This window comes from Narcine bancroftii, unplaced genomic scaffold (genome assembly GCF_036971445.1).
Source record: "Narcine bancroftii isolate sNarBan1 unplaced genomic scaffold, sNarBan1.hap1 Scaffold_165, whole genome shotgun sequence".
Taxonomy (NCBI): domain Eukaryota; kingdom Metazoa; phylum Chordata; class Chondrichthyes; order Torpediniformes; family Narcinidae; genus Narcine; species Narcine bancroftii.
Genome location: NW_027211900.1, coordinates 649,863 through 721,951, shown reverse-complemented (window position 1 = coordinate 721,951; position 72,089 = coordinate 649,863). Strand labels below are relative to the sequence as shown.

Sequence of the window (72,089 nt, the reverse complement as noted above, 5' to 3'; positions counted from 1 at the left end):
ACCAGAGCCCCTGAGGAAAACCCACGCAGATACAGGGAAGACTTTCAAACTCTTTATAGACAGTGCAGGACCCGAACCCAGGTCCGGTCCCAACCATTGGTGCTGTAAAGGTGTTGTGCTAATTTCCACACCAACCATGTCATCCTTTAGATGCCATCTTATTCAGAATAAAGAGTGTTTACTCTTTCTCTCCTTTAACCATCTTGAACACAATGGCAAACTGTTTCATTAACCTCAAAAACAATTGATCAGAAATAATCTATAGAACACCGTCAAACCCATTAACTGAAATAAATTAAATAGAAGGAAAAAAGAAAAAAAATTAACTGCAAAAACGAAAAAAACCTAAAAATTAGGTCTAATCCAACCTCTCCCTCTAATCAAAGTTATCTTATGTAATGAAGAAAAGAAGAATAGTGTAGAACCACTGGTAGCCCCCAGAGAACAGGCGATGAATGGCCAAACCACACATTTAGTTCCTCCAATTGTAGAAAAATTCTAGGAATGTGCCCCATTATTTCATCAATTGGAACTTTCTATCTTTAATATAAGATATGATTTTCTCTAAACTTAAAAGGACATTACATCATGTAATCACTGTGTATGAGTCGGGGAAGAATCATCTTTCCATTTCAATAACATTGCTCATCTGGCTATTAACGTAGCAAAAGCTCAAAATTTTTTCTGAGCTGCCGACGATGGTTTATCTGGATCATGAGAAAAACCAAACAGAGCAATTTAACGGACAAGTTCAAAATTGATCTTAAGAACCATTGATAAAGTTTGAAAAATGCCTTTCCTGAATTTCTCTAAGTTTGGGCATTCCCAAAACAGAGGAATTAAAGAGACTTGGAATTTTTTAAATTTCTCACATAGTGAATCAACATCTGCATACAAGCGAGATAGTTTCAGTTTGGACATATGTATTCCTGTACCACCTTAAATTGTAAAAATCAATGCCTAGCATAAAGTGAAGAGTCATTAATACAATTGAGAATAGAATACCAAGCTACTTCTGGAAATTTTATATTTAAATCTCATTCACAACTGCTCTTAATCTTGGATTTTAAAACCAATACATTATTATAAATTCATGCTATTAATCCACCATGAACATAAAGCCGTAAATTTAAAAAAATAGATGAAGAATATTAGTCTTAGAAATTCACGGAAAATCCAAAATCTTAGATTGAAGAAAATGTCTAATTTTTCAATGTCAAAAAAGAGTGATAACTAAGTTCAAAATTTAGTTGATAATTGTTTGAACGTGGCAAAATTAACTGAAATAAAGGGGTCATTGAAACTTTGAATACCTATTCTATACCATCCTTGAAATCTACATCCAACAAGGATGGTGGAAAAAGATGGTTATCTATCATAGGGTTGCCCAATGAAAAACCATTTAGCCCAAAACAGTTCCTAAATTGGCCAAAATTCTCAATCAGTTTTTCAATCATGGATTATGTGTCAAATTTGGAAAATGGTAATATCGTAGAACTTTTTTGGAAAACTGTAATTCTGTCATGGCCCATGAAGGGCGATTCACTGATTTTTCCAAAATTATCTAAAGCAAGCCTGATCCAAATGCTATACTCTTTCCATTTATTACATTCCCAGCAGAAGTTGGGGAATTACAACTAGTAACAAGGAACTGGCTCTGTTATCCCCTCTTCACACAGGCCGTAAAGTTCATAGTTGGAGCAAAGGTCTATCTTGGATCAAATGAACCGATAAAAACAGGATCCAAAGCAAGATTTAATTTGTTATTTTGGCCCAGTATTTAATGGCAGAAACTTGCTGAGCAGAGAGGGCTTTTATAATAGATAGATAATATTGAAATATTACAGACCTGAAGGGCTTTTATGTATTTATTAAATAAACAGAAAAGGGTTTAAAATAATCAGACAATAGTCCAATTTTATAAATTAGATCAAGGTATTATATTATAAGCCCAAAGTTAGGGTTGTACCTAATGGACAAATGTCCTCAGCATTCCCATTAACCAGGTCTAGTGGGCAGGGATGCCCATTATCTCCAGCTCTCTTCATTTTGATTCGAGAACCGTTGGTGGAAGATATTCACTGAGATCCAGACATTAAAGGATCGTGGGTAAATAAACCAGGAAGAAGATGAGATTAATCTATTTGCAGATGATGTCCTGATATGTTTGACAGACCCAGCAATTTCATTGGTAACACTACACTCTAAACTGGAAGATCATGGGAAGATCTTGGGATATAAAAGGACCAAAATAATCAACTTCCACGTATGTAAAAGGGAATTCATCAGGTGAAACTCTGGCCTGTGGTAAATCTGACATTTGTTGTTGTCCAGGTTTTCATTCTCTCTGTAAGTCACAAAGATATGAAACCTCATGATTTCATTATTAATATATTTAAGCACTGATGTACTATCAGGCCAAAACTCAGAATCTGCTAACTCCATCTGTAATTCTCTGCTTAACATAGTGTCCATTTTGCTCACCGTAGTAGCAGCAGTCAATTCCATTCAAGGTCTGGTGACTGACTTTAATGGAGCCACTCTGGCTTTTCCCATTACAAATCCACCATGTACTCACACTTGGTTTTCACAGGACTCAGTAACTGACAGGATCAAAATCACCTTCACTACATCAGCAAAATGGTGTAACAGCAAACGTGGCCAATCCAAAGTCTGTTGACTTCAAACGTCCAAGTATTTGAAGACACTCAATCCAATTTCTCCAATCTTGTGCGATGGATTCTGGGATAGTTTCATCCCATCCAAATTTTCTTCTGCACAATTCTTGAAGAATTTTCTTTCATTTAATATTTTATTTAAATCAACATATATATGAAAGTTATAACAATTAAAATCAAATCACAATGTTACAGAGCTTACAAATATATGTTGATAATATATAAAAAAGAAAAGAAAGGAAAAGAAACTAAGATACTACTGTAGCGGCAGCTACAACCAGACAGGTTGAGTTCAGTGAGCAAAAATTCCTTTATTCAGGTTTGCATGGCTGGTCTTATGTTCCCAGCCCAGACTTGACTGAGAAGCGTACCGGGGGGTCACGTGGGCCGCAGTTCACGGGCTTCTGAGCCTGGTGCCGAGGTAGGGGAGAAACCCGCGACGGTGCCATTTTGGACGGCTGCCCCACCGCATGCATGACATGAGGGGCTGGATCACATGCCTAATGGCATGCCGCCACACAGCCCCCGCAGAACTGGTGCCAATGGCCTTTTTTGTCGGGCAGCCTCGCTTCTTGGGTTGAGCCGCGACCACTGGCTCATTGGGGTTGAGGTGTGCTGGCTTTAATCTGTCCACAGTAAACAGTTCCCTCTTACATTAATGTCTAGTGTGAAGGTGGATCCTGAATGCTGGATGACTCTGTACAGCCCTTCATACAGTCTTTGAAGGGGTGCTGTGAAGGGTCTCATCTGATAAAAACATACTCTGAGGAATACAGCTCACTGGGCTGGTAAGAGGCGCGTGTGCCATGTCTGGGCGGTGGTGGGGGTGTGAAGGACTCCAACTGGGCCCGGAGATGGTAAGTAAACCATGCGGTGCCTGTTGCAAGTTGTGAGGTGCATTGATAAACTCACCAGGCAGGGCTAGTGGTGCACCATAGACCAGCTCAGCCAATAACGCCTGCAGACCTTTTTGGGTGTCAAGTCGATGCCCAAGGCAGGTCATCCACCCAGTTGGGGCCGGTGAGGCGGGCCATAAGTGCCGAATTCAGGTGGCAATGCAATCGTTCGACCAGTCCCAGTCTGTTGGTGAGCTGTGCCCAGAGTGCAGAGGTGAACTGCGTGCCACGTTTGCTGGTGAGGTGGGTCAGCATGCCGAACCAGGCAATACAACCGGTCAAAAGTGCTCGGGAGCAGGAGTCTGTGGAGGCTTCTGGATAACCTCAGGCCAATGAGTGGTGCAGTCTACCACCGTGAAAAGTTAACGGTTACTTCGGGAAACGGGTAAAGGGCTGACAATGTCCACATGTATGTGGCTGAACCATTCTCGGACGTGTTCAAAATCCTGCACAGGCACTCTGGTGTTCCTGTGTACCTTGGAAAGCTGGCAATGGGTGCAGGTTCTGGCCCAGTCTGCAATCTGCTTTCGAAGCCCGTGCCAAATGAAGCATTCTGCCACCATATGAACCTTGGACCTGATGGAACGGTGGGAAAGGTCGTGGATATGGTGGAAGACATGCCTGCACCACTGCTGGGGAACAACTGGTCATGGGGTGCTCATGAAGACATCGCACAGGATGGTATAATCACCGAGAAGAATCGGGAGGACCTGGAACTGCTGGCCCGTGATGGCCGTCCTGAAGGCTTGCATCTCATCATCGGACTTCTGATCCAGGGCAAGCTGGTCATAGTCAGGCAGCGTGTCAGCGACCACATTGTCTTTCCCCGCCTTGTGCCAAATGTTGACGGTGAACTCCAACACAAAGGACAGGTGACGCTGTTGGCAGGCCGACCAGGGATCTCTAGCCATAGCGAGAGCCTGAGTGAGGGGTTTGGGGTGGGTATAAATGGTGAAAGGCCTCCTCTCCAAGAAATAGTGAAAATGAGGCACAGCAAGGTACATGCCCAGCAACTCATGGTTGAAAGCACTATACGTGTTCTGGCGGACGATGAAGTTGGCTAAAGAATTCCAGTGGTTTTCACTGTCCATTAACCTGCTGCTGCAGGATGGCACCAACGGAGGTGGCAGAGGCATCGACGGAGAGCAACATAGGAAGGTCGGTGTGTGGGGGGACGAGTAGGGTAGTCTTCACGAGGGCAACTTTCGTCGCCTCTGGAGTCCAGGCGTATCTTGTTCTTGGCCGCGATAAGGGCGAAGAGTGGCTGCATGATGTGTGCAACGGCTGGAATGAATCGGTTATAGAAGTTGACCATACCTGCAAACTCTTGTAGCTCCTTGAGGTTGTCTGGGCGTGGAAACTCTCTGATTACAGTGACCTTCATAGCAGCTGGTGTAGCTCCTTCGGTCGTGATGGCCCGGGAACTGCATGTACTCTTTTCCAAACTGGCATTTGGCTGGGTTGATCATTAGGCCGAATTTGGCAGTTGGGAGAAGAGGGTGTGCAGGTGAGACTTGTGTTGTGCCCAGTCTCTGCTGGCGACAAGAATGTCATCCAGATAAATGAACACAAAATTAAAATCCCTGTGCACCTTATCCATGAGGTGCTGGAAGCTCTGGGCGGTTTTCTTGAGCCCAAAAGGCATGCGTAGAAATTTGAACAAGCCGAAGGGGGTGATGATGGTCATTTTGGGGATGTCCTCGGGTGCAATGGGATTTGATGATGCACGCACACCAGGTCGACCTTGGTGAATACCCTCGCGCCATGCAGATTGGCTGTAAAGTCCTGAATGTGAGGGATGGGGTAACGGTCAGGTATTGTCATGTCATTAAGCCATCGATAATCTCTGCAGAGATGCCAGCCACAGGAGGCTTTCGTGACCAGGTGGAGCAGTGAAGCCCAAGGACTGTCGGAGCGTCGAATGATCCCCAGTTCCTGCAGATGCGAGAACTACTCTTTTGCTATCTGGAACTTATCCGGCGGGTTTAACAGTAATGTTCAATAAACTGTATCAGATTCTGTGACACCAGGTTCACAATGGGGAGAATATTTAACGGTGATATACCGTAGACTTTGGTAGATAGTGTGACACCGTGTTTACAGTACTGAGAAGGTTTAACAGAGATGTACAGTAGAATAAGGTGACTCCGGGTTTACAGTAGTGAGAAGGTTTAAAAATGATCTACAATAAACTGTGGCAGATACTGTGAAACCTGGTTGACAATGGGGAAGAGGTTAATGGTGATGTAAGGGAGACTACGTAGATACGTTGATACTGGGCTCAGACTGGGAAGAAGGTTTATTGGTGATGTATGGGTAACTGAGGCAGTTACTGTGACACCGGGTTAATAGTGGGGAATATGTTTAACAGAGCTGTACGATAACCTTTGGCGAATATAGTGACACCAGGTTCACAAAAGGGAGAATGTTTAATGGTGATTTACAAGAAATTGTGGTAGATACAGTAACACCAAGCTCACATTGGGGAGAAGGTTTACTGGTGATGTACGGTAGACTTTGGCAGACACTGTAACACCGATTTCACAGTAATGAGAAGGTATAATAGTGATGTACGATAAACTGTGGCAGATACAGTAAAACTGGTCTCACAATGGGGAGAAGATTTACTGGTAATCTACGGGAAACTGAGGCAGATACTGTAACACCAGCTTCACAGGGGGAGAAGGTTTAAAGTAGATGTACATTAAACTGAGGTAGAAACTGTGAGAAAGTTTTCACAGTGGTGAGAAGGTTTAACAGTGATGTCAGATACTGTGACACCAGGTTCACAGTGGGTAGAAGGTTTAATGGTGATGTGTGGTAAACTTAAAAAAGTAACTTTCACACCAAGTTAACAGGGGGAGAAGGTTTAACGTTGATGAACGGTAGACTGAGGCAGAAACTGTGAGACAGCATTCAGAGTAATGTGAAGCTTTAACAGTGATTTACTCCAAACTGTGTCAGCTACTGTGACAAAAAGCCACCTTCCCCAGTTAGACTATAAAATGGTCAATTTTTAAAGTTGTAAAAGTGATTAAAATACTGTTCATAGACATTGGAATAGTGAACTATCAAAACGGCTGCAAATGTGAAAAAAATCGAAAACTCAGTTACAGAAGAAATTACCTTACAAAAGTGTTAAAGAATTGAGGCCTACCTATCAAGTTGAAGGAACAGAATTGTCGACTGGAGTCTCCAAGCCTCAGAGAACTCCTTCCCAGCTAAGTATTACGCCAGTTTAGCATTGAGTTTGCCCAATTTCGAATCGTGTATTCGTGAACCCGGGCGCATGACAGGCCCGCGAGCCCACAGCATTGCCTGGTGGTCCGGGGATGACGCACCTGCGTATGGGTAGACCTACCGGGCAAGCGCAATGCGTCAAGGGTCCACGGACCTTTGGAGAAGGTGTGGCCTGTGGGGGAGCCCAAGCGACGGTGAGCTGATGAGGTTGGCACACTGTCGTTGGGTGTCCAGACCTGCAGCCGCACTGGAAGAGGACCTACTGCTTTGGAGGAAGAAGAAAGCTCAACTTCATTAGAGTTTGAAGAACTCAGGACTGAGGGAAAAGAAGGTCGGCCTCAAGGGAGGTGATCGATCCTGGACTGGATTCTGTGTTTCCAATTCTGGAAGGGATTGCTCAGCTCATGGACGATATGTCAAATATGTCAATGCAGATGTCTCATCAGATGACTCAAGGATTTTCGGAAATGAAAACTAAAATGAACTCTGTTTGTGAAGAAGTAACTCTTCTGGAAGATATTAATGCAGTTAAGAGTGATGTTACGAGATGGACACGATCAGTGGATACTGTGCAAGATCATTTTAAAAAGATTGAGGAGGGTTTCTTGAATGCAAGAGTCAAGTGGAGCGTCATAGATAAAAAATGGAAAAAGTGGAAGATCCTTTTGTAGATTGGGGGATTCAGAAGAAGGAATTATTGAAGAAATTTGACTCATTGGAAAACCAAAGTCGAATAAATAATGTTAAGATAGTTGGTCTTCTGGAAGATATGGAAGGTTCGGATCCGGTGAAGTTTTTTAAGAAATGGATCCCGGAAGTGTTGGGCTGGGAATTCTTTCCGGATGGACTGGAATTAGATCGAGCAAATAGAGTGTTAAGGAAGAAACCATTTCCAGGCCAATTACCACCAGCAGTTTTTATTTGCTGTTTTAAATATCAAGACAGGAAGATGATATTCCAATTGGCGGTGCAGAAAGCACGGCAAAATCAGGCTCCAACGATGGTTCAAAATAATAGGGTTTTTTTTTAATGCAGATCTGAGTCAAGAAATTATCAGAAGATGCTGAGAATTTAATTCGGCTTAAAAAGTATTGTGGAGAAAGGGATATAAATTTGCTTTTCATTACTCGGCAGTATTGAAAGCTTTTTATGGGAATTTTCAATCTCAGTTTTTTGAAAATGACCATGATGCTTTATTATTTGCTGATTCATTGCCAGATGTACAAGGAAATGGGCGATCGTCACCAATGTCACCGAAGAGAAGGGTCAATGGTAATGGAAATGGGAAGATTGGAAAATATGGAAAGAATATGAAAAAGTTGAATTGACGCAAAGTCTTCTCGATATTAAAGATCCGGAACAATCATTGGGACTGGAATCACTGGGTTGAATGTTTTTGTTTCAATACTTTGTGAAAGTCTGACTGGGGGAGTGGGTGACACTGAGTCCTTTAGTCACCTGCCATTTGTGGACTTTACCACACCCAGATTTTTAGGGAGCTACTACTTTTGAGTAGCTCGTTTGGGGATTGATTTTTCTCTTTTTTTTTGGAATTTTTTAAATAGGTGGGGATTAGAATACTGCGAGATTTAGAAGGGGAGCATTATTTTATAATAGGATTTACATTCGTGGGAAGGTTTAACAGTCATATACTATGAAATGTGTCAGATACTGTAACACCAGGTTCACATGGGAATAAGGTTTAACGGTGATGTATGGTATGTTGAGGAAGATAATGTGACACCAGGAGTACAGTGGGGAGAAGGTTTAATGGTGATGTATGGTATGTTGAGGTAGATAATGTGACACCAGGAGTACAGTGGGGAGAAGGTTTAATGGTGATGTATGGTATGTTGAGGTAGATAATGTGACACCAGGTGTACAGAAGGTAGAAGGTTTAACAGTGACGTATGGTAGGACTGAGGCAGATACAGTGACACCAGGTTCACAGTTGGGAGAAAATTTAATGGTCATGTACAGAAGACTGAGGCAGATACAGTGACACCATGTTCACAGTTGGAGAAGGTTCAACGATGATGTACGGGAGAGTGAGACACTTATTGTGACACTGGGTTCACAGCAGTGAGAACGTTGAACAGTAATGTCCGATAAACTGTATCAGATACTGTGACACCAGGTTCACAGTGGGGAGAAAATTTAACGGTCATGTACAGTAGACTTTGGCAGATACTGTGACACCGAGTTTACAGTAGTGAGAATGTTTAACAGTGATATACTATAAACTATATAACATAACATAACATATATAACATTACAATTACAGCACTGAAAGAGGCCATTAGGCCCTTCTAGTCCACACTGAACCAAACACCCCTTTCTAGTCCCACCTCCCTGCACAATGCCCATAATCCTCCATCTTCTTCTCATCCATATACCTGTCCAACCTCTTCTGTGTCAGATACTGTGACACCAGGTGCACAGTGGGTATAAGGTTTAACGTTGATGTACGGTAGACTGAGTCAAATACTATTACTCCGCATTTTCAGTAATGAGAAGGTTTAAAAATGATATACAATAAACTGCGGCAGACACTGTGAAACCAGGTTTACTGTGGGAATATGGTTTAATGGTGATTAAAAAAATAAACTGTGGCAGATAAAGTGACACCAGATTCACAGTGGGTAGAGGTTTAATGGTGATGTACGGAAGACTGAGGGAGATACTGTGACACCGGATTCACAATGGGGAGAAGGTTTAACAGTGATGTATGATAAATTCTGGTATATACTTTGACATCGGTTCATATTGGGGAGAACTTTTAACGGTAATGTATGGTAGAGTGAGGAAGATACTGTGACACCATGCTCATTGTATTGTTCATTTATCTTAATTACAATATCTAATTTATATGCTCATTTCTTTTTGTGGCAACTTCTGAACATTCCATAAACTTCAATTCTAATCAGATTTTGTTCATTTAAATAGGTCACCACTAAAAGCTGAAATTGTTTGGTCTCTAAAGTACGCTGCACAAAATTAAATTCTTTACTTGGGTTTGGTTGCAACAGCTCTTCAGTCTGCTTCATTATTTTTTCTGTCCCTTGTTTTGTGTTTTCTTTTTTGCCTGTTCAGCTTCACCAAATGGGCATCCAACTCTCTCTTCTCAGCTTGACCCAACGTCCCCTCTGTAAACTTAAGCAAACCAAGGAGACCAAAGTTAAAATTTTCATATTTGCATTTTCAAAAACAAAAATGGCGCTGTGACTTGCAGTTTCACATCATAATCCCTCTTGCTAAACTTGCAAGCAACTGCACTGCATCCAACAGCTGGAAAATTGCAAGAGAACTGCTGGGTTAAAGCAAAGATTCCACCCAGTCACCCCATTAAAGGCCTCCAAGTTAACAACAGATAGCAACCTGAAAGTTAAACACAAAGATCTGTATCAGGAAAATTAACAGGCTTTAAAAAAAAAATCATTTCCACTATTGAAAGAAAACTGATCAGGGAACACCAGGCTCTTGTTGAACCATTCCTGTTGTATTCCTCAAAATGGTTTGAATCTTGATTTCAAGCAGAGTCATTTGGTGAGATTGTTGGTCCAGAACAAACCCTCCCTACACACTCCCTTAAATACCTGAAAAGTCCCGGCTCAGCTCTGCTCCATTCTTAAGCTATCAGAGCTTTTCTGAAGAGATAACGGACGTCAGAATCTGGTACTTTGTCAAAAAAAAAACACTAATGCTTCCCTGAACAACACACCTTTCTCTGAAAACCAACAAGAACCTTCCGAGTGGTAATCATTCACCTTTAGAGCACCAAAGCCTGATGAATTTTATATATGTTAAATTCTGAACACAGTATAAGAATGGCCTGCAACCAGTGAACTTGGAGGAATGAGAAGTGAGATTGAACTGTGAACCAAAGAACTTTTCTGAACTTACAGACATATTACACACACGTGCACTTAGAATTAGAAGGGGGCTAAGTTAGATAAAGTAAATTCAAGTAGTAAAATAGTGATCAGTTAAAGTGTAATTCTGTTTTCATGTTTAAAGATAATTAAAATCAACTCTTGTTTAAGTGACCATTTGTCTTGGTGAATATCTATTGCTGCTGGGTTTGGGGATCCTCTGTTCTCGTAACACAGCACCAAGCTTCAGGTTATGATAATTGTCCATAAATGGGCTCCGGCATGTTTTGAAAGTTATTATTTGACTCTTTAATAATTTTTTGTAAATTTCAACAGACATAATATCATTTAATTGTTGTTTATTTGTCGTTGGAGAATTACCTTTCCATTCAATCAGATTTAGAGTTTTGGGTGCCGTATTTGAGAAAAGATGTGCTGGTGTTGGGGAAGGTTCAGAGATGATTTACTGGAATGATATCAGGAATGAAAGGGTTAGTGTATGAGGAACATTTGTTGACTCTTTGACTGTACTAGTTGGAGTACAGAAGGATAAGGGGGACCTCAGAGGCATTTCAAATGCTGGATGGCCTGAGCAGAGGACATATGGCAAAGATGTTTCCCATGGTAGGGGATTCTAGAACAAGAGAGCATAATTTCAGGATAAAAGGGTGTCGATTTAAAACAAATTTTGTCAGTGGGTCGTGAATCTGTGGAACTGAGGTCATTGGGTTTATTTAAGGAAGAAATTGACAGGTATTTGATTAGTCAAGTAATTATGGGTTAAGGGGAGAAAGTTGGGCAGTGGGGCTGAGTGGAAGAATGGTGAAATAGACTCGATGGACCTACTTCTGCTCCTATATCTTGTGATTTATATCATGCGGAAGACCAAGACAACCTCTTCTGCATCATGGTTTTATGTTATGTGAACCCATTTCCGAGTGAATCCCATGTTACGTGGCCCACACTCCTCCGGAATATTTGCTCTCATGTTATGCCATTTTAACCAATTCAATAAGATCGCTAAAGACCGCTGCGTTTCTCTCAATGCAAATTCTACATTGACAGAATTACAGCTTCCTCATTTAAAAAATTAGTATCGAGCAGCTCAAATGAGATTTCTTGGTTCTTTTTTGAAAGGGTTAAAATAGAATCAAATAAAATAGGAGAGTGAAAAGCAGAAGAATTTATATAAAAGTGGGAATTGAAATTAATGGTTGGTGATAAAGATACACCATTGTTGAAACATTTGATTAATATATGGAATAAAATAAATGATGAAATTGGTGTAAGTGGATGTACATCACCCAGAATAGCTTTGATTCAAAATCCTCATTTCTTTTTCAAAGGATCATCAATTTCTGGATAGTTGGTTTCGTAAGGAGATTATAAACGTGGAAGATTGTTATGAAAGGGGTCAATTAATGTCCTTTGAGCAATTGAGAAATAAATATCGTATAACTCATAGCAATCTTTTTTTCTATTTCCAATGAAGAGCATATTTGAAGGATAAGTTTGGACCAACTATGTTGTACTGAAATAGAAATTCCTTATAAAGACGAATTGTTAAAAAATTTACTTCTCTGATGTCCTGTTTATTATAAGTAGGAACTTTTAAATGAGGAGTTCATGAGTCAAGATAAAGGTGGGTAATGGATCTGAATATTGTATATGATTGGCTAATATGGGCAGATCCATATAAGGATCTCAATGTAAGAAATAAATTGGTTCAGTATAATTCTTTATACATCAATCATTTATCAGATGTCAGCAAGGATTTTATCTGAAAGCAGCACCTGGAGTCAGGTGACTCAGGCAGTTGGATTTGAAAAGATCTACAGGAAGCTGATTTGGCAATAGAGATCACGTGATCCAGGGGAGTTTATTCATTCACTTCAACTCAACAGTCTGGAACGATTGACCAGCGTTCCACATTGCAGCAGAGAAGAAGGAATTCACAACTAGTTTTTCTTCTACAGTTTCTGTGGAACTCACTACATAGCAAGTTTATACTGTGGAACTCACTCACATAACAAGTTTACACTGTGGGAATCTCGCACATAACAAGGTCATACTGTCGAACTCACTCACATACCAATGTTACACTCTGACACTCATTAACTAAACAAGGACGACACTGAGGAATTCACTTCCATAACAATGTAACACTTTAAACTGATTCACAGAGCAAGGTTAGTGTAATAACCAGGTTACACTCTGGAACTCACTAACATTACATTTTCAATATCGAACTCACTGACACAACAATGTCAAACTGTGGGACACAGTCACATCACCAGGTCACACTGCGAAAATAACTCACATAACAAGTTTACACTGTGGGACTCACTAACATAACGTTAACAATGTGGGATTCACTAAGAAAACAAGATTATACTGTGGAACTCACTCTCATAACATTTTCAGTGTCGATCTCACTGATATAACAAGTTCAGAATGTGGGACTCACTCACATAACAAGGTTAGAGAGTGGTTATAAATCACATCACAAATTCATTCTATGGAATTGTAATGGAGGATTTCGACCAGCTTATGCAAGAATGTATACATGTGAATCAGAAGACATGATCTAAATTCCACCATGAGGCCCAGAGATGCAGTTGTCTTTTGTTGGTCACAGACTGTCAGGAGACCTTGAAGATAATTAAATCAGTTATTCAAAGAGATAAGCTATAAGTAAACAAACTTTTGGGTAATATAAGCCATGGTCCCACTGCTGAGATTTGAGACTCTCTGAGGGGTGGAAATATCTCTCAGCAAGAAGAAGAACTTCTAGACTCCAACCAATGTCTCAGTCGGGGGAGGTGGAGAACCTGCTACCGGCGCCCCGACAACCTATTACAAGTGTGCAGTCGTTGCCTCGCTTCGGATGTTGGGACCGGTCCAGGTGTTGAGGGGTTGGGGAGGGGAACGGGCAGGGGAATGAGGAGGGCTACGGAGTAGAGGAAATGGGAGGTGAATAGAGGAAGGCATCCCTATCCCCTCCCTCACCACCTGTTCCCCTGCATTTCCCCTGCCTCTCCTCTCCTCCTTGCAGAAGAAGCCAGGCCTCATTGCAGCCAGAACCTCCCTGTGGTTCCAGAGCCTCCATTTCAGGAAGTGCCTTCGATGCTCGCTGCTGGACAGACGTCTTGTCTCTTGATTCATTCTGTACCATTGTTATTAAATTAAAAAATGGGTTGGCTTTTTAAAGCTTGAACACAAAAGGCTGGTCCAGATAGACAACACACAAACAGGCCCTTCGGCCCCTCTCTCCTGCTGGCTAGGCTGTTGTAATCAGTCCATATTCCTCTCCCCTTTTTCATTCTTTGCTCCCATCCAGCTCATGTTGCCTTGTCAATCTCACGGCCTGTGAGAAGTAGCTATTTCCCTGCCTGGCTGCTCTGCTTTTATACCTCCACATCTCCTTCCTGATGGCAGGGTGACAAAGATGCTCTGTGCTGGATATCTATGAGTCTTTTCACAAATCCCATTCCTGCAAACAATCAGGGGACCCTTGTCTTGAGGTTCCACCCATGTTGCCTCTCCCTTAGCACCCTCTCGTCGGAATACAACTGCACCCTCCTTCCCCTCCTCCACCAGGTCTCAGTACCCCGCTGACAATTCCAGTCAGCTGCCATGTCTATACCCTTCCCCCCCTAAACCGATGGATCAACCAGCGCCTTCCCTCCTCAAGAGTCCGAGGAATCCACTCTCTCGCAATGTCCTGCTATCGAATGACCTGCATCCTCCTTCCCCCTTGGTTTCCTCCCGTTACCAGGCACCTGGATTGACCCCAACCTGTTGAAACTACCCGTGTTCGCTCTGATCTCTCTGTGCCTCTGCCCTCCATCCAGGGGTCTTGGTTGTCATGTGGGGCTGGTGGAGAAAAATGCACCAACTCAAGGAGATGGTGAGCACTTTGGAGACCCCCAGCTCCAGGAGACCAGGAGCAGTACAGAGACCCCCAGATCCAGGAGACAGCGAGAACCACAGAGATGCCCAACTCTATCAATCGGCGAAAATCTGATAACCAGGTGCCAGGTGCAAGGTGCAAGGTGCAAGGAACTCTCGGTACTGCTGCACGTGGGGCAGGTGTGGCCCATCCCCACACCTTCACCCTGGCAATTCCCAAAACAGTCTTCCTCTTCATGTGGGGGTCCAAAATGGGTAGAGTCTGGAGAAGGACCATGTTCGTCATCAATCAATGGGGGAAAGAGTGTAACCGGCATGGCCATGATTGTGTGTGGCTGTGCGTGGAACCAAAGAGCAAGGGCACCAAAAGCTGCTATGTGCTGAGGTTCTACCTGGTTCAGGTGTTGCGAAAGATTTGTCTGGCCCTGGTACCACACAATGTCCCAGTCAGCAGGACTTTGCCACATCACCTTCCTGGGAATGGTTTCATTGACAAACAATTTTGACCAAAAGGGCATCAGGCAATGGTCAGCAGAGAATTGCTGACATAGAGAGTCTAGGATTCGATGGGATACATAGGGGTGGTTCCCTGAGCAGAGCATCCAGAGCTGCTGGAAGACCAGAAACTCGGTGAAAGATGCCCTTTGGTCTGCCTGAAATCCAGATGGGGGTAGCAAACATGATGAAATTTGCCCAAAGCAAAGGAGGAAGGTTTAGGGTAGATATCAGGGGTATCTACCCAGAGTTGTGGGAGCCAGGAATGCCTTGCCAGGAGTGGTGATGAAGGCCAAACATTAGGTGCTTTTCAGGGGTTCTTAGTCACATTGAGGGACTGAGACCAAGGAGGATATTCTCCAACAGCAGAGGGTGGCAGTAACCACAAGGTGTCAAAGTGGTGGCAATGAAGCTAAACAGAGACCATCTAAGGTGACTGTGCGCCCGTCTGCAGGAATTTGGACTAACTATAAATCTTGCTTAGTGCCAGTTCAGGCTGGAAACTTTCAACTTCTTGGGGCGTCAAATCAATAGGCACATAACTAAACCCCTGCTTAAAAAGGTAGAGGCTGTTCTGTACTTCCACAAACCTCCCCCCACAGTGAAGGGGTTGCAGGAATTCACCGGTACGATTAATTTTTATCAACGATTCATATCGTTAGTGGCCCGCATCTTGTGGAGAAAGGTAAAGACATTACCTGGGACAATGAGGATTTGGAGGGGTTCCTGAAGGCCAAGGACGCACTGGCCAACACCACCCTTCAGGTACACGCCAGGCCAGAAACACCCAAATTCTCACAGTAGATGCTTCCAGCACACCAGTACGAGGCACACTGGAGCAATTCATCGAAGGGCAATGGCAGCCCCTGGCCTTCTTTAGCAGACACCTCTGGCCACCTGAACTCAACTACAGCACCTTTGGTTGAGAGCAATTGGTGCTGTACCTGGCTGTCAGGCACTCAGGTATTTTTTGGACGGTAGACAATTCAGAGTCTTCATGGACCAGAAGCCGTTAACTTTTGCCTTCAATAAAGTGTTGGACCCGTGGTCGGCCAGGCAGCAGCGACTCCTCTCATATGAGTCTGAGTTCACGACAGACATTCAACACATCGTGGGTGACGCACTACCTCACCTCGCAATCAAGTCTGACCAGGCCCTGTCCCAGGGAATAGACTATTTCGCCCTAGGCAGGTGATGGCAGGAAGACCCTGAGATCCTTGCATGCAGCACAGCAGTTTCAAGGCTCAGGCTGGAGGATGTTGCCATCGACCCTGATAAGTAGACATTCCTCTGCGACATTTCAATGGCAAACCCTGCCTCATCATGCCGGCAGCATGGAGATGACAGTTTTTGATGAGATGCACAACCTAACGCACCCAGCCATCAGTCCTGTCAAAATGGTGGTCAGTAGGTTTGTCTTGCAGAGACTCCGGAAACAGATTGTCACTGGGCCAAGACCTGAACACTCGGCCAAATGACCAAAATGCAGACATACGTGAAGGCATCACCCCCAGACATTCAAGTCAGCACCACATAGTTTCAGCCACGTCTACATTGACATTGTAGGGTCACTACCGGCCTCCCACGGGGCCTTCTCACCATGATTGCTTGCTCCATGAGGTTCCCCGAGGCGGTCCAGCTGGCTGACACAACACTTATGTCCTCTATTAAATTGGAAGCAGTAATAAAGATGAAGGAGCGATTGATAATAAATAGTCTCCCTTGTAGTTGGGGTACAATGTATTTCTTGAGATCAGAGGAATCCAGGAGCCAGCACAAAGTGATCCTGTGTTTCCCAATGATTTGATAGTTGGGGTAGTAGTAAGTGGAAGGGCCGAAGGGTCTCCTGCTCCTTCGACTGCCTCTCTTTTCTGTCTTGCGATGCTGATTGGGTGTGGCTGTGTTGTATCGCTCGCTGATTGGTTGCTTCAGTTGCACAAGCCAATGGGCTGATTCGGTGAGGCCGCTATTGAATTGGAAGCTGAAGTAGGGTTAGATTGATGGGCGGGTTCGCGGGCTGATTGGCTCTTGCTGTGAGGAGGCGGGAAGTTGGCGGTGGCGTCTTCTGCTCGGGGTCCGTCGCGTCACAGCGGGTCTAACGGGAAGAAGTTAGCGGCGGCGCCGGGACCTTCCTCAGCCGCGCGGTCCAGGGAAAGCGGGCGACCCGCAGCCCGATGGGACCCACCCGTGAGAGGCTGGTACCGACAGGGTGTTTGGGTGGAGCTGAGGCGTCGGTGCGAGGCCGGAGGCCGCGGGGTAACTGGCAGCGGGAGGGGGCGGGAGAGGGGTAAGAAGGAGATTGGAACGTCTTTGGTTGGCGCATGCGCGATGGGTTCGCCACTTGGCGTTCGGTTTGCGCATGTGCGGCTGATACACATGTGCCAAATGACGGCCACAAAGCGAAAGCTTAGCGTAAGCGCGAACTGATGACTCGCGCATGCGCACAGAAATTAAGATGTCTGCCCCCAGCCGATGGACCCCGAGACACTGAGTTACAAACTCAATCCGCACATGTCTCTGTTCTCATTTGGCAAATCATTTGATGTTAAAAATAGGCTCTGAGACTTCAGGGCTCCTCACACGGGGGGAAACTCCGACTTGCGACCGTTTTGGAATCTGACTGATCATTCGGGCTCCATGACGGTCGCAAGTCGGGTCGCTTCGGAAGGGATGGAAAACCAATCCATTTTTCTTTGCTTCCCAATTGCTCATAGAATGTGTCTGATTCCATCCGTTTTTCCTGATGTAGGATCACATTCTTCATCAAGATAGATGATATTTTTTTAAAGTTGTGTCACTTGAACAATAATGTTCCTCCCCTTCTGATCCTGACTTACCGTGTGGGAAGCAGAAGTATCTTCACAGAATTTGCTCGAGATAAAATTGAGAACAAAGATCTTTATTATACTATTACAACAATGCAAAGTTGGGTGCTTCCCCTTACCCTGGGAATACACACAGATACTGAGGCAGACCCAACTTTTATACATTTCATTTCAGTACAGAGATACCTTCCCCCTAACATTCTTCTGCCTCCTGCATTGGTTTAGCATTAGGTAGTTCCGCCCACGTGGATTCTAACTTCTTATCAGTTTATGTGCCTATCTGCAAACTTGTTAGCCAGGAAATATCATGTCTTTGTTCTTTACTCATTAACCAATCCCCAAGACTTGCTAAAGCTATTTACTTGCTATCCTGTTTTGAAGATACTTATTTTATTATACTTTTATAACCCTTCCTAACCCTTCCTCCCATTCCAGCATCCCTTCACCCTGATTTAACCCGTAAAACTTAATTTCAAATGAGCACTTGCTTGATTCCTCACATTCCAGTATCCCTTATCCTTAAGTTAACCCATTATACTTCATCCTTATTTAGCACTTGCTTGACTCCTCACATTCAAGTATCCCTTACACCATGTGTTTAAAATGTAATGTTTCTCAGTTACTTGTCCGAATGCCTTGAAAAATAGAGGGACTTTGGTGTTAACAATACAGCGTAAAGATTTCACCACCTTTTAAATTTATGATCTCTGAATTTCTGGTCAGGTTTTCTATTTTGGTTGGTGTATCTTGCAGACCTATTTGGTTGCAGCAAGTAAGTAGTTATCACCATGTAGCATCCGCTGCGGCAGCGCTACCAAATAAAGAGACGTCCACACAAGGTAGTGTAAAACAAAGACTGGATTTACTGGTTTAAATTCCCCACATGTGCTTGCTGGCCTGGCCACTTCTGTTGACGTACCCTTTGACTTCCAGCAGACTTGCATCATTACGTCACTCTCCGGCCGGCTGGCCGCTACACGAAGTGAAGGACTCCTCAGCCCGCACATGGTGCTAGACGCGGGCTCCTTCTTGGCAATGAAGGGGTGTCTGTGCCATCTTGGACTGTCTGAGTGTTGCAGAGATTTGGCCTTTTTTGCTTGCCCCGTTGCTTGGCACTACAATGTCTGTGTTTATAAGGGGGAAATTATTTCAATGTTTTATTTACTTTTGTTACAGAATTCTTCCTAGATTATCTGTGTAACATTGAAGGTTTTGGGTTTTCATGAACAGCGATCATGATTCTACTCATAATTTGGTGACAAAATGGATGGGACACTTTTTACTAATGCCCCATGTGAATCAAAATTAAAATGAAGTGACAAAATTAGGAAGGTTTGTTTCCCCTTCTTTTTAAGCAGGATGTCAGGATGATTTTCATCTTGCTTGCTGAATTAAAATGTGATTTGTCTGTTCTTAATGGGAGCTGCCATATTGGCATTGCAAGGAGAGATGGGAAATGGGTCAGGTCCTTGGTGGTCCCAGTAATGCAATGCAGAAAGATGTCACGGGGCTGAATGTTGTTTAGGGAGGGAGAGGGTATTAATTTTTAGGAAACATGTGGCCAGCCACCTATCAATATTTTTTCTCAAATAGAAACTCCTGCTAGTAGAAGCCATTTCCTACTTTGAACAGGCCAAATTGTCATTATCTAAGAAGATATTGTTACAAGTCCAAAGGACCCCAAAACCCAGCAGCAATAGACATTCACCAGGACATGTGGTTTTTAAAACAGAAGTTCTTTTTAATCAACTTTAAACATGAAAATAGAATGAAACTTTTAACTTAACTAACCCAAATTAACCCCCTCCTAATTCTAAGCACACATGTTTGTAATGTGTTTAAATTTTATGAAAAGGTCTTTGTTTCACAGTTCAATCTCTCTTCTCCTACTTCCAAGTTCTCTGGATCCAGGCAATTCTTCTGCTGTGCACAGAATTGATCATGTATAAATTTCACCAGGTTTTGGTGCTCGAAAGGTAAATGTTTACCGCTCAGGTAAAGGTTCTTGTAGGGTTTGCAGAGAGTGATTTGTTGTTCCAGGATTTCCACAACTGAGGTACCACCATGAGTCACCTCAATGTCTCGCTGATCAAACTTGCCCCGTCAGGGTTTTCCAGATGGTAACTTCTTTCTTTAAGCTACCACAGAGTTCCATTCCTCTTATTCCAAACAACAGGAGTTCTTTCTTCTGCTCAAGCTGTTGTTAGATAAACAAAACCCAGGAGTGACTTTCCTGTAAGCACCCTGCAGAAAGGTACTTGCAGCCATCCTGGCTCCATTTCCAAACAATGGTCATTCATTTTATGACATCAGTTCGGTTAACACCTACTTGTGTATGTGCATAAATCTTCAATGTTTCAAATAAGATCTGTTTTAAAAGGTATGTATGTATGTATGTAACCTACACTAAATCTTACCAAAATCGCAAATATTACCAAATTCTCCAAATTTATTTATTCATTACAATATCACGTAAGGAGCATTTAAGAGACTCTTAGACAGGCATACATGGGTGAAAGAAAAACAGGTTGTAGAGGGCGCCACCGTCAGTTCACAGACTTACCTGACACATTGTGGGCTAACAGTGCTGGACGCCAAAGTACAGCCAGTGGATCAGATGAAGGCCCAGGGCTATAAAGCTGATAGCTTTAACGTGATGGTCCTATGGACCAGCAGTTGTTCGCCAATGAGCTCATTAACGTGCAGGGAATAAAAGATCTGTATGTCTGCAATAAACCAGTCTTGAGTTGACTACCTTTGTTTGTGTTTGCCCTTATTTAGTAGCCGCTACACATTGGTGATCCCAAAGTTAAGATTTAATGAATTTGAATCATTATGGAAAAGGAGGACATTTCAACAGCAGGAACAACTGCTGCCGCCATGACAGTTAATGCAGTTGGGCTTCATTTGCCTCCTTTCTGGACACATCAGCCACAAATTTGGTTTCTTCAAGCTGAAACCCAGTTTCATTTTTGGGGTATAATGGCGGAAGACACAAAATTTTGGCAAGTCGTGATTACATTGGGCGTGGCCACTGCATTGCCAGTAAGCAAGTTTTCTGCTCATCCTCCAGCAGAAGACCAGGGCACCAGGTTCCGGTAGTTTCTTCTTGACACATTGGAACTTACTTGATGAGCGTGGATTTGAACGTGGGAGGCCAAACTGACAAGAATCCATCATACCTGATGAATGAGATGCTGGCGTTGTCAGATGGTCCTTCCCATTGTCTGCTTTTTTAAACCTTATTTCTGTCAAAAATTCCCGCTCACGTGGCCATACACATTGGTAACATTGATTTTCACCATCTCCATGACGTGGCTCAAGAGGCTGACAGGCTCTATCGTACTCCGACACAAGAATCTGCCCCAATACATCCTGTTTCTGTTGCAGAAGCATCTCCCGCATCCTACCAAACTCCAGTATCTGCAGTCCAAACCAAGAAAGAGGAACATGCTGATGTACATCGAGAGTGGTGATTTTACCATCGCCACTGGGGAAACTATGCCCATAAGTGCATCCAGCATGTACCTACTACAAAAAGAAGTCGGAAAACAAGAGCGCTGGAAGCTGGCATATATACAGGCCTATTGTATCTTCAGGACGATGCAGGTAAGCACAAATTTCTTGTAGACACAGGTGCTGAACTTAGTTTGCCGACCTATTTTGAAAGGACTCAAAAAACAGCACTTGACCCTGAGAGGGGCGAATGAAACTGCCATTCCAAGTTTTGGCACTAGATGAGTCGGAATAGGTGGAACCACGTTACATTGGAATTGTGTCCTCGCTTCTGTCGCTCAACCTATTTTGGGTGTGGATTTTTTATGTTCCCACAACTTATTGGTAGACATAAAGCAGAGTAAACTAGTTCACATCACCATCTTTCAGACATATCCACTGGCGTGCATCAAGGGGAGAGTTTCACAGCTCGGAGTACATACGTTACACATGGATGCATATACTGGTCTACTCCCTGAATTTCCCCATATTCTCACCCTGAACTCCAATGCCTCAAGAATAGTCCATGGTGGGTCTCATTACATAGACACATCAGGCCCACTGGCCCATGTCAGGGCTCAGCGTCTGGTGCTTGATAAATTGTGGCAGAATTTAAAGCAATGGAAGAATTGGGTATCATCCGATGCTCAAAGAGCCCTTGGACCTCACCTTTGCATATGGTAGTCAAGGAGACAGGCAGATGGAGACACTGCGGCAACTACTGTAGGCTTCATGATGACACAACACCTGACAGATACCCAATTCCACACATACAGCATTTCGCCGCCCATCTACATCATTGCCGCATACTTTCAAAGATTGATTTGGTTAAGGGATATTATCTGATACCAATTCATGAGAATGATATGACCAAGACAGCAATTATTACGCCGTTTGGTCTTTATGAATTCCTCAGAATGCCATTTGGTATGAATGCCATGCAAACTTTTCAGTTGCTTATGGACGCTCTTGGCAGAGATTTAGACTTTGCGCTTATTTATTTGGACGACTTCCTTGTAGCAGTCAAAATGAGCAAGGTCACCGCCTCCATTTGCGCTGCCTTTTCCAATGGCTCCAAGACTTTGGACTGACAATTAATCTTGAGAAGTGTCAATTTGGCAAGTGAACCATAGAATTCTTAAGGCATAAAATTACAGCAGACGGCATATCTCCATTATCAGGCAAGGTAGACGACATCCATAAAATCTCCAGACCTGTCACTGTCAAACGGCTGGAAAAGGTTTTGGGAATGATAATTTTTTAATCACAGATTTATTCCTGGGATTGCTGACATCCTGCAACCCCTGTTTGACATCATCTCTGCTCCAAACAAAAACATTACTAGACCTCAGAGGCAGAGGTTGCATTTATGTCCGCCAAATAATTATTAGCCAAAGCAGCAATGCTTGCGCATCCAAATCCTGAAACTGCATTGATGCCTCAGGAACAGCTGTGAGTGCAGATCTGGAACATACGTCAATGGCCATTATCAGCCCTTTGCCTTCTTGAGTCGTCATCTAAGACCAGCAGAAATTAAATACAGCACCTTTGATTGAGAGCTATTAGCACTTTATCTGTCTTTCGTTATATCTTGTAAGGTCGACATTTCACCATATTCACAGACCATAAACTTCTAATTTTCACCTTGAGAAAATTCACAGATCTTTGGTTGGCAAGACAACAACTACATTTGTCCTACATTTCGGAGTTTACTACGGACATACGTCATATTTCAGGAAGGGACAATCTGGTCGCAGATGTGCTCTCTAGATCAAGTGTGTGCCATATTCAAGGTGGAGTCAACATTGCTGAACTGGCTGCGGCACAATCTGCGGATCCGGATATACAGGCACACAGTATAGCTATCACTGGACTCGACATTCAACAGGTGGCACCACAACATGACATTCACAATCTATCACACCCATCCATCTGGACTTCAGTCAAAGTAATGTCAAATAAGTACATGTGACATGGGCTGAAAAAAGACGTCACTCAATGGACCCGATCGTGTATATCCTGCCAATCTGAAAATTCCGCACCACACCAAGGCACCCCTGCAGTCTTTCCTGACAATACGCAGAAGATTAGAGCATGTGGATGTGGTTGGACCATTACCAGTATCACAGGACACGAGGGATATTCTCACGGTAGTTGACCACTTCACACGCTGGCCAGAGGCCATTCCATTACCAGTCAGTAACACTGAGGCATATGCTAAAACATTCATCTTAAATTGGATGTGCCGACACACATAACCGTGGACCACAGTTCACTTTGGCATTATGGGCTTCCTTGTCTCATTTTTTTGGTACACAGTTGCACCACACTACTGCGTACCATCTGCAGTCCAATGGCCTGGTGGAACGTTTCCATCATCAACTTAAATCTTCACTGAAGGCCCGACGCACTGGTCTCAACTGAGTCGATGAACTACATTAGGTTCTATTAGGAGTATTAACAAAAGAAAATCTGTCTGCATCATCTGGAGAATTGATGTTTCGTCCGGCCCTTATGGTTCCAGGAGATATTCACTTTAGAAGCAATTCAGACATGGACATCCTTTAACAACTCCGCAAGGGTATTGCTAACAGCAAACCATCCTCCACCAACTGGCATGGCAAACCTAGCCAACAAGTGCCCCAATCACTATTAAACACTGAATTCGTATTCATACGAAGACAGGTTCCACAGGCACCCTTATTAAAACCACATGAAGGACCATTTTGTTTCATTAAGAGATATGGAGTGGTATATACATTGGACATCGGGGGGCATCCACAGCTATTCAGCGTGGACAGACTTAAACCCGCCATACGGACCCTACTTCACCAGTTCAGTGCCATCAACCCAGGCGACATGGACGTCTGCCTAAATCAAGCGTATCTGGCATCTTAAGTTATAGTGACGATTTTGGGGGGTGTGATATAGCGAGTGCACAGCGCGGTATTGTGAACCGCCACCGTCAGTTCATAGACTTAATTGACAGATCGCGGGCTAACAGAGCTGGGTGCCAAAGTACAGCAAGTGGATCAGTTGAAGCCCCTGCCTAAAGGTGCGGGGCACTAATGGCTCGTAACTTTAACCTGTTGGTCCTGTGGACCAGAAGGTATTCACTAACAAGCTCATTAACAGGCAGGAATAAAAGATCTGTGTATGTCTGCAATAAACCAGTCTTGAGTTGACTACCTTTGTGTGTGTTTGCCTTTATTTAGTAACATCTACCGCAGTAGCCGCTACAGGGTATTATTTTTTTTGTTAGAAATATCTAGATCAGCACAACATTTTAGGCCAAAGGGCTTGTACCGTCCTGTAATATTCTGTTATTTCGGTTATTGCTTGACTTTGAATATCTGTTGTAAGCAATGTGAGACTTCAATAATGTAGCAAATGTGCACAGCAACATTGCAGTCAGGAGTTTGTATCTCCTGGTTGACTTGAGCTTTGTGAAGGGTTGTATCTGGATTTGAGTCGTTTGACACCCTGTCCATGGAAATTGTGGCTCAAAAGCTACTGAAGTATTTGGAAACATCGTCATCGGTCCTCTTTCAAACTCGTCTGAATTTCTTGGATGAAGAAACATTGCTCTGAAACTTACTCTGTGAGAGTTTATTTTCCTCTCTTGCAGGAGGTTTCCGAATCTCTTCCACATGATGAATCTGTTCTCTTTTCAAAGAGAGAGTGGAGTGGCTATTTTCTTCCACAATGATTTCATAAACCCAGTCAAGGACTGAACTCAGTCACCATTTAAAAATGGTTATGTTGCAAATACAAGATCACTTTTACTTTATTCTTCAAAAGTGGCCATTTCCATGGACACAACGAGGCTGCCCTCTTGATCTCAAAGAGACAGAAGTGGTCTTTCTCCTTAAAATCCACTTGTTACTCCTGGTCAAAGGAGAAGACTATGTAACTGTACCATCTCTGATGACTGTATGTTCAATCCTCTCTTCCCTACAGGATGGACAACAACTTCTGCATCTCGTTTGTAATGTTTCTCCAAAATGTCTCATCACATGACAAGTGCCACCATTTCTTCCTTTGAAGTCCACTATGTCTCTTCAAAAGGATGAATCATGAGCCAATGGACTCCAGCCTGTCTGCGCAGGAACTTGAATCACGAACTTGCTTATTCAAACCGCTGCCATCTCTCAGCACTCTATTGACTTAGTTTCAATTTTAAAAAAATACACCTAATCAACAGATGGTCTCTCCGTTTGACCAGCAATCTTTCCTTCCTTCACAAATTCTTCAGGTTTTAATAAAGCAAACATTCCATTTTTCTCAGTATCTCAAGAACCATTAAAACTTGCATTTTAAGTATGAGCTGTTTTGTGAAGTGTTTGTGTTTGTGACCTACACAACTCCTACAATCCATCTATTTCAAAAACATGTCAATGTACAATTTTTAAATATATAATCTGTCACTGGTCAGATGGAGCATAGGAGTTGTGATAAAATCAATGGTGTCCTTGCAAAGGAAAAGGGGGATGAGATATAATCCAGGTAGCTCTGGCAAGTTGAGTTTGTAATAGTTTGAAACTTGAACCTCTCTCTCTATTTCAGGAGACAATTTACTGTCATGTAATTAAAAAGTGTCATATCACACAAAATTGCTTTTTTCCTGCTGTGAGGCAGACAGATTCGCCATTTGCAGAAATTGCCTGAAATGCCTCTTGCAGTCAGAGAAAGAAGCAAAAGAGAGTCGTGCTCTCCCCCTTCCCCTCTTCCACCCCCCCCCCCCCCACCCTGATCCCTGGGCCAAGTCACTGAGGGCTTGTGTATTCTCTTTCAATGCTCACAGACTAATCCAAGTCATTGGCAATGCGTGCTCCTGTTTTGAACCTCTGACACGATTAGGAACCAATTCTTCTTTGGCTTGGCTTCGCGGACGAAGATTTATGGAGGGGGTAAATGTCCATGTCAGCTGCAGGCTCGTTTGTGGCTGACAAGTCCGATGCGGGACAGGCAGACACGGTTGCAGGGGAAAATTGGTTGGTTGGGGTTGGGTGTTGGGTTTTTCCTCCTTTGCCCTTTGTCAGTGAGGTGGGCTCTGCGGTCTTCTTCAAAGGAGTTTGCTGTCCGCCGAACTGTGAGGCGCCAAGATGCATGGTTTGAGGCGATATCAGCCCACTGGCGGTGGTCAATGTGGCAGGCACCAAGAGATTTCTTTAGGCAGTCCTTGTACCTTTTCTTTGGTGCACCTCTGTCATGGTGGCCAGTGGAGAGCTCGCCATATAACACAATCTTGGGAAGGTGATGGTCCTCTATTCTGGAGGTGTGACCCACCCAGCGCAGCTGGATCTTCAGCAGTGTGGACTCGATGCTGTCGACCTCTGCCATCTCGAGTACTTCGACGTTAGGGATGAAAGCGCTCCAATGAATGTTGAGGATTAGCACCCACTCATATCACAAGTCTGATACCTGATACTCTTTTAGCCAGTTTCGAACCAGTCTCTAGCAATCCACGGCCTGGTGTGAGTTCCTTGACTGCTTTCTCCAGAAGCCCACAACCTGCTTGGGTTCCTCTCCTCTAATTTCCAATAGCCTATCACCTACGTGGGTCCTTCAGCAGCAGAACCCCTCATTGGTCTGGTTCCATGGTCACTGACCTGTGGATTGAATCCTCTGCTTCTCAGATGTTGATGGTGTGTGGTCTTCCTGTTTTCTGGTGCCCTGTGTTAGTTCTCCGCTTCCCCAGAGTTTGCGGTGGCGAGGAAATCCAACACATCTAAATAAACATTTTACAACTTAGAGGAGAATCTCGTATGTCTAGAAGGATGGAAAGGGCATTATTATAAATTGAAGTCTAATATTTGAATATTCAGGTGCCAAATTTGCAAAAACATAGAGTATATATTTCTCAAACTAATGTCATTTTTTTCAAAGGAATAAAACTTTGAAATTTTGCATGTCATCTTGGCATCCCTAAAAATATATCTGATTTCCGAGTAAGTGCAATACATTTCCTCATCACCGCTAACATTAATTTAACAAATTTCAATTGATACTTTAATAGTTTAAATTTGAGCCTTGTTCCTTCAATATTTCCTAATAAGGGTAAGGTTGGATTTTGCAGAAAAAACACTCCTAAAACTTGTTCCAAAAAATTTGTAATTCTCCCCAAAAAGATCTTGCATAAGGACAAAGCTAGGTTGAATGCAAGGAAGTTGCTACATCTTCACCACCCCTAAAACATTGATCTGATAATTCTGATTTTATTCTATTCAATTTCTCTGGTGTAAGAAGTAACTGTAGAAGAAAAAAATTAGTTGTGAATTCCTTCATCACTGCTGTGGTGTGGAACTCTGGTCAATAGATCCAAAATGCTGAGTTGAAGTGAATTAATACAACTCCCTTGGATCACGTGATCTCTGTGGCCAAATTATCTTCCTATAGAGCTTTTCATATCCAACTGCCTGAGTCACCTTACTCCAAGAGCAGCTTCAGATAAAATCCTTGGTGACATCTGCTACATTACTGATGTAAAAAGAATTAAACTGAACTAATTTATGTCTTACATTGAGATCCTTTCATGGATATGCCCATATTTGCCAATCAATTACAATATTCAGATCCATTTCCCACCTTTGTCTCGACTTAAGAACTCCTCATTTAAAAGTTCCTACTTGTAATGAAGAGGCCATTATCGAAGTAAATTTTTTAACAATTCCTCTAGGAAGAATTTCTATTTCAGTATAACATGGTTGGTCCGAACTTATCCTTCAAATATGCTCGTAGTTGTAAATAGCAAAAAAGATTGCTATGAGTTATATGATAATAATTTATCAGTTGCTCTGATGACATTAGTTGACCCCTTTTCATAACAATCTTCCAAATTTATAATCCCCTTACGAAACAAAACCAGCTATCCAGAAATTTATGATCCTTTGAAAAAGATACGACGATTTTGAATCAAAGCCTTTCTGGGTGATGTACATTCACTTAGACCAATTTCATCATTTATTTTATTCCATATATTAATCAAATGTTTCAAAATGGTGTATCTTTATCACCAACCATTAATATCAAATCCCACTTGTAGATAAATTCTTCTGCTTTTCTCTCTCCTATTTTATTTGATGTCAATGTTTCTCTTTCAAAAAAGGAAGCAAGAAATCTCATTTGAGCTGCTCGATAACAATTTTTAAAATCAGGAAGCTGTAGTCCTGTCAATGCAGAATTTGCATTGGGTCACTTGTAACATGGCATTCAATCGGAAATGGGTTCACATGACATAAAACCACCATGTAGACTGTTTTCTATGAATGGAATACAAGAGGAGGGTTGTCTAGGTCTTCCACAGGATTTAGATCACAAGGTCTAGGAGCAGAAGTAGGCCCATCGAGTCTGTTCCACCATTCTTCCACTCAGCCCCACTGCCCAACTTTCTACCCATAACCCTTGATTCCTTGATTAATCAAATACCTGTCAATCTCTGCCTTAAATATACCCAATGATCTCAGTTTCACAGATTCACAACCCATTGACAAAATCAATTTTTCCACATCTGTTTTATCACCCTTTTATCCTGAAATTATGCTCTCTTGACGTAGAGTCACCTACCATGGGAAGCATCTTTGCCATATCTTCCAGCATTTGAAATGCCTCTGAGGTCCCCCTTATCCTTCTGTACTCCAACTAGTACAGTGGAAGAGTCAACAATTGTTCCTAATAAACTAACCCTATCATTCCTGATATTCAAGTAAATCATCTTTGAACCTCCTCCAACACCAGCACATCTTTTCTCAAATACGGCATCCAAAACTCTAATTCTGATTGAATGGAAAGACAATTCTCCAACAACACATACACAACGGTTAAATGATATTATGTCTTGTCGATATTAAAAAAAAATTGGAGTAAAATAATAACTTTCAAAAGATTCAAGGGTCCATTAATGGACTATTATCATAACTTTAAGAATTAAGGTTGTTCAGAAGCTTGGTGCTGTGTTACGAGACCAGAGGATCTCAAAACCCAGCAGAAATAGATATTCACCTGAAAAATGGTTACTTAAACAAAAGTTGATTTTAATTATTTTTAAACATGAAAATGGAATTACACTTTAACTTATCACTATTTTACTACTTCAACTTACTTTATCTAACTTAACCCCCTTCTAATTCTAAGTGCACATGTGTGTAATGTGTGTGTAAGTTCAGAAAAGTTCTTTAGTTCACAGTCTCATTCCTCCAAGTTCACTGGTTGCAGGCCATTCTGATACTGTGCACAGAATTTAAGTTCACCAGGCTTTGGTTCTCTAAAGATAAATGATTACAGTTCAGGAAGGTTCTTGATGGTTTTCAGAGAGAGGTGTGTTTTTCAGGCAAGTATTAGGGTGTTTTTGACTCAACGTACCAGCATCTGAAGTCAGTTACCTCTTCAGTAAAGCTCTGATAGCTTTAGCATGGAGCAGAGCTGAGCCAGGACTTTGGAGGTATTTAAGGGAGTGTGTGGGCAGGGTTTGTTCTGGACCAACAATCTCACCAAATGACTGCTTGAAATCAAGATCAAACCATTTTGAGGAATACAACAGGAATTGTTCAACAAAAGCCTGGTGTTCCCTGATGAGTTTTCTTTCATGAGTGGATATGATTTTTTTTTAAAGCCCGTTAATCTTCCTGATACAGATCTTTGTATTTAACTTTCAGGTTGCTATCTGTTGTTAACTTGGAGGCCTTTAATGGGGTGACTGGGTGGAATCGTTGCTTTAACCAAGCAGTTCTATGCAATTTTCCAGCTGTAGGATGAGGTGCAGTTGCTTGCAAGTTTAGCAAGAGGGATTAAGATGTGAAACTGCAAGTCACAGCACCATTTGTGTTTTTGAAAATGCAAATATGAAAATTTTAACTTTGGTCTCCTTGGTTTGCTTAAGTTTACAGAGGAGACGTTGGGTCAAGCTGAGAAGAGAGAGTTGGATGCCCATTTGGTGAAGCTGCACAGGCAAAAAAGAAAACACAAAATGAGGGACTGAAAAAATAATGAAGCAAACTGAAGAGCTGTTGCAACCAAACCCAAGTAAAGAATTTAATTTTGTGAGGCGTACTTTAGAGACCAAATGATTTGGGCTTTTAATGGTGACCTATTTAAATGAACAAAATCTGATTAGAATTGAAGTTTATGGAAAGTTTGGAAGTTGCCACAAAAAAAAATGGAGCATATAAATTAGATGTTGTAATGAAGAGAAATTAACAATACAATGAGCCTTGTGTCATAGTCTCTACCTCAGTCTACCGTACATCACGTTAAACCTTCTCCCCACTGTGAACCTGGTGCCACAGTATCTCCCTTAATGTACCATCCATCCCCGTTAACCTTCTCCCCCACTGTGAATGCGGTATCTCCCGCTGTTTATTGTACATCACTGTTATATCTACTCCATACTCTGAAATCTGTGTCACAGTATCGGCCTCCATCTACCTACATTCCCATTAACATTCTCCCTATTGTGAACTTGGTGTCACAGTATCAAACACAGTTTATCGTACATTACTGTTCAACCGTATGACGGATGTGAACCCAGTGTCACAATATTTGACACAGTTTATCGTTCATCACTGTTTAAACTCATTCCCTCTATTCACCTGGTGTCACAGTATCCATCTCAATTTACCATACATCACCATTAAACTTTCTCCCCACTGTGAACCTGGGGTCACAGTATTTGACACAGTTCATCGTTCATTACTGTGACAGCTTCTCGCACTGTGAACCTAAGATCAAAGTATCTTGCACAGTTTATCGTCCAGCAGTGATTGACCTTCTCCCCATTGTGAATCCGGTTTCACAGTATCTGCCTCTGTCTTCTGTTCATCACCATTAAACCACTCCCCACAGTGACCCCGGTGTCATAATATCTGGAACTGTTTATCGTGTATCACTGTTAAACATTCTCATTACTGTGAACCCGGTGTCACAGTATCTGACGTAGTTTATTGTACATCAATGTTGAACCTTCTCCCCACTGTGAAACTGGGGTCATAGTATATGCCAGAGTTTATTATACATCACCATTAAAACTTCATAATATTGTGAACATCATGTCACAGTATTGCCACAATTTATCATACATCACTGTTCATCCTTCTCCCCACTGTAAACCCATTGTCTCTCTATCTGCCACAGATTATCGTACATCGCCATTAAACCTCTTTCCCCTTTGAACCTTCTGTCAAAATATCTGCTACACATAATACTACACTGTTAAATCCACTAACAAATGGTTATCAGGTGTCACAGAACCTGGGACTGTTTATCGTACTGTTAAATCTTCCACCACTGTGAACTCAATGTCACAGTATCTGTCTCACTCTAACAAACATCATAAAACCTTCTCCTCACTGTGAACCTGGTGTCTCTGCATCTGCCATAATGTATCATCTTTGGCTTGGCTTCGCGGACGAAGATTTATGGAGGGGGTAAAAAGTCCACGTCAGCTGCAGGCTCGTTTGTGGCTGACAAGTCCGATGCGGGACAGGCAGACACGATTGCAGCGGTTGCAAGGGAAAATTGGTTGGTTGGGGTTGGGTGTTGGGTTTTTCCTCCTTTGCCTTTTGTCAGTGAGGTGGGCTCTGCGGTCTTCTTCAAAGGCGGTTGCTGCCCGCCAAACTGTGAGGCGCCAAGATGCACGGTTTGAGGCGTTATCAGCCCACTGGCGGTGGTCAATGTGGCAGGCACAAAGAGATTTCTTTAGGCAGTCCTTGTACCTTTTCTTTGGTGCACCTCTGTCACGGTGGCCAGTGGAGACCTCGCCATATAACACGATCTTGGGAAGGCGATGGTCCTCCATTCTGGAGACGTGACCCATCCAGTGCAGCTGGATCTTCAGCAGCGTGGACTCGATGCTGTCGACCTCTGCCATCTCGAGTACTTCGACGTTAGGGGTGTAAGCGCTCCAATGGATGTTGAGGATGGAGCGGAGACAACGCTGGTGGAAGCGTTCTAGGAGCCGTAGGTGGTGCCGGTAGAGGACCCATGATTCGGAGCCGAACAGGAGTGTGGGTATGACAACGGCTCTGTATACGCCTATCTTTGTGAGGTTTTTCAGTTGGTTGTTTTTCCAGACTTGTAGTCTTCCAAAGGCGCTATTTGCCTTGGCGAGTCTGTTGTCTTTCTCAATGTATCATATATCACTGTTAAACCTACTCACTACTGTGTACCTGGTGTGAACAGTATCTGTCAAAGTGTACCATACATCCTCATTAAACATTCTCCCCACTGTGTAACTGGTGTCACAGTATCTGCCTCAGTCTGCCATACATCACCATTGTTTTATCTCTCAAATGTGAATCCAGTGTCACAGTATTTGCTACATTATATTGGACATCACTGTTAAACCTTCTCACTGCTGCTGTGAACCCTGTCTCACAGTATCTTCCTCATTCTTCCGTATATCACCGTTAAACCTTCTGCCCGGTGAACCCGGTGTAACATTATTTGCCTATGTCTGCCATGCATCACCGTTAAACCTTCTCACTACTGTGAGCCCAGTGTCTGAGTACCTGCCTCAGTCAACCATATACCACCATTGAACATTCTCACGTCTGTGAACTTGGTGTCTCAGTATCTGTCACAGTTTATCTTACAGCACCGTTAAACCTTATGCCAACTGGAAACCTCTTGTCAGAGTTTCTGCCACAGTTTATTGTACAAAACTGTAAACTTTCTCCCCACTGTGAACCCAGTGTAACGGTCTCTGCCTCAGTCTGCCGTACATCACCATTAAACCTTCTTACTGTGAACATGGTGTTACAGTATCTGACACAGTTTATCGTACATCACTTTTTAACCATTTCACTACTGTGAACACAGTGTCACAAAATATGCCTGAGTCTACCATATATCACCATTAAACCATCTCTCCACTTTAAACTCGGTCACCATATCCACCAAAGTTTATCGTACGTCACTATTTAAACTTCTCAACACTGTGAAACCTTTGTCACAGGATCTGTCTAACATCACCGTTAATCTTTCTCCCCACTATGAGACCCGTGTTACTGTATTTGGCACAGTTTATTGTACATCACTGTTAAACCCTCTCAACACTGTGTACCTGGTATCATAATATCTGCTTCAGTTTACAGTACATCACTGTTAAACCATCTCCTAACTGTCAAATTGGAGTCACTGCATCTGGCAGGAAGACCATTCTACATCCGGCATCTGGCAGGTGGACCATTGGAAATCCGACATATTGAAGAAGAACCATTCCAGATCCAGCAACTGGCAGGAAGACCATTCTCCTTCTTGCTTCTGGCAGGCAGACTATTCCTCATCCAGCATATGTCAGATGGACCATTCCATATCGGACATTTTCCAGGAAGGCCATTCCACATCATGAATCTGACAGGCAGAACATTCCACATCCGGCATCTGGCAAAGGACCATTCCACATTCTGTAAGTTGCTAGCAGTCCATTCCACATCCAGAAACTGGCACGAAGTCCATTCCACATCCGGATTCTCACATGAGGACCATTCCACCTCCAACATTTGGCAGGTGTACCATTCCACATCCGGAATCTGGCAGAGGAACATTCCACATCCAGCATCTGACAGGCAGACCATTCCACATCCGGCATCTGGCAGGTAGTCAATTCTAAATCCGGCATCTCGTTGGCAGACCAGTCCAAATCTGGCATCTGGCAGGCCAACCGCTCCACATTCAGCATCTGGCAGGAATACCATTCCACATCTGGCATTTGGCAGCAAACCAATCCACATCTGGCAATTGAAAGCTGGACCATTCCACATCTGGCATTCTACAGGAGTACCATTCTACAATCGGCATCTGGCAGGCAGACAATTTCACATCAGGCATTTTTCAGGCAGACCATTCCATATCTGGCATCTGTCGACCATTCAACATCCAGTGATTGGCAGGTGGACCATTTCACATCTGGCATCTGTTAATTGGACAATTTCACATCTGGCAGTAGGACCATACCATATCTGGCATCTGGTAGGTGGACCATTCTGTCTGTAATTTGTCAGGATGAACATTCCACCTCTGCATCTGGCAGGTGGACTATTCCACATTAACATCAGCCAGGCAGGACATTCCACATCTGTCATCTGGCAGGAGGACAATTCCACCTCTGATATCTGGCAAGTGGACAATTTCACATCTGAAATCTGGTAGGCAGACAATTCCACATCTGGCATCTGACAGGATGACCATTCAACCTCAGGCATCTGGCAGATGGACTATTCCACTACAGCATCAGCCAGGTGGCTCATTCCACATCCAGCATCTGGCAGGAGTACCATTATACATTCAGCATCTGGCAGGCATACCATTTGACAGGCATTTTTCAGATGGATCATTCCATATCTGGTATCTGTCGACCATTCACCATCCAGCATCTGGCAGGTGGACCATTTCATATCTGGCATCTGTCAAGTGAACCATTCCACATATGGCAGGAGGACAATACCATATCTGGCACCTTCTAGGCGGACCATTCCACATTTGCAATTTGTCAGGATGACCATTCAACCTCCAGCATCTGGCAGGTGGACTATTCCACACCAGCATCAGCCACGCAGACCATTCCACATCTGGCATCTGGCATGAATTCCATTCCACATCCAGCATCTGTCCAGAAGATAATTCTACATTTGGCATATGGCCGGTGAACCATTACACATCTGGCAACTGGCAAGTGGACGTTTCCATATCCAGCAAATGGCATGAAGCTGATATGACATTTGACATCTGACATGCAGACCATTCTGCATCCGGCATCTGACAAGTGGTCCATTCCAAATCCGGCATCTCCCAGGTAGACCATTGCACATCTGGCATCTGTCAGGTAGACTAGTCAATATCTGACCTCAAGTGGGTGGACAATGCCACATCTGGCATCTGGCCAGACGACCACTCCACATCCTGCATCTAGGAAAAACACCATTCCACATCTGGCATCTGACAGCAAACCATTCCTCATCCGGCAACTGTGGTCTATTCCACTCCAGCAAACTATTCCTCATCTGGCAACGTGGTCTATTCCACTCCAGCATCAGCCAGGCGGACCATTCCATATCTTTCATCAGTCAGGTCCATCATTCCACATCTAGCAACTGGGAGGCGGACCAGACCATTACACATCTGGCATCTCTCAGGCGGTCCATTCTACATCTGGCATCTGGTAGGCGGACCATTCAACATCTGGCATGTGGCAGGAGGACCATTCCACCTCCGGCATCTGTCTGGTGGACCATTCCACATCCAGCAACTGGCATGCGGAACATTCCACATGTGGCATCTGGCAGGAGGACTATTCCACATGCCATCTGGCAGGAGGTCCTTTCCAAATCTGGCATCTGACCAGAAGATCATTCCACATCTAGCATCTGGCAAGTGGACCATTCCACTTCCGGCATCTGGCAGGAGGACCATTCCACATCCGGCAACTGCCAGTTGGACTGTTTGACATCTGACATCTTTAAGGAAGACCATTCCACATCTAGCATTTGGCAGGAGGACTATTCCATTTAAGGCATCTGGCAGGCGGAACTTTCCAAACCTGGCATCTGGCCATAAGACCATTCTACATCTGGCATCTGGCAGGCGGACCATTCCACATCCAGCATCTGGCAGGTTGACCATTCCACATCCAGCATCTGGCAGGTTGACCATTTCACATCCAGCATCTGGCAGGTGGTCCATTCCACATCCGGTATATGGCAGGCGGACCATTCCACGTCCAGCATCTTGCATATGGACTATTCCACATCCGGCATCCTGAAGTGCTCTCGGCAATGGGTAAAGTAGTACCTCTCACTTTGTTCGTTTTAGATTGGTCACAAAGTTTGAGCTTCTGAAAGAAAACAGACTAACACACTGAGAGCACTTTAGTTTATACAAAACTTTATTACTAAATGTGAAGCTGAATTCAAAGTACAATATCACATCTCCAGGTCACACTGATAAAATTACTCACATAACAAGCTTACGCTGTGGGACTCAGGAACATAAAATGTACAATATGGGATTTACAAAGAAAACATGATTATACAGTGGAACTCACTCACGTAACAAGGTTACACTGTGGAACTCACTAACAAAACATTTTCAATGTCGAACCCAGTGATATAACAAGGTCAGAATGTGGGACTCACTCACATAACAAGGTAGGACGGTGGGTAAAAATTACATCACGTTCCTTCTGTGGAACTCATTCAAATAACAAAGTTAAGTTGTGTAATCCCCCTCAATAAGAAAATTAAACTGTGGGAATCTCTCATATAATAGGTTTGCAATGTGGAACTCACTAGCACATCAATATCACACTGTGGAACTAACTCAAATAGCAAGGTCACACTGTGAAAGTCACCAACATAACAATCTCACACTTTGGTACACTTTACTTAACAAGGTTACACAGTGCAACTCATTAACATAACATGGCTGGAATGTGGAATTCACACACATAACCATCCACATTGTGAAAATTGTTCATATCAAAAGGTCACACTGTAAAAACCACTCACTTTACATTTTCAATCTCGAACTCACTGACATAACAAGGTGAAACTGTGGGACTCACTCACAGAACAAGTTCACTCTGTTTGACTAACTCACTTTAATGTTTACACAGTAGAACTCGCTCACATAACATGATAACACTATGGGAATACCTCAAATAACAAGGTCACACTGTGGAACTGACTAACAAAATGTTGACATGGTGGGAATCTCACACATAACAACGTCACACTGTCAAACTCACTAACATACCAATTTTACACTCTGAGATTCACTAACTAGAGGTTGACAGTGTGGAATTCACTCCCATCACTCACATAACACGGTTACACTGTGGGACTCAGGAACATAAAATGTATAATATGGGATTTACAAAGAAAACATGATTATACAATGGAACTCACTCACGTAACAAGGTTACACTGTGGAACTCACTAACAAAACATTTTCAATGTCGAACCCAGTGATATAACAAGGTCAGAATGTGGGACTCACTCACATAACAAGGTAGGACGGTGGGTAAAAATTACATCACGTTCCTTCTGTGCAACTCATTCAAATAACAAAGTTAAGTTGTGTAATCCCCCTCAATAAGAAAATTAAACTGTGGGAATCTCTCATATAATAGGTTTGCAATGTGGAACTCACTAGCACATCAATATCACACTGTGGAACTAACTCAAATAGCAAGGTCACACTGTGAAAGTCACCAACATAACAATCTCACACTTTGGTACACTTTACTTAACAAGGTTACACAGTGCAACTCATTAACATAACATGGCTGGAATGTGGAATTCACACACATAACCATCCACATTGTGAAAATTGTTCATATCAAAAGGTCACACTGTAAAAACCACTCACTTTACATTTTCAATCTCGAACTCACTGACATAACAAGGTGAAACTGTGGGACTCACTCACAGAACAAGTTCACCCTGTTTGACTAACTCACTTTAATGTTTACACAGTAGAACTCGCTCACATAACATGATAACACTATGGGAATACCTCAAATAACAAGGTCACACTGTGGAACTGACTAACAAAATGTTTACATGGTGGGAATCTCACACATAACAACGTCACACTGTCAAACTCACTAACATACCAATTTTACACTCTGAGATTCACTAACTAGAGGTTGACAGTGTGGAATTCACTCCCATCACTCACATAACACGGTTACACTGTGGGACTCAGGAACATAAAATGTATAATATGGGATTTACAAAGAAAACATGATTATACAGTGGAACTCACTCACGTAACAAGGTTACACTGTGGAACTCACTAACAAAACATTTTCAATGTCGAACACCAGTGATATAACAAGGTCAGAATGTGGGACTCAATCACATAACAAGGTTAGACGGCAGGTAAAAATCACATCACATGTTCATTCTGTGGAACTCATTCACATTGTGGAATCCCCCTCAATAAGAAAGTTAAACTGTGGAAATCTCTCACATAATAAGTTTACAATGTGGAACTCATGACCTCAGCAATGTCACACTGTGGAACTGATTCACATAACAAGGTCAAATTGTGGGACTCACTCACGTAACATTTACAATGTGGGATTCTCTAAGTAAACCAAATTATACTGTGCAACTCTCACACATAACAAATTTACACCATTGAACTATCTCACATGACATTTTCAAATGTCGAATACACTGACATAAAAAGTTCATTCTGTGGAACTCATTCACCTCCTCAATAAGAAGGTGAAATAAACTGTGGGAATATCTCACATAATAAATTTACCCTTTGGAACTCACTAGAACACCAAGGTCACAGTGTTGAAGTGACTAACATAACAAGCTCACACTGGTACTCAATTAGTTCACAAGGTTTCACTGTGGGACTCACTGACATAACATGGTTTGAATGTGGAACTCACTCACAGAACCAGTCCGCACTGTGAAAATCATTCCTATCACCAGGTCACACTGTGAAAATCACTCACTTTACATTTTCAATGTCGAACTCACTGACATAACAGGTCAAACTGTGCGACTCACTCACAGAACATGAGAACACTATGGGAATCCCTCAAATAACAATGTTACACCGTGAAACTGACCCAGATAACAAGCTTACACTGTGGAACTCTCTCACATAAAAAATTTACACTGTGGGAATCACTAACATAACATTTTCAATATAGAATTTAGTGAAATTACAAGGTCACACCGTGTAAATTATTCACAAAACAAGTTTACACTGTGGGAGCCACTAACATGAAGTTTACAATATGGGATTCACTAAGTGAACAAAATTATACTGTGCAACTCTCTCACATGACAATGTTACACTGTGGAACTAACTCACATAACACAGTTACACTGTGGAGCTGACTCACGTAACACATTTACACTGTGGAACTCACTCACCTAAAAAGGTTGCACTGAGGAACTCACTAACATCACATTTTCAATCTCGAATATAGTGGAATTACAAGGTTACACAGTGAAACTCACCCACATAACAAGTTTACACGGTGGGAATCACACACATTACAATGTCACAATGTCAAATTCACTCACATTACAAGATCAAATTGTGGTACACACTCACCTAACAAGGTCACACTGTGGAACTCACTCACCTAAAAAAGTTGCACTGAGGAACTCACTAACATAACATTTTCAATATCGAATTTAGCAAAATTACAAGAAAACACTGTGAAACTACGACACATAACAATTTTACATGGTGGAAATCACTCACATAACAAGGTTACACTGTGTAAATTACTCACACAACAAGTTTACACTGTGGGACACACTCACCTAAAAAGGTTACACTGAGGAACTCACTAACAACACATTTTCAATATCAAATTTAGCGAAATTAAAAGGTAACATTGTGAAACTCACTTACTACAGAACAAGCTTATCACATTGTCAAACTCACTCTATACCAATGTTACACTCTGATACTCACTAAGTAGATAGGTTGACACTGTGGAATTCACTTCCATAACAACGTCTCACTTTAAAACTCTCTCATATTACAAGGTCAAATGGTGGGACACACTGACATAACAAGGTCACACTGTGTAAATTACTCACACAACAACTTTACACTGTGGGACACACTAACATATAGCTTAGAATATGGGTTTCACTAAGTAAACAAAAGTATACTGTGCAACTCTCTCACATAACGTTTACACTGTAGAACTGATTCACATGACACTGTTACACTGTGGAACTCACTCACAAAACAAGGTTATACTGTGTAACTCACTCACCTAAATAGGTTTCACTGAAGAACTCACTAACATCACATTTTCAATATCGAATTTAGCGAAATTAAAAGGTAACACTGTGAAACTCAGACACATAACAAGTTTACACGGTGGGAATCTCACACGTAACAATGTCACACTGTCATACTCACTCTGTACCAATGTTACACTCTGAGGCTCACTAACTAGACAGGTTGACACTAGAATTCACTTCCATAACAACGTCACACTTTGAAACTCTCTCATATTACAAGGTCAAATGGTGGGACTCACTCACACTGTGGAACACACTCACCTAAAAAATTTCCACAGAGGAACTCACTAACATAACTTTTATAATATCGAATTTAGCCAAATTACAAGGTTACACTGTGAAACTCAGACACATAACAAGTTTACATGGTGGGAATAAATCACATCACACAAAGTAAATTACTCACACAACAAGTTTACATTGAGGGACACACTAACACATAGATAGTTTAGAATATGGGTTTCACTAAGAAAACAAAATTATACTGTGCAACTCTCTCACGTGATAGTTTAGAATATGGGTTTCAATAAGTAAACAAAATTATACTGTGCAATTCTCTCACATGACAAGTTTACACTGTGGAACTGACTAACATAACACGGTTACACTCTTTAAAACACTCACATAAAAATGTTGCACTGAGTTTTTATCTATCGGATTTAGCGAAATTACAAGGTTACAGTGTGAAACTCACACACATAACAAGTTTACACTGTGGGACTAACTCACATGAAGTTTACAATATGGGATACCCCAAGTAAACAAAATTATACGGTGCAACTCTCTCACACGACGTTTACACTGTGGAAATGACTCACATAACACGGTTACACTGTGGAACTCACAAACATCACATTTTCAATGTCGAATTTAGCAAAATTACAAGGTTACACTGTGAAACTCAGACACATAACAAGTTTACATGGTGGGAATCAATCACATGACAAGGTCACATTATGTAAATTACTCACAGAAGTTTACACTGTGGGACACACTAACATATAGTTTAGAATATGGGTTTCACTAGGTAAACAAAATTATACTGTGCAACTCTCTGACTTGACAAGTTTACACTGTGGAACTGACTCACATAACATTTTCAATATCGAATTTAGCAAAATTACAAGGTTAGACTGTGAAACTCAGACAAATAACAAGTTTACATGGTGGGAATCACTCACATAATAAGGTCACACTGTCTAAATTACTCACACAACAAGTTTACACTGTGGGACACACTAACATATAGTTTGGAATATGGGTTACGCTAAGTCAACAAAATTATACTGTGCAACTCTCTCATATGACAAGTTTACACTGTGGAACTGACTCACATAACACGGTTACACTGTGGAACTCACTCACTTAACAAATTTATACTGTCAATCTCCGGATGTGGATTTGTTTGCTGCCAAATGCCAGATGTGGAATGGTACTCCTGCCAGATACTGAATGTGGAGTGGTTGGCCTGCCAGATGCCAGATTTGGACTGGTCTCCCAGTGAGATGCCGGATTTAGAATTAACTACCTGCCAGATGCTAGATGTGGAATGGTCTGCCTGTAAGATGCTGAATCTGGTATCATCTTCCTGCCATTTGCTGGACATGGACTGCTCTGCTAACAGATGCCAGATGTGGAATTGTCCATCTGGAAGATGCTGGATGTGGAATGTTCCTCTGACACATTCCGGATTTGGAATGGTACATCTGCCAGATGGTCCTCATGTGAGAATGTGGATGTACAATATAATTCGTACCAGATGCAAGATGTGGAATTGTCCACCTGCAAGATGTCGGAGGTATAATTGTCCACCTGCGAGACGCCAGATGTGGAATGTTCCACCTGCCAGATGCCGGAGGTGGAATGGTCCTTCTGTGAGAATCCGGATGTGGAATGGACTTTGTACCAGATGCCGGACGTTTAATGGTACAGTGGCGAGATGCCGGATGTAGAATGATCTTCTGGACGGATGCCGGATGTGGAATGAAATTCGTGCCAGATGCCAGATGTGAAATGGTACAGCGGTGAGTTTACAATGTGGGACTCACTCACCTAAAAAGGTTACACTGAGGAATTCACTAACATGACATTATCAATCTCGAATTTAGCGAAATACAAGGTAACACTGTGAAACTCACCCACATAACAAGTTTACACGGTGGGAATCTCACATATAACAATGTCACACTGTCGCACACACTCCAAACCAATGTTACACCCTGATACTCACTAAGTAGAAAGGTTGACACTATGGAAATCACTTCGATAACAATGTCACACTTTCAAACTCACTCACAAAACAAATTTAAACTCTGGGAATCTCTCACATAATAAGGTGAATTTTTGGGATGCACATAATAAGGTCACACTGTGTAAATTACTCACAGAACAAATTTACACTGTGGGACTCACTAACATAAAGTTTACAATATGGGATTCCCTAAGTACCCAAAATTATACTGTGTAAATCTCTCACACGACAAGTTTACACTGTGGAACTCACTCACCTAAAAAAGTTGCACTGAGGAACTCACTTACATAACTTTTTCAAGATTGAATTGAGCAAAATTACAAGGTTACACAGTGAAACTCAGACACATTACAAGTTTACATGGTGGGAATCACTCACATAAGAAGGTCACACTGTCTAAATTACTCACACAACAAGTTTACTCTGTGGGACACACTAACATATAGTTTGGAATATGGGTTACACTAAGTAAACAAAATTATACTGTGCAACTCTCTCATATGACAAGTTTACACTGTGGAACTGACTCACATAACACGGTTACAAAGTGGAACTCACTCACATCACATTTTCAATATCGAATTTAGGAAAATTACAAGGTTAGACTGTGAAACTCAGACACATAATCAGTTTACATGGTGGGAATCACTCACATAATAAGGTCATACTGTCTAAATTACTCAAACACCGTTTACACTGTGGGACTAACTCACATGAAGTTTACAACATGTGATTCCCCAAGTGAACAAAATTATACGGTCCAACTCTCTCACACGACAAGTTTACACTGTGGAACTGACTCACATAACACGGTTATACTGTGGAACTCACTCGCATAACAAATTTATACTGTCAATCGCCGGATGTGGATTTGTTATCTGCCAAATGCCAGATGTGGAATGGTACAACTACCAGATGCCGGAGGTGGAATGGTCCTTCTGTGAGAATCCGGATGTGGAATGGACTTTGTACCAGATGCCGGACGTGTAATGGTACAGCGGCGAGATGCCGGATGTAGAATGATCTTCTGGACGGATGCCGGATGTGGAATGAAATTCGTGCCAGATGCCAGATGTGAAATGGTATGCTTGTCAGTTGCAGGATGTGGAATGGTCCTCTGCCAGATGCTGGATATGGAATGGTCTGCCTGGCTGATGCTGGAGTGGAATAGACCACCTGCCAGTTGCAGGATGGGAAATGGTTTGCTGCCGGATGCCAGATGTAGAATGGTTTTCTTTTCCCAGATGCAGGATGTGGAGTGGTCGGCCTGCCAGATGCCAGATGTGGCATTCTCCACCCACTTGATGCCAGATATTGACTAGTCTGCCTGATAGATGCCAGATGTGGACTGGTCTGCCAGCGAGATGCCGCATTTAGAATTGACTACCTGCCAGATGCTGGATGTGGAATGGTCTGCCTGTAAGATGCTGAATCTGGTATCATCTTCCTGCCATTTGCTGGAATTGGACTGCTCAGCCTAACAGATGATGGATGTGGAATTGTCCACCTGGAAGATGCTGGATGTGGAATGTTCCTCTGACACATTCCGGATGTGGAATGGTACATCTGCCAGATGCCAGAGGTGGAATGTTCCTCATGTGAGACTCTGGTTGTACAATATAATTCGTGCCAGATGCCAGATGTGGAATTGTATGCTTGCCAGATCCCGGAGGTGGAATGGTCCTTCTGTGAGAATCCGGATGTGGAATTTACTTCATGACAGATGCTGGATGTGAAATGGTACAGCGGCGAGATGCCAGAGTAGAATGATCTTCTGGACAGATACCGGATGTGGAATGGAATTTGTGCCAGATGCCAGCTGTGAAATGATACAACGGCGAGTTTACACTGTGGGACTCACTCACCTAAAAAGGTTACACTGAGGAACTCACTGACAAAACATGTTCAATATCGAATTTATCAAAATTACAAGGTAACACTGTGAAACACACCCGCATAACAAGTTTACACTGTGGGAATCTCACACATAACAATGTCACACTGTCAAACTCACTCTCTAGCAATGTTACACTCTGAGGCCCACTAACTAGACAGGCTGACACTGTGGAATTCACTTCCATAACAATGTCACACTTTCAAACTCACTGACATTACAAGTTTACTCTGTGGGAATTTCTCACATAATAAGGTCAATTTGTGGGACTCACATAATAAGGTCACACTGTGAAAATTACCCACATAACAAATTTACACTGTGGGACTCACTAACATAAAGTTTACAATATGGGATGCCCTAAATACCCAAAATAATACTGTGGAACTCTCCAAAATAACACGGTTACACTGTGGAACACACACACCTGAACATGTTTCATTGAGGAACTCACTAACATAACATGTTCAATATCGAATTTGGCAAAATTACAAGGTAACACTGTGAAACACACCCACATAACAAGTTTACACTGTGGGAATCTCACACATAACAATGTCACACCGTCAAACTCACTCTCTACCAATGTTACACTCTGAGGCTCACTAACTAGACAGGTTGACACTAGAATTCACTTCCATAACAACGTCACACTTTGAAACTCTCTCATATTACAAGGTCAAATGGTGGGACTCACTCACACTGTGGAACACACTCACCTAAAAAATTTCCACTGAGGAACTCACTAACATAACTTTTATAATATCGAATTTAGCCAAATTACAAGGTTACACTGTGAAACTCAGACACATAACAAGTTTACATGGTGGGAATAAATCACATCACACAAAGTAAATTACTCACACAACAAGTTTACATTGAGGGACACACTAACACATAGATAGTTTAGAATATGGGTTTCACTAAGAAAACAAAATTATACTGTGCAACTCTCTCACGTGATAGTTTAGAATATGGGTTTCAATAAGTAAACAAAATTATACTGTGCAATTCTCTCACATGACAAGTTTACACTGTGGAACTGACTAACATAACACGGTTACACTCTTTAAAACACTCACATAAAAATGTTGCACTGAGTTTTTATCTATCGGATTTAGCGAAATTACAAGGTTACAATGTGAAACTCACACACATAACAAGTTTACACTGTGGGACTAACTCACATGAAGTTTACAATATGGGATACCCCAAGTAAACAAAATTATACGGTGCAACTCTCTCACACGACGTTTACACTGTGGAAATGACTCACATAACACGGTTACACTGTGGAACTCACAAACATCACATTTTCAATGTCGAATTTAGCAAAATTACAAGGTTACACTGTGAAACTCAGACACATAACAAGTTTACATGGTGGGAATCAATCACATGACAAGGTCACATTATGTAAATTACTCACAGAAGTTTACACTGTGGGACACACTAACATATAGTTTAGAATATGGGTTTCACTAGGTAAACAAAATTATACTGTGCAACTCTCTGACTTGACAAGTTTACACTGTGGAACTGACTCACATAACATTTTCAATATCGAATTTAGCAAAATTACAAGGTTAGACTGTGAAACTCAGACAAATAACAAGTTTACATGGTGGGAATCACTCACATAATAAGGTCACACTGTCTAAATTACTCACACAACAAGTTTACACTGTGGGACACACTAACATATAGTTTGGAATATGGGTTACGCTAAGTCAACAAAATTATACTGTGCAACTCTCTCATATGACAAGTTTACACTGTGGAACTGACTCACATAACACGGTTACACTGTGGAACTCACTCACTTAACAAATTTATACTGTCAATCTCCGGATGTGGATTTGTTTGCTGCCAAATGCCAGATGTGGAATGGTACTCCTGCCAGATACTGAATGTGGAGTGGTTGGCCTGCCAGATGCCAGATTTGGACTGGTCTCCCAGTGAGATGCCGGATTTAGAATTAACTACCTGCCAGATGCTAGATGTGGAATGGTCTGCCTGTAAGATGCTGAATCTGGTATCATCTTCCTGCCATTTGCTGGACATGGACTGCTCTGCTAACAGATGCCAGATGTGGAATTGTCCATCTGGAAGATGCTGGATGTGGAATGTTCCTCTGACACATTCCGGATTTGGAATGGTACATCTGCCAGATGGTCCTCATGTGAGAATGTGGATGTACAATATAATTCGTACCAGATGCAAGATGTGGAATTGTCCACCTGCAAGATGTCGGAGGTATAATTGTCCACCTGCGAGACGCCAGATGTGGAATGTTCCACCTGCCAGATGCCGGAGGTGGAATGGTCCTTCTGTGAGAATCCGGATGTGGAATGGACTTTGTACCAGATGCCGGACGTTTAATGGTACAGTGGCGAGATGCCGGATGTAGAATGATCTTCTGGACGGATGCCGGATGTGGAATGAAATTCGTGCCAGATGCCAGATGTGAAATGGTACAGCGGTGAGTTTACAGTGTGGGACTCACTCACCTAAAAAGGTTACACTGAGGAATTCACTAACATGACATTATCAATCTCGAATTTAGCGAAATACAAGGTAACACTGTGAAACTCACCCACATAACAAGTTTACACGGTGGGAATCTCACATATAACAATGTCACACTGTCGCACACACTCCAAACCAATGTTACACCCTGATACTCACTATGTAGAAAGGTTGACACTATGGAAATCACTTCGATAACAATGTCACACTTTCAAACTCACTCACAAAACAAATTTAAACTCTGGGAATCTCTCACATAATAAGGTGAATTTTTGGGACGCACATAATAAGGTCACACTGTGTAAATTACTCACAGAACAAATTTACACTGTGGGACTCACTAACATAAAGTTTACAATATGGGATTCCCTAAGTACCCAAAATTATACTGTGTAAATCTCTCACACGACAAGTTTACACTGTGGAACTCACTCACCTAAAAAAGTTGCACTGAGGAACTTACTTACATAACTTTTTCAAGATTGAATTGAGCAAAATTACAAGGTTACACAGTGAAACTCAGACACATTACAAGTTTACATGGTGGGAATCACTCACATAAGAAGGTCACACTGTATAAATTACTCACACAACAAGTTTACTCTGTGGGACACACTAACATATAGTTTGGAATATGGGTTACACTAAGTAAACAAAATTATACTGTGCAACTCTCTCATATGACAAGTTTACACTGTGGAACTGACTCACATAACACGGTTACAAAGTGGAACTCACTCACATCACATTTTCAATATCGAATTTAGGAAAATTACAAGGTTAGACTGTGAAACTCAGACACATAATCAGTTTACATGGTGGGAATCACTCACATAATAAGGTCATACTGTCTAAATTACTCAAACAACGTTTACACTGTGGGACTAACTCACATGAAGTTTACAACATGTGATTCCCCAAGTGAACAAAATTATACGGTCCAACTCTCTCACACGACAAGTTTACACTGTGGAACTGACTCACATAACACGGTTACACTGTGGAACTCACTCGCATAACAAATTTATACTGTCAATCGCCGGATGTGGATTTGTTATCTGCCAAATGCCAGATGTGGAATGGTACAACTACCAGATGCCGGAGGTGGAATGGTCCTTCTGTGAGAATCCGGATGTGGAATGGACTTTGTACCAGATGCCGGACGTGTAATGGTACAGCGGCGAGATGCCGGATGTAGAATGATCTTCTGGACGGATGCCGGATGTGGAATGAAATTCGTGCCAGATGCCAGATGTGAAATGGTATGCTTGTCAGTTGCAGGATGTGGAATGGTCCTCTGCCAGATGCTGGATATGGAATGGTCTGACTGGCTGATGCTGGAGTGGAATAGACCATCTGCCAGTTGCAGGATGGGGAATGGTTTGCTGCCAGATGCCAGATGTAGAATGGTATTTTTTCTCCCAGATGCAGGATGTGGAGTGGTCGGCCTGCCAGATGCCAGATGTGGCATTGTCCACCCACTTGATGCCAGATATTGACTAGTCTGCCTGATAGATGCCAGATGTGGACTGGTCTGCCAGCGAGATGCCGCATTTAGAATTGACTACCTGCCAGATGCTGGATGTGGAATGGTCTGCCTGTAAGATGCTGAATCTGCTATCATCTTCCTGCCATTTGCTGGGATTGGACTGCTCAGCCTTACAGATGATGGATGTGGAATTGTCCACCTGGAAGATACTGGATGTGGAATGTTCCTCTGACACATTCCGGATGTGGAATGGTACATCTGCCAGATGCCAGAGGTGGAATGTTCCTCATGTGAGACTCTGGTTGTACAATATAATTCGTGCCAGATGCCAGATGTGGAATTGTATGCTTGCCAGATCCCGGAGGTGGAATGGTCCTTCTGTGAGAATCCGGATGTGGAATGGACTTCATGACAGATGCTGGATGTGAAATGGTACAGCGGCGAGATGCCAGAGTAGAATGATCTTCTGGACAGATACCGGATGTGGAATGGAATTTGTGCCAGATGCCAGATGTGAAATGATACAACGGCGAGTTTACACTGTGGGACTCACTCACCTAAAAAGGTTACACTGAGGAACTCACTGACAAAACATGTTCAATATCGAATTTAGCAAAATTACAAGGTAACACTGTGAAACTCACCCGCATAACAAGTTTACACTGTGGGAATCTCACACATAACAATGTCACACTGTCAAACTCACTCTCTAGCAATGTTACACTCTGAGGCCCACTAACTAGACAGGCTGACACTGTGGAATTCACTTCCATAACAATGTCACACTTTCAAACTCACTGACATTACAAGTTTACTCTGTGGGAATTTCTCACATAATAAGGTCAATTTGTGGGACTCACATAATAAGGTCACACTGTGAAAATTACCCAATTAACAAATTTACACTGTGGGACTCACTAACATAAAGTTTACAATATGGGATGCCCTAAATACCCAAAATAATACTGTGGAACTCTCCAAAATAACACGGTTACACTGTGGAACACACACACCTGAACATGTTTCATTGAGGAACTCACTAACATAACATGTTCAATATCGAATTTGGCAAAATTACAAGGTAACACTGTGAAACACACCCACATAACAAGTTTACACTGTGGGAATCTCACACATAACAATGTCACACAGTCAAACTCACTCTCTACCAATGTTACACTCTGAGGCTCACTAACTAGACAGGTTGACACTGTGGAATTCACTTCCATAACAACGTCACACTTTCAAACTCTCTCATATAACAAGGTGAAACGGTGGGACTCACTCACATAACAAATTTATACTGTCCATCGCCAGATGTGGATTTGTTTGCTGCCAAATGCCAGATGTGGAATGGTACTCCTGCCAGATACTGAATGTGGAGTGGTTGGCCTGCCAGATGCCAGATTTGGACTGGTCTCCCAGTGAGATGCCGGATTTAGAATTAACTACCTGCCAGATGCTAGATGTGGAATGGTCTGCCTGTAAGATGCTGAATCTGGTATCATCTTCCTGCCATTTGCTGGACATGGACTGCTCTGCTAACAGATGCCAGATGTGGAATTGTCCATCTGCAAGATGCTGGATGTGGAATGTTCCTCTGACACATTCCGGATTTGGAATGGTACATCTGCCAGATGGTCCTCATGTGAGAATGTGGATGTACAATATAATTCGTACCAGATGCAAGATGTGGAATTGTCCACCTGCAAGATGTCGGAGGTATAATTGTCCACCTGCGAGACGCCAGATGTGGAATGTTCCACCTGCCAGATGCCGGAGGTGGAATGGTCCTTCTGTGAGAATCCGGATGTGGAATGGACTTTGTACCAGATGCCGGACGTTTAATGGTACAGTGGCGAGATGCCGGATGTAGAATGATCTTCTGGACGGATGCCGGATGTGGAATGAAATTCGTGCCAGATGCCAGATGTGAAATGGTACAGCGGTGAGTTTACAGTGTGGGACTCACTCACCTAAAAAGGTTACACTGAGGAATTCACTAACATGACATTATCAATCTCGAATTTAGCGAAATACAAGGTAACACTGTGAAACTCACCCACATAACAAGTTTACACGGTGGGAATCTCACATATAACAATGTCACACTGTCGCACACACTCCAAACCAATGTTACACCCTGATACTCACTAAGTAGAAAGGTTGACACTATGGAAATCACTTCGATAACAATGTCACACTTTCAAACTCACTCACAAAACAAATTTAAACTCTGGGAATCTCTCACATAATAAGGTGAATTTTTGGGATGCACATAATAAGGTCACACTGTGTAAATTACTCACAGAACAAATTTACACTGTGGGACTCACTAACATAAAGTTTACAATATGGGATTCCCTAAGTACCCAAAATTATACTGTGTAAATCTCTCACACGACAAGTTTACACTGTGGAACTCACTCACCTAAAAAAGTTGCACTGAGGAACTCACTTACATAACTTTTTCAAGATTGAATTGAGCAAAATTACAAGGTTACACAGTGAAACTCAGACACATTACAAGTTTACATGGTGGGAATCACTCACATAAGAAGGTCACACTGTCTAAATTACTCACACAACAAGTTTACTCTGTGGGACACACTAACATATAGTTTGGAATATGGGTTACACTAAGTAAACAAAATTATACTGTGCAACTCTCTCATATGACAAGTTTACACTGTGGAACTGACTCACATAACACGGTTACAAAGTGGAACTCACTCACATCACATTTTCAATATCGAATTTAGGAAAATTACAAGGTTAGACTGTGAAACTCAGACACATAATCAGTTTACATGGTGGGAATCACTCACATAATAAGGTCATACTGTCTAAATTACTCAAACACCGTTTACACTGTGGGACTAACTCACATGAAGTTTACAACATGTGATTCCCCAAGTGAACAAAATTATACGGTCCAACTCTCTCACACGACAAGTTTACACTGTGGAACTGACTCACATAACACGGTTATACTGTGGAACTCACTCGCATAACAAATTTATACTGTCAATCGCCGGATGTGGATTTGTTATCTGCCAAATGCCAGATGTGGAATGGTACAACTACCAGATGCCGGAGGTGGAATGGTCCTTCTGTGAGAATCCGGATGTGGAATGGACTTTGTACCAGATGCCGGACGTGTAATGGTACAGCGGCGAGATGCCGGATGTAGAATGATCTTCTGGACGGATGCCGGATGTGGAATGAAATTCGTGCCAGATGCCAGATGTGAAATGGTATGCTTGTCAGTTGCAGGATGTGGAATGGTCCTCTGCCAGATGCTGGATATGGAATGGTCTGCCTGGCTGATGCTGGAGTGGAATAGACCACCTGCCAGTTGCAGGATGGGAAATGGTTTGCTGCCGGATGCCAGATGTAGAATGGTTTTCTTTTCCCAGATGCAGGATGTGGAGTGGTCGGCCTGCCAGATGCCAGATGTGGCATTCTCCACCCACTTGATGCCAGATATTGACTAGTCTGCCTGATAGATGCCAGATGTGGACTGGTCTGCCAGCGAGATGCCGCATTTAGAATTGACTACCTGCCAGATGCTGGATGTGGAATGGTCTGCCTGTAAGATGCTGAATCTGGTATCATCTTCCTGCCATTTGCTGGAATTGGACTGCTCAGCCTAACAGATGATGGATGTGGAATTGTCCACCTGGAAGATGCTGGATGTGGAATGTTCCTCTGACACATTCCGGATGTGGAATGGTACATCTGCCAGATGCCAGAGGTGGAATGTTCCTCATGTGAGACTCTGGTTGTACAATATAATTCGTGCCAGATGCCAGATGTGGAATTGTATGCTTGCCAGATCCCGGAGGTGGAATGGTCCTTCTGTGAGAATCCGGATGTGGAATGGACTTCATGACAGATGCTGGATGTGAAATGGTACAGCGGCGAGATGCCAGAGTAGAATGATCTTCTGGACAGATACCGGATGTGGAATGGAATTTGTGCCAGATGCCAGATGTGAAATGATACAACGGCGAGTTTACACTGTGGGACTCACTCACCTAAAAAGGTTACACTGAGGAACTCACTGACAAAACATGTTCAATATCGAATTTAGCAAAATTACAAGGTAACACTGTGAAACTCACCCGCATAACAAGTTTACACTGTGGGAATCTCACACATAACAATGTCACACTGTCAAACTCACTCTCTAGCAATGTTACACTCTGAGGCCCACTAACTAGACAGGCTGACACTGTGGAATTCACTTCCATAACAATGTCACACTTTCAAACTCACTGACATTACAAGTTTACTCTGTGGGAATTTCTCACATAATAAGGTCAATTTGTGGGACTCACATAATAAGGTCACACTGTGAAAATTACCCAATTAACAAATTTACACTGTGGGACTCACTAACATAAAGTTTACAATATGGGATGCCCTAAATACCCAAAATAATACTGTGGAACTCTCCAAAATAACACGGTTACACTGTGGAACACACACACCTGAACATGTTTCATTGAGGAACTCACTAACATAACATGTTCAATATCGAATTTGGCAAAATTACAAGGTAACACTGTGAAACACACCCACATAACAAGTTTACACTGTGGGAATCTCACACATAACAATGTCACACAGTCAAACTCACTCTCTACCAATGTTACACTCTGAGGCTCACTAACTAGACAGGTTGACACTAGAATTCACTTCCATAACAACGTCACACTTTGAAACTCTCTCATATTACAAGGTCAAATGGTGGGACTCACTCACACTGTGGAACACACTCACCTAAAAAATTTCCACTGAGGAACTCACTAACATAACTTTTATAATATCGAATTTAGCCAAATTACAAGGTTACACTGTGAAACTCAGACACATAACAAGTTTACATGGTGGGAATAAATCACATCACACAAAGTAAATTACTCACACAACAAGTTTACATTGAGGGACACACTAACACATAGATAGTTTAGAATATGGGTTTCACTAAGAAAACAAAATTATACTGTGCAACTCTCTCACGTGATAGTTTAGAATATGGGTTTCAATAAGTAAACAAAATTATACTGTGCAATTCTCTCACATGACAAGTTTACACTGTGGAACTGACTAACATAACACGGTTACACTCTTTAAAACACTCACATAAAAATGTTGCACTGAGTTTTTATCTATCGGATTTAGCGAAATTACAAGGTTACAATGTGAAACTCACACACATAACAAGTTTACACTGTGGGACTAACTCACATGAAGTTTACAATATGGGATACCCCAAGTAAACAAAATTATACGGTGCAACTCTCTCACACGACGTTTACACTGTGGAAATGACTCACATAACACGGTTACACTGTGGAACTCACAAACATCACATTTTCAATGTCGAATTTAGCAAAATTACAAGGTTACACTGTGAAACTCAGACACATAACAAGTTTACATGGTGGGAATCAATCACATGACAAGGTCACATTATGTAAATTACTCACAGATGTTTACACTGTGGGACACACTAACATATAGTTTAGAATATGGGTTTCACTAGGTAAACAAAATTATACTGTGCAACTCTCTGACTTGACAAGTTTACACTGTGGAACTGACTCACATAACATTTTCAATATCGAATTTAGCAAAATTACAAGGTTAGACTGTGAAACTCAGACAAATAACAAGTTTACATGGTGGGAATCACTCACATAATAAGGTCATACTGTCTAAATTACTCACACAACAAGTTTACACTGTGGGACACACTAACATATAGTTTGGAATATGGGTTACGCTAAGTCAACAAAATTATACTGTGCAACTCTCTCATATGACAAGTTTACACTGTGGAACTGACTCACATAACACGGTTACACTGTGGAACTCACTCACTTAACAAATTTATACTGTCAATCTCCGGATGTGGATTTGTTTGCTGCCAAATGCCAGATGTGGAATGGTACTCCTGCCAGATACTGAATGTGGAGTGGTTGGCCTGCCAGATGCCAGATTTGGACTGGTCTCCCAGTGAGATGCCGGATTTAGAATTAACTACCTGCCAGATGCTAGATGTGGAATGGTCTGCCTGTAAGATGCTGAATCTGGTATCATCTTCCTGCCATTTGCTGGACATGGACTGCTCTGCTAACAGATGCCAGATGTGGAATTGTCCATCTGGAAGATGCTGGATGTGGAATGTTCCTCTGACACATTCCGGATTTGGAATGGTACATCTGCCAGATGGTCCTCATGTGAGAATGTGGATGTACAATATAATTCGTACCAGATGCAAGATGTGGAATTGTCCACCTGCAAGATGTCGGAGGTATAATTGTCCACCTGCGAGACGCCAGATGTGGAATGTTCCACCTGCCAGATGCCGGAGGTGGAATGGTCCTTCTGTGAGAATCCGGATGTGGAATGGACTTTGTACCAGATGCCGGACGTTTAATGGTACAGTGGCGAGATGCCGGATGTAGAATGATCTTCTGGACGGATGCCGGATGTGGAATGAAATTCGTGCCAGATGCCAGATGTGAAATGGTACAGCGGTGAGTTTACAGTGTGGGACTCACTCACCTAAAAAGGTTACACTGAGGAATTCACTAACATGACATTATCAATCTCGAATTTAGCGAAATACAAGGTAACACTGTGAAACTCACCCACATAACAAGTTTACACGGTGGGAATCTCACATATAACAATGTCACACTGTCGCACACACTCCAAACCAATGTTACACCCTGATACTCACTATGTAGAAAGGTTGACACTATGGAAATCACTTCGATAACAATGTCACACTTTCAAACTCACTCACAAAACAAATTTAAACTCTGGGAATCTCTCACATAATAAGGTGAATTTTTGGGACGCACATAATAAGGTCACACTGTGTAAATTACTCACAGAACAAATTTACACTGTGGGACTCACTAACATAAAGTTTACAATATGGGATTCCCTAAGTACCCAAAATTATACTGTGTAAATCTCTCACACGACAAGTTTACACTGTGGAACTCACTCACCTAAAAAAGTTGCACTGAGGAACTTACTTACATAACTTTTTCAAGATTGAATTGAGCAAAATTACAAGGTTACACAGTGAAACTCAGACACATTACAAGTTTACATGGTGGGAATCACTCACATAAGAAGGTCACACTGTATAAATTACTCACACAACAAGTTTACTCTGTGGGACACACTAACATATAGTTTGGAATATGGGTTACACTAAGTAAACAAAATTATACTGTGCAACTCTCTCATATGACAAGTTTACACTGTGGAACTGACTCACATAACACGGTTACAAAGTGGAACTCACTCACATCACATTTTCAATATCGAATTTAGGAAAATTACAAGGTTAGACTGTGAAACTCAGACACATAATCAGTTTACATGGTGGGAATCACTCACATAATAAGGTCATACTGTCTAAATTACTCAAACAACGTTTACACTGTGGGACTAACTCACATGAAGTTTACAACATGTGATTCCCCAAGTGAACAAAATTATACGGTCCAACTCTCTCACACGACAAGTTTACACTGTGGAACTGACTCACATAACACGGTTACACTGTGGAACTCACTCGCATAACAAATTTATACTGTCAATCGCCGGATGTGGATTTGTTATCTGCCAAATGCCAGATGTGGAATGGTACAACTACCAGATGCCGGAGGTGGAATGGTCCTTCTGTGAGAATCCGGATGTGGAATGGACTTTGTACCAGATGCCGGACGTGTAATGGTACAGCGGCGAGATGCCGGATGTAGAATGATCTTCTGGACGGATGCCGGATGTGGAATGAAATTCGTGCCAGATGCCAGATGTGAAATGGTATGCTTGTCAGTTGCAGGATGTGGAATGGTCCTCTGCCAGATGCTGGATATGGAATGGTCTGACTGGCTGATGCTGGAGTGGAATAGACCATCTGCCAGTTGCAGGATGGGGAATGGTTTGCTGCCAGATGCCAGATGTAGAATGGTATTTTTTCTCCCAGATGCAGGATGTGGAGTGGTCGGCCTGCCAGATGCCAGATGTGGCATTGTCCACCCACTTGATGCCAGATATTGACTAGTCTGCCTGATAGATGCCAGATGTGGACTGGTCTGCCAGCGAGATGCCGCATTTAGAATTGACTACCTGCCAGATGCTGGATGTGGAATGGTCTGCCTGTAAGATGCTGAATCTGCTATCATCTTCCTGCCATTTGCTGGGATTGGACTGCTCAGCCTTACAGATGATGGATGTGGAATTGTCCACCTGGAAGATGCTGGATGTGGAATGTTCCTCTGACACATTCCGGATGTGGAATGGTACATCTGCCAGATGCCAGAGGTGGAATGTTCCTCATGTGAGACTCTGGTTGTACAATATAATTCGTGCCAGATGCCAGATGTGGAATTGTATGCTTGCCAGATCCCGGAGGTGGAATGGTCCTTCTGTGAGAATCCGGATGTGGAATGGACTTCATGACAGATGCTGGATGTGAAATGGTACAGCGGCGAGATGCCAGAGTAGAATGATCTTCTGGACAGATACCGGATGTGGAATGGAATTTGTGCCAGATGCCAGATGTGAAATGATACAACGGCGAGTTTACACTGTGGGACTCACTCACCTAAAAAGGTTACACTGAGGAACTCACTGACAAAACATGTTCAATATCGAATTTAGCAAAATTACAAGGTAACACTGTGAAACTCACCCGCATAACAAGTTTACACTGTGGGAATCTCACACATAACAATGTCACACTGTCAAACTCACTCTCTAGCAATGTTACACTCTGAGGCCCACTAACTAGACAGGCTGACACTGTGGAATTCACTTCCATAACAATGTCACACTTTCAAACTCACTGACATTACAAGTTTACTCTGTGGGAATTTCTCACATAATAAGGTCAATTTGTGGGACTCACATAATAAGGTCACACTGTGAAAATTACCCAATTAACAAATTTACACTGTGGGACTCACTAACATAAAGTTTACAATATGGGATGCCCTAAATACCCAAAATAATACTGTGGAACTCTCCAAAATAACACGGTTACACTGTGGAACACACACACCTGAACATGTTTCATTGAGGAACTCACTAACATAACATGTTCAATATCGAATTTGGCAAAATTACAAGGTAACACTGTGAAACACACCCACATAACAAGTTTACACTGTGGGAATCTCACACATAACAATGTCACACAGTCAAACTCACTCTCTACCAATGTTACACTCTGAGGCTCACTAACTAGACAGGTTGACACTGTGGAATTCACTTCCATAACAACGTCACACTTTCAAACTCTCTCATATAACAAGGTGAAACGGTGGGACTCACTCACATAACAAATTTATACTGTCCATCGCCAGATGTGGATTTGTTTGCTGCCAAATGCCAGATGTGGAATGGTACTCCTGCCAGATACTGAATGTGGAGTGGTTGGCCTGCCAGATGCCAGATTTGGACTGGTCTCCCAGTGAGATGCCGGATTTAGAATTAACTACCTGCCAGATGCTAGATGTGGAATGGTCTGCCTGTAAGATGCTGAATCTGGTATCATCTTCCTGCCATTTGCTGGACATGGACTGCTCTGCTAACAGATGCCAGATGTGGAATTGTCCATCTGCAAGATGCTGGATGTGGAATGTTCCTCTGACACATTCCGGATTTGGAATGGTACATCTGCCAGATGGTCCTCATGTGAGAATGTGGATGTACAATATAATTCGTACCAGATGCAAGATGTGGAATTGTCCACCTGCAAGATGTCGGAGGTATAATTGTCCACCTGCGAGACGCCAGATGTGGAATGTTCCACCTGCCAGATGCCGGAGGTGGAATGGTCCTTCTGTGAGAATCCGGATGTGGAATGGACTTTGTACCAGATGCCGGACGTTTAATGGTACAGTGGCGAGATGCCGGATGTAGAATGATCTTCTGGACGGATGCCGGATGTGGAATGAAATTCGTGCCAGATGCCAGATGTGAAATGGTACAGCGGTGAGTTTACAGTGTGGGACTCACTCACCTAAAAAGGTTACACTGAGGAATTCACTAACATGACATTATCAATCTCGAATTTAGCGAAATACAAGGTAACACTGTGAAACTCACCCACATAACAAGTTTACACGGTGGGAATCTCACATATAACAATGTCACACTGTCGCACACACTCCAAACCAATGTTACACCCTGATACTCACTAAGTAGAAAGGTTGACACTATGGAAATCACTTCGATAACAATGTCACACTTTCAAACTCACTCACAAAACAAATTTAAACTCTGGGAATCTCTCACATAATAAGGTGAATTTTTGGGATGCACATAATAAGGTCACACTGTGTAAATTACTCACAGAACAAATTTACACTGTGGGACTCACTAACATAAAGTTTACAATATGGGATTCCCTAAGTACCCAAAATTATACTGTGTAAATCTCTCACACGACAAGTTTACACTGTGGAACTCACTCACCTAAAAAAGTTGCACTGAGGAACTCACTTACATAACTTTTTCAAGATTGAATTGAGCAAAATTACAAGGTTACACAGTGAAACTCAGACACATTACAAGTTTACATGGTGGGAATCACTCACATAAGAAGGTCACACTGTCTAAATTACTCACACAACAAGTTTACTCTGTGGGACACACTAACATATAGTTTGGAATATGGGTTACACTAAGTAAACAAAATTATACTGTGCAACTCTCTCATATGACAAGTTTACACTGTGGAACTGACTCACATAACACGGTTACAAAGTGGAACTCACTCACATCACATTTTCAATATCGAATTTAGGAAAATTACAAGGTTAGACTGTGAAACTCAGACACATAATCAGTTTACATGGTGGGAATCACTCACATAATAAGGTCATACTGTCTAAATTACTCAAACACCGTTTACACTGTGGGACTAACTCACATGAAGTTTACAACATGTGATTCCCCAAGTGAACAAAATTATACGGTCCAACTCTCTCACACGACAAGTTTACACTGTGGAACTGACTCACATAACACGGTTATACTGTGGAACTCACTCGCATAACAAATTTATACTGTCAATCGCCGGATGTGGATTTGTTATCTGCCAAATGCCAGATGTGGAATGGTACAACTACCAGATGCCGGAGGTGGAATGGTCCTTCTGTGAGAATCCGGATGTGGAATGGACTTTGTACCAGATGCCGGACGTGTAATGGTACAGCGGCGAGATGCCGGATGTAGAATGATCTTCTGGACGGATGCCGGATGTGGAATGAAATTCGTGCCAGATGCCAGATGTGAAATGGTATGCTTGTCAGTTGCAGGATGTGGAATGGTCCTCTGCCAGATGCTGGATATGGAATGGTCTGCCTGGCTGATGCTGGAGTGGAATAGACCACCTGCCAGTTGCAGGATGGGAAATGGTTTGCTGCCGGATGCCAGATGTAGAATGGTTTTCTTTTCCCAGATGCAGGATGTGGAGTGGTCGGCCTGCCAGATGCCAGATGTGGCATTCTCCACCCACTTGATGCCAGATATTGACTAGTCTGCCTGATAGATGCCAGATGTGGACTGGTCTGCCAGCGAGATGCCGCATTTAGAATTGACTACCTGCCAGATGCTGGATGTGGAATGGTCTGCCTGTAAGATGCTGAATCTGGTATCATCTTCCTGCCATTTGCTGGAATTGGACTGCTCAGCCTAACAGATGATGGATGTGGAATTGTCCACCTGGAAGATGCTGGATGTGGAATGTTCCTCTGACACATTCCGGATGTGGAATGGTACATCTGCCAGATGCCAGAGGTGGAATGTTCCTCATGTGAGACTCTGGTTGTACAATATAATTCGTGCCAGATGCCAGATGTGGAATTGTATGCTTGCCAGATCCCGGAGGTGGAATGGTCCTTCTGTGAGAATCCGGATGTGGAATGGACTTCATGACAGATGCTGGATGTGAAATGGTACAGCGGCGAGATGCCAGAGTAGAATGATCTTCTGGACAGATACCGGATGTGGAATGGAATTTGTGCCAGATGCCAGATGTGAAATGATACAACGGCGAGTTTACACTGTGGGACTCACTCACCTAAAAAGGTTACACTGAGGAACTCACTGACAAAACATGTTCAATATCGAATTTAGCAAAATTACAAGGTAACACTGTGAAACTCACCCGCATAACAAGTTTACACTGTGGGAATCTCACACATAACAATGTCACACTGTCAAACTCACTCTCTAGCAATGTTACACTCTGAGGCCCACTAACTAGACAGGCTGACACTGTGGAATTCACTTCCATAACAATGTCACACTTTCAAACTCACTGACATTACAAGTTTACTCTGTGGGAATTTCTCACATAATAAGGTCAATTTGTGGGACTCACATAATAAGGTCACACTGTGAAAATTACCCAATTAACAAATTTACACTGTGGGACTCACTAACATAAAGTTTACAATATGGGATGCCCTAAATACCCAAAATAATACTGTGGAACTCTCCAAAATAACACGGTTACACTGTGGAACACACACACCTGAACATGTTTCATTGAGGAACTCACTAACATAACATGTTCAATATCGAATTTGGCAAAATTACAAGGTAACACTGTGAAACACACCCACATAACAAGTTTACACTGTGGGAATCTCACACATAACAATGTCACACAGTCAAACTCACTCTCTACCAATGTTACACTCTGAGGCTCACTAACTAGACAGGTTGACACTAGAATTCACTTCCATAACAACGTCACACTTTGAAACTCTCTCATATTACAAGGTCAAATGGTGGGACTCACTCACACTGTGGAACACACTCACCTAAAAAATTTCCACTGAGGAACTCACTAACATAACTTTTATAATATCGAATTTAGCCAAATTACAAGGTTACAATTGACTACTCAGACACATAACAAGTTTACATGGTGGGAATAAATCACATCACACAAAGTAAATTACTCACACAACAAGTTTACATTGAGGGACACACTAACACATAGATAGTTTAGAATATGGGTTTCACTAAGAAAACAAAATTATACTGTGCAACTCTCTCACGTGATAGTTTAGAATATGGGTTTCAATAAGTAAACAAAATTATACTGTGCAATTCTCTCACATGACAAGTTTACACTGTGGAACTGACTAACATAACACGGTTACACTCTTTAAAACACTCACATAAAAATGTTGCACTGAGTTTTTATCTATCGGATTTAGCGAAATTACAAGGTTACAATGTGAAACTCACACACATAACAAGTTTACACTGTGGGACTAACTCACATGAAGTTTACAATATGGGATACCCCAAGTAAACAAAATTATACGGTGCAACTCTCTCACACGACGTTTACACTGTGGAAATGACTCACATAACACGGTTACACTGTGGAACTCACAAACATCACATTTTCAATGTCGAATTTAGCAAAATTACAAGGTTACACTGTGAAACTCAGACACATAACAAGTTTACATGGTGGGAATCAATCACATGACAAGGTCACATTATGTAAATTACTCACAGATGTTTACACTGTGGGACACACTAACATATAGTTTAGAATATGGGTTTCACTAGGTAAACAAAATTATACTGTGCAACTCTCTGACTTGACAAGTTTACACTGTGGAACTGACTCACATAACATTTTCAATATCGAATTTAGCAAAATTACAAGGTTAGACTGTGAAACTCAGACAAATAACAAGTTTACATGGTGGGAATCACTCACATAATAAGGTCACACTGTCTAAATTACTCACACAACAAGTTTACACTGTGGGACACACTAACATATAGTTTGGAATATGGGTTACGCTAAGTCAACAAAATTATACTGTGCAACTCTCTCATATGACAAGTTTACACTGTGGAACTGACTCACATAACACGGTTACACTGTGGAACTCACTCACTTAACAAATTTATACTGTCAATCTCCGGATGTGGATTTGTTTGCTGCCAAATGCCAGATGTGGAATGGTACTCCTGCCAGATACTGAATGTGGAGTGGTTGGCCTGCCAGATGCCAGATTTGGACTGGTCTCCCAGTGAGATGCCGGATTTAGAATTAACTACCTGCCAGATGCTAGATGTGGAATGGTCTGCCTGTAAGATGCTGAATCTGGTATCATCTTCCTGCCATTTGCTGGACATGGACTGCTCTGCTAACAGATGCCAGATGTGGAATTGTCCATCTGGAAGATGCTGGATGTGGAATGTTCCTCTGACACATTCCGGATTTGGAATGGTACATCTGCCAGATGGTCCTCATGTGAGAATGTGGATGTACAATATAATTCGTACCAGATGCAAGATGTGGAATTGTCCACCTGCAAGATGTCGGAGGTATAATTGTCCACCTGCGAGACGCCAGATGTGGAATGTTCCACCTGCCAGATGCCGGAGGTGGAATGGTCCTTCTGTGAGAATCCGGATGTGGAATGGACTTTGTACCAGATGCCGGACGTTTAATGGTACAGTGGCGAGATGCCGGATGTAGAATGATCTTCTGGACGGATGCCGGATGTGGAATGAAATTCGTGCCAGATGCCAGATGTGAAATGGTACAGCGGTGAGTTTACAGTGTGGGACTCACTCACCTAAAAAGGTTACACTGAGGAATTCACTAACATGACATTATCAATCTCGAATTTAGCGAAATACAAGGTAACACTGTGAAACTCACCCACATAACAAGTTTACACGGTGGGAATCTCACATATAACAATGTCACACTGTCGCACACACTCCAAACCAATGTTACACCCTGATACTCACTATGTAGAAAGGTTGACACTATGGAAATCACTTCGATAACAATGTCACACTTTCAAACTCACTCACAAAACAAATTTAAACTCTGGGAATCTCTCACATAATAAGGTGAATTTTTGGGACGCACATAATAAGGTCACACTGTGTAAATTACTCACAGAACAAATTTACACTGTGGGACTCACTAACATAAAGTTTACAATATGGGATTCCCTAAGTACCCAAAATTATACTGTGTAAATCTCTCACACGACAAGTTTACACTGTGGAACTCACTCACCTAAAAAAGTTGCACTGAGGAACTTACTTACATAACTTTTTCAAGATTGAATTGAGCAAAATTACAAGGTTACACAGTGAAACTCAGACACATTACAAGTTTACATGGTGGGAATCACTCACATAAGAAGGTCACACTGTATAAATTACTCACACAACAAGTTTACTCTGTGGGACACACTAACATATAGTTTGGAATATGGGTTACACTAAGTAAACAAAATTATACTGTGCAACTCTCTCATATGACAAGTTTACACTGTGGAACTGACTCACATAACACGGTTACAAAGTGGAACTCACTCACATCACATTTTCAATATCGAATTTAGGAAAATTACAAGGTTAGACTGTGAAACTCAGACACATAATCAGTTTACATGGTGGGAATCACTCACATAATAAGGTCATACTGTCTAAATTACTCAAACAACGTTTACACTGTGGGACTAACTCACATGAAGTTTACAACATGTGATTCCCCAAGTGAACAAAATTATACGGTCCAACTCTCTCACACGACAAGTTTACACTGTGGAACTGACTCACATAACACGGTTACACTGTGGAACTCACTCGCATAACAAATTTATACTGTCAATCGCCGGATGTGGATTTGTTATCTGCCAAATGCCAGATGTGGAATGGTACAACTACCAGATGCCGGAGGTGGAATGGTCCTTCTGTGAGAATCCGGATGTGGAATGGACTTTGTACCAGATGCCGGACGTGTAATGGTACAGCGGCGAGATGCCGGATGTAGAATGATCTTCTGGACGGATGCCGGATGTGGAATGAAATTCGTGCCAGATGCCAGATGTGAAATGGTATGCTTGTCAGTTGCAGGATGTGGAATGGTCCTCTGCCAGATGCTGGATATGGAATGGTCTGACTGGCTGATGCTGGAGTGGAATAGACCATCTGCCAGTTGCAGGATGGGGAATGGTTTGCTGCCAGATGCCAGATGTAGAATGGTATTTTTTCTCCCAGATGCAGGATGTGGAGTGGTCGGCCTGCCAGATGCCAGATGTGGCATTGTCCACCCACTTGATGCCAGATATTGACTAGTCTGCCTGATAGATGCCAGATGTGGACTGGTCTGCCAGCGAGATGCCGCATTTAGAATTGACTACCTGCCAGATGCTGGATGTGGAATGGTCTGCCTGTAAGATGCTGAATCTGCTATCATCTTCCTGCCATTTGCTGGGATTGGACTGCTCAGCCTTACAGATGATGGATGTGGAATTGTCCACCTGGAAGATGCTGGATGTGGAATGTTCCTCTGACACATTCCGGATGTGGAATGGTACATCTGCCAGATGCCAGAGGTGGAATGTTCCTCATGTGAGACTCTGGTTGTACAATATAATTCGTGCCAGATGCCAGATGTGGAATTGTATGCTTGCCAGATCCCGGAGGTGGAATGGTCCTTCTGTGAGAATCCGGATGTGGAATGGACTTCATGACAGATGCTGGATGTGAAATGGTACAGCGGCGAGATGCCAGAGTAGAATGATCTTCTGGACAGATACCGGATGTGGAATGGAATTTGTGCCAGATGCCAGATGTGAAATGATACAACGGCGAGTTTACACTGTGGGACTCACTCACCTAAAAAGGTTACACTGAGGAACTCACTGACAAAACATGTTCAATATCGAATTTAGCAAAATTACAAGGTAACACTGTGAAACTCACCCGCATAACAAGTTTACACTGTGGGAATCTCACACATAACAATGTCACACTGTCAAACTCACTCTCTAGCAATGTTACACTCTGAGGCCCACTAACTAGACAGGCTGACACTGTGGAATTCACTTCCATAACAATGTCACACTTTCAAACTCACTGACATTACAAGTTTACTCTGTGGGAATTTCTCACATAATAAGGTCAATTTGTGGGACTCACATAATAAGGTCACACTGTGAAAATTACCCAATTAACAAATTTACACTGTGGGACTCACTAACATAAAGTTTACAATATGGGATGCCCTAAATACCCAAAATAATACTGTGGAACTCTCCAAAATAACACGGTTACACTGTGGAACACACACACCTGAACATGTTTCATTGAGGAACTCACTAACATAACATGTTCAATATCGAATTTGGCAAAATTACAAGGTAACACTGTGAAACACACCCACATAACAAGTTTACACTGTGGGAATCTCACACATAACAATGTCACACAGTCAAACTCACTCTCTACCAATGTTACACTCTGAGGCTCACTAACTAGACAGGTTGACACTGTGGAATTCACTTCCATAACAACGTCACACTTTCAAACTCTCTCATATAACAAGGTGAAACGGTGGGACTCACTCACATAACAAATTTATACTGTCCATCGCCAGATGTGGATTTGTTTGCTGCCAAATGCCAGATGTGGAATGGTACTCCTGCCAGATACTGAATGTGGAGTGTTTCGCCAGCCAGATGCCAGATTTGGACTGGTCTGCCAGTGAGATGCCCGATTTAGAATTGACTACCTGCCACATGCTAGATGTGGAATGGTCTGCCAGTAAGATGCTGAATCTGGTATCATCTTCCTGCCATTTGCTGGACATGGACTGCTCTGCCTAACAGATGCCAGATGTGGAATTGTCCATCTGGAAGATGCTGGATGTGGAATGTTCCTCTGACACATTACGGATTTGGAATGGTACATCTGCCAGATGGTCCTCATGTGAGAATGTGGATTTACAATATAATTCGTGCCAAATGCTAAATGTGGAATTGTGCACCTGCAAGATGTCGGAGGTATAATTGTCCACCTGCAAGACGGCAGATGTGGAATGTTCCACCTGCCAGATGCCGGAGGTGGAATGGTCCTTCTGTGAGAATCCGGATGTGGAATGGACTTTGTAGAATGATCTTCTGGACGGGATGCCGGATGTGGAATGAAATTCGTGCCAGATACCAGATGTGAAATGGTATGCTTGTCAGTTGCAGGATGTGGAATGGTCCTCAGCCAGATGCTGGCTATGGAATGGTCTGCCTGGCTGAAGCTGGTGTGGAATAGACCACCTGCCAGTTGCAGGATGGGGAATGGTTTGCTGCCAGATTGCAGATGTAGAATGGGTTTATTTTCCCCAGATGCAGGATGTGGAGTGGTCGGCCTGCCAGATGCCAGATGTGGCATTGTCCACCCACTTGATGCCAGATATTGACTAGTCTGCCAGATAGATGCCAGATGTGGACTGGTCGATAGCGAGATGCCGCGTTTGGAATTGACTACCTGCCAGATGCTGGCTGTGGAATGGTCTGCCTGTAAGATGCTGAATCTGCTATCATCTTCCTGCCATTTGCTGGAATTGGACTGCTCAGCCTAACAGATGATGGATGTGGAATTGTCCACCTGGAAGATGCTGGATGTGGAATGTTCGTCAGACACATTCCGGATGTGGAATGGTACATCTACCAGATGCCGGAGGTGGAATGTTCCTCATGTGAGACTATGGATGTACAATATAATTCGTGCCAGATGCCAGATGTGGAATTGTATGCTTGCCAGATCCCGGAGGTGGAATTGTCCACCTGCAAAAGCCCAAATGTGGAATGGTCTGCCTGCCAGATGCCAGATGTGGAATGGTCCACCTGTCAGATGCCGGAGGTGGAATCGTCCTTCTGTGAGAATCCGGATGTGGAATGGACTTCATGACAGATGCTGGATGTGTAATGGTACAGCGCCGAGATGCCAGAGTAGAATGATCTTCTGGACAGTTACCGGATGTGGAATGGAATTCGTGACAGATGCCGGATGTGAAATGGTACAGCGGTGAATTTACAGTGTGGGACTCACTCACCTAAAAAGGTTGCACTGAGGAACTCACGAACATAACTTTTTCAATATCGCATTTAGTAAAATTACAGGGTTACACTGTGAAACTCAGAAACATAACAAGTTTACATGGTGGGAATCACTCACAATAAGGTCACACTGTGTAAATGATTCACAAATCAAGTTAACACTGTGGGACTCACTTACATGAAGTTTACAATATGGGATTCCCTAAGTGAACAAAATTGGACTGTGAAACTCTCTAACATGACAAGTTTACACTGTGGAACTGACTCACATAACACGGTAACACTGTGTAATTCGCTCACTTTAAACGGTTACACTGTGGAACTCACCTAAAAAGGTTACACTGAGGAACTGACTAACATAACATTTTCAATATCGAATTTAGCAAAATTACAAGGTTACACTGTGAAACTCAGATACATAACAGGTTTACATGGTGGGAATCTCTCACACAACAAGGTCAAATTTTGGGACTCACATAATAAGGTCACACTGTGTAAATGACTCCCATAACAAGTTTACATTGTGGGACTCACTCACCTAAAAAGGTTACACTGAGGAACTCATTAACATCACATTTTCAATATCGAATTTAGCGAAATTAAAAGGTAACTCTGTGAAACTCAGACACATAACAAGTTTACACGGTGGGACTCTCACACATAACAATGTCACATTGTCAAACTCACTCTATGCCAATGTTACACTCTGAGGCCCACTAAGTAGACAGGTTGACACTGTGGAATTCACTTCCATAACAATGTTAAACTTTCAAACTCACTGACATTACAAGGTCAAATGGTGAGACTCACTCACACTGTGGAACACACTCACCTAAAAAAGTTGCACTGAGGAACTCACTAACATAACATTTTCAATACTGAATTTTGCAAAATTACAAGGTTACACTGTGAAACTCACCCACATAAAAAATTTACACCTTGGGAATCTCACACATAAAATGTCACACTGTCGAACTCACTCCATACCAATGTTACATCCTGAGACTCACTAAGTAGAAAGGTTGACACTATGGACATCACTTCAATAACAATGTCACACTTTCAAACTCACTCACAAAACAAATTTAAACTCTGGGAATCTCTCACATAATAAGGTGAATTTGTGGGACTCACATAATAAGGTCACACTGTGTAAATCACTCACATAATAAATTTACACTGTGGGACTCACTAACATAAAGTTTACAATATGGGATTCCCTCAGTACCCAAAATTATACTGTGCAACTCTCTCACATGACAAGTTTACACTGTGGAACACACTCACCTAAAAAAGTTGCACTGAGGAACTCACTAACATAACTTTTTCAATGTCGAATTTAGCAAAATTACAAGGTTAGACTGTGAAACTCAGACACATAACAAGTTTTCATGGTGGGAATCAATCACATGACAAGGTCACACTATGTAAATTACTCACAGAAGTTTACACTGTGGGACACACTAACATATAGTTTGGAATATAGGTTACACTAAGTAAACAAAATTATACTGTGCAACTCTCTCATATGACAAGTTTACACTGTGGAACTGACTCACATAACACGGTTACACTAGGGAACTCACTCACATAACAAATTTATACTGTCAATCGCCAGATGTGGATTTGTTTGCTGCCAAATGCCAGATGTGGAATGGTACTCCTGCCAGATACTAAATGTGGAATGGTTGGCCTGCCAGATGCCAGATTTGGACTGGTCTGCCAGTGAGATGCCGGATTTAGCATTGACTACCTGCCAGATGCTAGATATGGAATGGTCTGCCTGTAAGATGCTGAATCTGGTATCATCTTCCTGCCATTTGCTGGACATGGACTGCTCTGCCTAACAGATGCCAGATGTGGAATTGTCCATCTGGAAGATGCTGGATGTGGAATGTTCCTCTGACACATTCCGGATTTGGAATGGTACATCTGCCAGATGGTCCTCATGTGAGAATGTGGATGTACAATATAATTCGTGCCAGATGCTAGATGTGGAATTGCCCACCTGCAAGATATCGGAGGTATAATTGTCCACCTGCGAGTCGCCAGATGTGGAATGTTCCACCTGCCAGATGCCGGAGGTAGAATGGTCCTTCTGAGAGAATCCGGATGTGGAATTGACTTTGTACCAGATGCCGGACGTTTAATGGTACAGCGGCGAGATGCCGGATGTAGAATGATCTTCTGGACGGATGCCGGATGTGGAATGAAATTCGTGCCAGATGCCAGATGTGAAATGGTATTTTTTCTCCCAGATGCAGGATGTGGAGTGGTCGGCCTGCCAGATGCCAGATGTGGCATTGTCCACCCACTTGTTGCCAGATATTGACTAGTCTGCCTGATAGATGCCAGATGTGGACTGGTCTGCCAGCGAGATGCCGCATTTAGAATTGACTACCTGCCAGATGCTGGATGTGGAATGGTCTGCCTGTAAGATGCTGAATCTGGTATCATCTTCCTGCCATTTGCTGGAATTGGACTGCTCAGCCTAACAGATGATGGATGTGGAATTGTCCACCTGGAAGATGCTGGATGTGGAATGTTCGTCTGACACATTCCGGATGTGGAATGGTACATCTGCCAGATGCCGGAGGTGGAATGTTCCTCATGTGAGACTCTGGAATTACAATATAATTCGTGCCAGATGCCAGATGTGGAATTGTATGCTTGCCAGATCCCGGAGGTGTAATTGTCCACCTGCAAAAGCCCAAATGTGGAATGGTCTGCCTGCCAGATGCCAGATGTGGAATGGTACACCTGCCAAATGCCAGATGTGGAATGGTCCACCTGCCAGATGCCGGAGGTGGAATGGTCCTTCTGTGAGAATCCGGATGTGGAATGGACTTCCTGACAGATGCTGGATGTGTAATGGTACAGCGGCGAGATGCCAGAGTAGAATGATCTTCAGGACAGATACCAGATGTGGAATGGAATTCGTGCCAGATGCCAGATGTGAAAGTGTACAGCGGCGAGTTTACAGTGTGGGACTCACTCACCTAAAAAGGTTACACTGAGGAATTCACTAACATAACATTTTCAATGTCGAATTTAGCGAATTACAAGGTAACACTGTGAAACTCAACCACATAACAAGTTTACACGGTGAGAATCTCACATGTAACAATGTCACACTGTCGAACACACTCTATGCCAATGTTACACTCTGAGGCCCACTAAGTAGACAGGTTGACACTGTGGAATTCACTTCCATAACAATGTCACACTTTCAAACTCACTGACATTACAAGGTCAAATGGTGAGACTCACTCACACTGTGGAACACACTCACCTAAAAAAGTTGCACTGAGGAACTCACCAACAAACAATATCGAATTTAGCAAAATTACAAGGTTACACAGTGAAACTCAGACACATAACAAGTTTACATGGTGGGAATCACTCACATAACAAGGTCACACTGTGTAAATGACTCACACAACAAGTTTACACCGTGGGACTAACTCACATGAAGTTTACAATATGGGATTCCCCAAGTGAACAAAATTATACGGTGCAACTCTCTCACACGACAAGTTTACACTGTGGAAATAACTCACATAACATGGTTACACTGTGGGAATCTCTCACCTAAAAAGGTTACACTGAGGAACTCATTAAAATCACATTTTGAATATCGAATTTAGCGAAATTAAAAGGTAACTCTGTGAAACTCAGACACATAACAAGTTTACACGGTGGGACTCTCACACATAACAATGTCACATTGTCAAACTCACTCTATGCCAATGTTACACTCTGAGGCCCACTAAGTAGACAGGTTGACACTGTGGAATTCACTTCCATAACAATGTTAAACTTTCAAACTCACTGACATTACAAGGTCAAATGGTGAGACTCACTCACACTGTGGAACACACTCACCTAAAAAAGTTGCACTGAGGAACTCACTAACATAACATTTTCAATACTGAATTTTGCAAAATTACAAGGTTACACTGTGAAACTCACCCACATAAAAAATTTACACCTTGGGAATCTCACACATAAAATGTCACACTGTCGAACTCACTCCATACCAATGTTACACCCTGAGACTCACTAAGTAGAAAGGTTGACACTATGGACATCACTTCAATAACAATGTCACACTTTCAAACTCACTCACAAAACAAATTTAAACTCTGGGAATCTCTCACATAATAAGGTGAATTTGTGGGACTCACATAATAAGGTCACACTGTGTAAATCACTCACATAACAAATTTACACTGTGGGACTCACTAACATAAAGTTTACAATATGGGATTCCCTCAGTACCCAAAATTATACTCTGCAACTCTCTCACATGACAAGTTTACACTGTGGAACACACTCACCTAAAAAAGTTGAACTGAGGAACTCACTAACATAACTTTTTCAATGTCGAATTTAGCAAAATTACAAGGTTAGACTGTGAAACTCAGACACATAACAAGTTTACATGGTGGGAATCAATCACATGACAAGGTCACACTATGTAAATTACTCACAGAAGTTTACACTGTGGGACACACTAACATATAGTTTGGAATATAGGTTACACTAAGTAAACAAAATTATACTGTGCAACTCTCTCATATGACAAGTTTACACTGTGGAACTGACTCACATAACACGGTTACACTGGGGAACTCACTCACATAACAAATTTATACTGTCAATCGCCGGATGTGGATTTGTTTGCTGCCAAATGCCAGATGTGGAATGGTACTCCTGCCAGATACTAAATGTGGAATGGTTGGCCTGCCAGATGCCATATTTGGACTGGTCTG

The 72,089-nt window shown here is 42.4% G+C and overlaps 1 protein-coding gene across 1 annotated transcript; it reads left to right on the top strand.

The window, feature by feature from the left end:
- The first annotated feature begins 16,427 nt into the window (after positions 1 to 16,427).
- On the top strand, positions 16,428 to 32,641 carry LOC138750549 (uncharacterized). Its single transcript, XM_069912643.1, has 4 exons — positions 16,428 to 16,500; positions 17,135 to 17,349; positions 21,309 to 21,527; positions 30,292 to 32,641. The coding sequence occupies exons 1-4, from the start codon at positions 16,428 to 16,430 to the stop codon at positions 30,388 to 30,390; spliced, it is 606 nt and encodes a 201-aa protein (XP_069768744.1). The 3' UTR covers positions 30,391 to 32,641.
- The last annotated feature ends 39,448 nt before the right edge of the window (positions 32,642 to 72,089 follow it).

Bases quoted from the DNA above. Each gene is read 5' to 3' on its own strand.
- LOC138750549 (XM_069912643.1), top strand. From the start codon at position 16,428: ATGGAGATGACAGTTTTTGATGAGATGCACAACCTAACGCACCCAGCC. The intron at 16,501-17,134 runs GTAGGTTTGTCT...TGCTGTGAGGAG, and splicing joins TCCTGTCAAAATGGTGGTCA to GCGGGAAGTTGGCGGTGGCG. The intron at 17,350-21,308 runs GTAACTGGCAGC...TTTCTGTTGCAG, and splicing joins GCGAGGCCGGAGGCCGCGGG to AAGCATCTCCCGCATCCTAC.